Source organism: Nicotiana tabacum, chromosome 12 (genome assembly GCF_000715075.1).
Source record: "Nicotiana tabacum cultivar K326 chromosome 12, ASM71507v2, whole genome shotgun sequence".
NCBI lineage: Eukaryota > Viridiplantae > Streptophyta > Magnoliopsida > Solanales > Solanaceae > Nicotiana > Nicotiana tabacum.
The window spans coordinates 53,088,976-53,161,064 of record NC_134091.1 but is presented as its reverse complement, the minus strand read 5'-3'; the positions used below and the strand labels follow the sequence as shown (position 1 = coordinate 53,161,064).

Sequence of the window (72,089 nt, the reverse complement as noted above, 5' to 3'; positions counted from 1 at the left end):
TCGGGCTTATGTGGATCGGGGTGACGTGGGATCACCCTGGTGTATGTGTATGATAATTTTATGTAGTGATTTGATGACTTTGGAATGACTCTTGGCATGTACGAGGACAAACGTTTGTTTAAGGGGAGAAATGTAACGATCCGACCGGTTGTTTTGAGCTTTAGATTTCCGTTTGGTGTTTTAAGGTCATGAGTAGTTTCATATTATGCATTATGACTTGCGTGTATGGTCCGCTTTGATTTTCGAGAAATTCGGGATTGATTTGGAAGAATGATTCTCATTTTAGAAGCTTTAAGTTGGAAGAGTTGACCAAGTTTGTCTTTTTGCGTATTTGATCTCAGATCGGCATTTTTATAGTTCTGTTAGGTTCAGATGGTGATTTTGGACTTAGGCATATGCCCGAAATTGGATTCGGATGCTCCTAGTTTGATTTGGCACGTTTTGACAAAAATTAACAATTTGAAGGTTTAGAATTTTTCTAAGTTCGACCATAGTTTGAATTTATGGCTAACGGGTTCGAATTTTGGTTTTGGGATTTGCAATATATCTGTTTTGTCAGTTGTGACTTGTTTGCAAAGTTTGGCATCATTCTGAGTTGGTTTGATAAGAATCGGATGCATAGTGGTGTTTCTAGCAATTCTTGAGTTTCATTGTAATTTGCACATGTTTTGGTGTCCGATTCATGGTTACGGATGTTATCTTGGTGCTTTGATCGCACGAGCGAGTTTGTATGATATTTATATACTTGTGTGGATATTTGGTGAGGAGCCCCGGGGGCTCGGGTGAGTTTGTTCGCATTTCGAGGTATTTTAATCATTGCTTCAGGTTGCTGGTGCTGCAGACCTAGCATTTGCAAAGCCCGCATTTGCAATGGTTTGATTGCTTTTGAAAAGTGGGATGGAGGCTGGAGAGTTCGCATTTGAGAACTCATTTATCGCATTTGCGATGGGGCAATGGGCTAGGGCTTTCCGCATTTGTGATCTCGCTTTTGCAAAGGGGTAAGGGTTCGGAATTGCAAACATTATGTCGCTCTTGCAACATTTGCAGAGTTGTGCATGGGTCACTTTTGCAATCCTTTTACGCATTTGCGAACCCTAGGTCGCAAATCCGATATCTGCAACTTGTTTATAGATGGGTATTTCGAGACTTAGTTTCATTTATCATATTTTTTGGCCCTAGACTGGATTGGAGGCGATTTTGAGGAGAGATTTTCATACACAATTATTGGGTAAGTGATTTTAACTCAACTTTGATTATGTAACATGATTATTTATGAGATTTAACATCTAAATCATGAGAGTTAAAGAGAATTTGGGGAGTTTTTACTATGTCTTGAAAAATAAAAATTTGAGATTTGAAAGTCGAATTGGACTCAGATTTGAAAAACAAACACATATTTGGACTTGTGGGACTATACTTAGTCAAGATCTACTCTTTAACTCGGGTTTTGACCGGGCGAGCCTGGTGTCGACTTTTATTGGTTTTTTGGAAATTGAGTAAAGATCTTAATTTTATTAATTGAGATTGGTTTCTCATGCATTGTTTGATGTTATTAAGTCAAGTTTGGTTAGATTTGAGCCGAGCAGAGGTGAATTTTAGAGGAAAAGCATTTTTATAGTATTGATTGAGGGCTTTTGAAGTAAGCATCTTGCCTAACTTTGTGTGGGAATACTTCCCCATAGGATTTGGTCTAATTGCATTATGTGTACTATGTGAACGATGTGCACATGAGGTAATGAGGGTGTACACGGGGGTTATGTATTGGTTATGAACGGTTATGACCCGAGGTTGCTTCTATCACTTTGCCTTGATTGAGAAGTCTTTGTTTTACGTGATTTTACTTTGGTTGTTTACTTGAATTTATATTCCATGCTAGAGATCATATTTGAGTTTTTTAATTCCTTATCGGGTAAGTTGGGAATTTGTGAAATTGTTGCTATTTGGGTTAGCTGAAGTCATGTTATATGTGGAACACCCATCTGTTTTCCCTTATTGATTGTCCTTGTGCACTGCGTTGGCGGATTTGTGAGTTAATGTCTTGATGATAATTGTTGGTATGTTGTGTTGTTGTGATTTTGGCACACGTGGACTTGTTGAATGGATTGTTGGGGTGTTTGCACGAGATTTCTATCGTGCTATTGTTATTATTGATATTACATATGCGGTGAGACAAGGTGGGCTATATATATATATATACATCGGGTTTGCACATGTGGCGAGAAAAGGTGTGATAATTGTTGATGCATGTGTGACGAGACAAGGCAACCATTTACTTTATTGTTGCGCATGCGACGAAACAATGATGGCTATAGAGGGTTGATATGTGATGGCCTAAGGCATTTTATTGATGAGATTTGTTGTAACGATCCGACAGATCATTTTGAATATTTTAGTCCCGATCCCCTATTTATTTCCTCATCTATGTTGTATTATGGTTATGAAACTTGCCGGGGGTGTTTGATTTTTATTTTGGGTGAGTTTCAGATTGAAATAGGACATAAAGTCCCTAAGTTGGAGGCTTAAGTTGAAAGAGTTGACTGTAATTGACTTTTGGGTAGAAGACTCTGGAATGGAGTTTTGACGGTTCCAATAGCTTCGTATGAAAATTTTGGACTTAGGAGTGTGTCCGGATGTTGATTTGGAGGTCCGTAGGTCGTTTCATAATTTCAATAGGCTTGAATTGGGTTGTGATTCATTGAATTGATGTTGTTTGATGTGATATTTGGCCTCGAGTAGGTCTGTTAAGTGTTTTGGAACTTGTTGGTATATTTGGAAGGGGTCCAATGGGCCCCGAGTGTGATTCAAATTGAATCTGGAACCAAATTAGACTTAGTCATTCTCATCGCACCTACGGAGGGATTGGCCGCAGATGCGGACTCGCTGGTGCGAGTGATGGAGTGCAGAAGCGGAAAGGGCTGCCCAGGCCTGGGATCACAGGTGCGAGGTGATTTCTGCATCTGCGAGTCCACAGGTATGGAGGAGATGGTCGTGGATGTGGAGTGGGCCAGCTAGGTCAATTATCGCAGAAGCGGGCGTTGCCCGCAGGAGCGAGTGCTCAGAAGCGCTCCCATGTCCGCAGATGCGCGTTTAGTCTGCAGAAACGGAAGATGCTGGCTTAGTGAGAACCGCACCTGCGATGGAAATTTCGCAGGTGCGGAACCGCAGATGCGGCTGTGGGTTCGAAGATGCGAATTCGCTGGGCAGAAATAGAGATCTTCGAGGGTTTGATTTCATTATTCATTTTTGGAACTAGAGAGCTCGGTTTGTGGCGATGTTTCATGGGTTTTTCAAGAAATTTATCGTAGTAAGTGATTTCTAACTCGGTTTTGGCTATATTACATGAATTCATTGTTATTTTCATCATTTATTTAGTGATTTGAGTTGAACATTTGAGCAAAAATTGTGAAAACTTCTTAGGTAAAATTTTGGGGATTTGAAAGGCGATTTGAGGTCGGATTTGAGTAATTCTTGAATGGTTGGACTCGTTATTGAATGGATGTTCGGATTTTATAATTTTATTTGGGTTCCGAGATGCGGGCCTGTGTTGACTTTTTGAGTTGACTTTTTATTTCTTTTTAAAGATCGTAACTTTATTGTTTGGAATAGTTTCCTATAGTTTATATTTATGGAATGAAGTTGTTTTGGCTAGATTCGAGTCGTTCGAAGTTGGATAATCGAGGGAAAGCTTTACTAGTGGATTGAGTAAGCGTGTTTTGAGGTAAGTGTCTTGCCTAACTTTGTGTGAGTGAATTATCCCTTAGGATTGGTGTTGGTTTGTGTTAATTTTGATATGTGAAAGCCGGATACTCAAGGTGACGAGTGTGTACACGGGCTAAATATAGAAATTGACAGATTTTAGCTATGTAGATTTCTTTCATGCCTTAATTGAGTTACCTTAACAAGTTATATTCATCATTAGTCTACTTTCACATACTCTACTTGTCTTATCTCTTACTTGTTAATTGTCCCTACGTGTTTTGTTGAAGTTATTATTTCCTCTATTCCTTATTCATTATTTAACCGTTGTGTTCCTTACTTGAAGTTGTTATTCTTGGAATATCTTATTGTTGAAATTGGTATTGATTGATAAAGGTCATGATTCACATTGAGGCAAAGTTGTAAACTTGTGAAATACCATTCTTGTTGAGTTATTTACTTTCGGTTGTTATTGTTGAGACTGTTGTGCATGTTGCGGTTGAGCCATGGGCTATTTGTTGTGAAAACACTATTGTTGTTAGTTTCTTGAAAAGTTGTGATATTGGGCACTTGAGATGCAATTTTTGATACGTTATGATATCGATACGCATGCGGTGGTATAAAGATTTGGGGTTGAAACGTATGCGGTGAGATAAGGTGGGCTTGATACGCCTGTTGTGAGTAGGGGAACTACTTGAAGCCACGCGGTGTGATAAGGTGGGCTAAAACACTGGAAGCTATTTCGAAAAAATTGATTTTCAAAACTAAATGCAAGGCTCCCGCGGTGATATAAGGAAAGATTGTAAAATATTTTGTGATTTGAGACTACATGGCTATACCTCCGTAGTGATTCTTGTTGATACTTTTCTATTACTTCACTTGTGTTTTGTTGCCTTGTTCCGTGTCATAGCATTCCTTGTATTCTTCCAAGATGAACTATTTTTCTTAGTTCAGTGTAGCTATTCTTGGTATATTTCTTTATTGTCTCATTTCTATTGTTATCATTATTACACTGTTATATACCTATTCAGTTTCTTATTTATTCCAATAGGGCCTCGACCTGACCTCGTCATTACTCTACCGAAGTTAGGCTTCGCACTTACTGGGTACTTTTGTGGTGTACTCATGCTACATTTATGCACATCATTTTATGCAGATCCAGGTACCACCTACCAGTCCAGGCACCAGTGAAATGAACCCAGTTTCGGAGATTTCAAGGTATTATTGCCAGCGTTCGCAGGCCTCGGAGGTGATCTATCTAGTCTATTTCATTTTCTTATCCTTTTATAGACACTGATGTATAGGTATGTTCAGTACCATCTTATATAGCTTGTGACTTGTATTCGCCGGATTTTGGGAAATTGTGTTCTGTTGAGTTACGGGATTTTTTATATGATAGTGGTTGAGTTATTTGAAGGTTCTTTATAAATTCTCAGTTAATATTTCATATATGTTAGGCTTACCTAGTCTTAGAGACTAGGTGTCATCACGACATCCTACGGAGAAAAATTGGGATCGTGACATTTGTGTAATGGTATGACTTCTTTTGTGTGTGTCATGCATTTTTTCGTGTTTTGTTATGTTTTTTCCAATGTGCTTATTTGTGTCTCTATCATTTACTTGATGATTTGGTTGCCAAGGTAAATTCACCTACGCAGAGTTGTTATCTCATATTCTATGGAGTTGCTGGCAACATAACGGAATGTAATAAAAAGAAAGTTATTATCATGCATTACATTTTTAGATTCTTGATAAATTTCTCTTGAACGTGTCATGGATAATGGACACGGGTTGTAATACACATTGTGGTACGAGGACTTTGTCGTGTAGTGGTGATATACATTGTGGTACGATGTCTTTTCCATGTGAGTGTGACTTATGTTGTGGTACGAGGTCTTTGCGTGCGAAGGAGATTTGACAGTGCGGGCACGAGGTGCCATGAGTATAAGATGTATGAATTTGAATTGTGATTTTGAGGTGTGGTACCTCGGGGTTATTTTTGTTATAAATTCTGTGTTGGAGCGGCTTGATGATTTGAATTGTTATTGTTATTTCCTTAATTTATTTCACTTTTATTTTAGCTGTATTTTGATTATTTTGTTGTTTTATCACATGTTTACTCTGTGTCGCTATTTATTTATTTTGATTTCCGTTATTAGCTATATATTGATACTCTGCATAGGTTTTTATGGCTAGTGAGTGTCTTGAGTTGAATCTTGTCACTACTCCATCGAGGTTAGTCTTGATACTTACTAGGTATCGACTGTGATATACTCATACTACAATTCTGCATATTTTTGTGCAGATCCAGGTATCTCGAAACGTGCCGGACATTAGCTAGCTGATTTCAGTTGCTGAGGAGACTTCAAGGTATACCTGCCATTCTGCTCCCTGGCCTCGGAGTTACCTTCTGATGTTACCTTTACTACTGTTTATTTTCATTCCAAAACAATATTGTAATTGAGATTCCTAGTTACTCTCAGTAGAGCTTATGACTCCGTACAACCGATTTTGGAAAATGTATGACTATTATTCATTTTCAGTTATGTTATGTCATTTATCAGATTTTGTTAATAGTTAAATAGTATTAATCTGTTAATCTCAGTATGTGTTACGCTTACCTATTTCTAGGAACTAGGTACCATCAAGATCCTTAAGGCAGGAGTTTGGGTAGTGACACAAGCATGGGCAGATCAACAATGTAGCATGGCGGTTCACATGAACCTTATAGTTATTGTCCAGATTTTATACCTATATTAATAAATTTACTAAATCTTTAAAAATATTAGATTATGAATCCAATACTATTGCATATTAATTAATTTGAGATCGCTCTGGGAAGCCATAAATATAAAATCCTAAATTCACCTTAGCTAACAAGGTATTTAAAGAGTGAGAAGCTAGCCTATCTCAATTTGCATGCCTTCTATACGAGAAAAATTCTATTGTTTCTGAAATTGTATTTACATACGTTCCTAGAAGATGAGATAGTCATAAGCTTCAATAAAATGTAGTTGTATCCTCTCCTAGGACCTCATGTAAAAGCAATTTCACCAACAAAAATAAATGAAAGACAGATATTGTTATAACATCCAAAAGGAAGGCCCCAGCTTCAACAATTAAAAAAATTGCAGGAAACTTATTGTCCGCAGCACAATCTATTGTGCACATTATTATCAAGGTTTTCATGTCCAGAAAAGCACATAATTTAAACAAACAACGACGAACTGTTTATTGCTAAATAGTTCACAAAAACAAACAGTTCAAAACTACAAGTAACTAGACAATAAGAAGTTATGAGGTGTTTTGAAGACATTGACTTTCTTTTTTAGTTTGCTTAAGGAAAAGACATATTTTCCTGTTTAGAAACTTGTGTACGGTCAAAACTGATTGAGTCAGTCGTACGGACTGGTCGAGACTATGATGTTTCGATCAAAGGGTATCTGCATGACAAGCTCTGTCGAGGTCCGAAGTAAGGGCGTCGAGCTTCGAACTATAAGACCGATCAATGACAAGCTCGGTACCATTATCGAGCTCATATCCAAATCGAACTACGAGGCAAGGCGGAGATTATCGAAGACGCATAGACCGACCAACACTCACCCCGAATATCAAGACCCCCAGGTAAGAATCGAGCTCGAACCAAAGACCGAGGGCTCAATCCAATACCGAGCTCGAGCCAGTATAGAGCTCGCAGACAAGAGCCATTGCAACTGCACTATGGGAGAGAATCTTGGCGGAAATCGAGAAAAAGACAATTCATCGTGGGTCCTCCACTATATATTTTTATTATCATAGATAAAGTGGGATCCCTCTAATATAAGAGGGGGATGTTAACACATTGAAGGGGTTTATGTTGCCTTGTTCATCAACATTTCCTTTTTCTCTGCCTTATATTTCATTCCATTTGCCAAATATAGAGAATTTTACATTTCACTCTACAATTTGTATCAAGTTATATTACGTATCCTTAGAACCATAGACAAATTTAACTCTATCGCATTTTTTGGGTAAACAGTTTGGCGCCCACCGTGGGGCTAAGGATAACAGTGGTTGTTTGATACGAATCTAAAAAAATATGCCATTGTGTTTTGCGCTTGTTTCCGAAAATATCTTGAATTTCGGATTAGCTACGACTAACCATCAAATAAATGGCTTCACCAATCGACAATGGGGCCGGTATTCAAGATGAAAATAACAACTTTACACCCAATACTGAAAGGCACTTGTAAACGTCGTTGGAGCTCGAACCGGATCGCCAATAGATATCAATTCGCATGTAGCCATTGAGGCGAACCTCCATGCTGAACCCGAGAATAGCATCCATGATGGCACTCGGTCTGCAGCTCGATATACCCATAACGTCGAGGAAAACGGCGTTAGCTTGCGTTTGATTTTCGAAATGTTGCAAGCCCAACAGGCAGCAACAGCTCAGTTGCAGAGACAAACCCAGCTACAAAGCAGGTCGGAGCCCAGTCCACCTCAATAAATCACCCACAGAACGGAGCCAGCCATAGTGAAGTCAAATGAGCAAGAATCGGGGACTACTCCCAAAATTGCTAAATTGATCGAGGAACTCACAAAGCGAGTCAAAGCCAATGATAAAAAAGTAGAAACTTATAACTCTAGGGTCGATCAGATCCCGGGAGCTCCACCAATGATAAAAGGGTTGGATTCCAATAAATTCGTGCAAAAACCTTTTCCCTCGAGCGCGGCCCCAAAACCAATCCCCAAAAAATTACGTATGCGCGAAATACCCAAATATAACGGAACGACCGACCCAAACGAGCACGTCACTTCTTACACGTGTGCCATCAAGGGCAATGATTTGGAAGATGATGAGATCGAATATGTATTATTGAAAAAATTCGGTGAAACCCTATCAAAGGTGGCAATGGTATGGTATCATAATTTACCATCTAACTCTATTGATTCTTTTGCTATGCTTGCAGATTGCTTCATAAAAGCACATGCCGGAGCCATAAAGGTCGAGACCAGAAAGTTGGACCTGTTCAAGGTAATACAAAAGGATAACGAGATGCTAAGGGAGTTTGTATCTCATTTTCAAATGGAACGAATGGATCTGCCACTAGTCACAGACGACTGGGTTGTTCAAGCTTTACTCAAGGTCTAAACGAGCGGAGCTCGATGGCTTTGCGTGGCTGAAGAAAAATCTGATCGAGTACCCAGCTATTGCTTGGACCAATGTGGACAATCGATATCAATCATAAATAAGAGTCGAAGATGAACAGTTGATTTCTAGGTCCGTTGATAAAAGAACTACCAAGCAAAGGTTGACCAGAGATCGATACCGGCCATATAGCGTAAATCCTCCAAACCCGGTCTGATAAAATGGCAATCAACTACCAAGCAATTGGAACATGTAACGCCTAAAATGATACTACTGTTGAGTATCCGAGGCCTCTTTAAACTCAACCTCATATACTGGGGGGCTTTATCATTGAACGTATCTGTGATGATTATCAAGTTCGGTGCAAAGAAAGTTACTTTGTTATTTCATGACAAACAGTGTCTCGACAGGAAACATTGTAAGAGCCAAATAGTCAAAACGAACCATGCTTATGTAGTTGGCCCGAGCCCTGATGTAAAACATGAACACATGTATAATGACTTGCAAAGAAAGCCCTCTTCTTTATCGATATCCTGTATTCAAGATTTATTATGCAAACATGATGTAGTTCAAGCAAGCACTCACTCGACCATTACGCCTACGGGCGACATTGCATCGAGTTCGAATCATTCACTAGACTACTAAGCCTACAAGCTACTTTTATTTCGAGTTCGAGCAAGCACTCACTAGACTACTAAGCCTATGAGCTACTTTTATTTCGAGTTCGAGAAAGCACTCACTCGATCATTATGCCTACGGGCTACATCACATCGAGTTCGAATCATTCACTCGACTACTAAGCCTACAGGATACTTTTATTTCGAGTTCGAGCAACCACTCACTCGACCATTATGCCTACGGGCGACATTGCATCGAATTCTAATCATTCAGTCGACTACTAAGCCTACGAGCTACTTTTATTTCGAGTTTGAGCAAGCACTCACTTGACCATTACGCCTACGGGCTACATTACATTGAGTTCGAATCATTCACTCGACTACTAAGCCTACGGACTACTCTTATTTCAAGTTCGAGCAAGCACTCACTCGACCATTACGCCTACGGGAGAAATTGCATCGAGTTCGAATCATTCACTCGACCACTAATCCTACGGGCTACTTTTATTTTGCGTTCGAGCAAGCACTCACTCGACCATTATGCCTACGGGCGACATTGCATCGAGTTCGAATCATTAACTTGGCTACTAAGCCTACGGGCTACTTTTATTTTGGGTTCGAGCAAGGACTCACTCGACCATTACGCCTACGGGCTACTTTACTTCGAGTAAAATTACTCATTTCTTCGAATTCAAATGAACACTTGACTATTTAAGGCTGAAGGATGTTCGAGCCCGATAAAGCAAAGGGGACTACCCATAAGGCTCGAAGGCAACAGAGATTAAAATTCAAACTATCTATTTAGATTTAAAGGCTATTTTGCTTAAAAAGGAAGAAAGATTTATATATTTGCAAATGTTTTGTACAGAGGCGGCTACTTTACCAAAAGGAAGTTCTTTATACAAAAACCAAAAGCGGTATCCAAAGAACACAGCAAACGACCTAAGGCCCTAAATGACTCAATCTTCATCGGAGGTCGTATTCTCGGCATCGTCCTCATCTTCAGACTCCCCCGAGTCATCGAAGTCCTCTTCAATAAAGGCCAACCTTTGAGCTTTGTTCTCCTCCGCCCTAAAAACTTCAATCTCAGTCCCAATGTCGAAGCCCTGAGCTCTGACCTCCTGGAGAGATTCTCTCCGAGCTTGCCATTTTGCATGTTCTACCAGGTTCTCGTCTTTGGCTTGGTTAACCTCGACATCGATCCTGAACTGAGCCACTTTGGCATCAGCTCTTTTATTGGCTTCGATCACCTCAGATCTAGCCACTTCAAGTTCTTTAGACAAATCTGCTTTATCTGAAGTGGCCAAATCCAATCGATGCTGAAGCTCTTTTATCTTCTCGATCAGCCCCGAAGCATTTTCTTTTGCAGATCGGAGCTGGGCATCAGACAGCTCCAACTGAGCTTGAATGACTTCCTTTTTTGAGGCAAGGATATCCATACACTTTTTAAATTCTTCTACCTCGGCCATTAGCGCATATACCTGTGAGTTAAGCCATCCAATCTGCTCGATCCTCTGTCGAACCTGCAAAATCGGATCGTTAGTGGTTATCTCTTTTTTATCTTCACTTTCATGGAACATTCAGAATACCTGCTCAGCCATCTCCTCATGCTCTTCCCGAGCCGCTGTCAAATCTGTTCGGAGTTTTTCACTAAGGAGCTTGTACGAGTCACTCTTCTCAGTGAGGCTCCAAACCTCGGCATCATGCTCCTCCCGGATTCAAAGAAAGGCCTCGTGATGCAACACCGAAGCCTACAAACAAAAGGAGAAACATTAGAATAACCATGAAAATGGATGTACCTAAGAAGGAAAGGAGCCTGGCACTCAGTGTTACAACCCAAATTCGCATACCATAGATCATGCCGTAAGTTAGTCGACGTAAATCCAAGAAGATATTATCTTTGAGATGATAAGAAGTTAATCCTATTGGTCTTAAACGATACAAGGGTGTATAAGAGTGGTTAACAAGTATTAGAAGTTAAACGAATCAAGGATGTTGTAACCCGTATTTTCGGGTTACACTAGAGGTGATTAACTATCCCAAGAGGTCTTGTTTTAATGTATTTGAATCATATAATATTCGTATCATAAGTCTTGAAGTCAAGCGAGTTATGAAATAAAAGTCGATAAAAGTTGTCACAACTTAGGTTTATAATTTTACTTAAACTTTAGGTCAAATGTTACTGCATTTTTCTCCCAATGTGCTTGGAATTATGGGGTGATATACCTATCAAATTGAAGATCTATGAGTCTAGTTTCTAACGCATTAAACCGTTTGTCGATACGATCTCGGAATAGAGAGATATTCACATTTTTGCGAGAGTGCGCCAAGCTGCTCTCTATGGGGCCCACAAAAGCGGTTTAAGACATATGGACATATATAAGATACCTCAACCCCGTTTTAAGTCATTATTTTTCAGTATATTCAGACCTTATAACCCTAAAAACAGTCTCTCAAGGTTCTCTCATGATCCAAGACCCAAACAAAGGGCAAACAACACAAATCAAATATCGGGAATCCCGTGGCGCTAGTAAGTTTCTTGTTCTTCTTGTTGTTGCTGATTTTTGTGTTGTTCCAGCTCGTGTGGGAGGTTGTTTTAAGTGTTTTATGTTCTGTAAATACACCTTCAAGTTTTTAATATCAACCCTAGGTGATTTCATGTCTTCTAAAGTAATTCTAGTGCCGAAAAACCCAAATTAATTGCTAGTTTTGCTTCCTTGTTCTTGTGGCAGAATTAAAGGGATATTTCGTGGAAAATTAAGGTCAAATTGGAGTTGTTGTTTCTGTTTAAAGGTAAGGAACCTCTTACTCTATATATATTTAAGATTATCCAAGTTGTGGCTAAGTCGTTGATGCTAGAACTTGTGAAATATATATATCGAAAGGCTTGGTAGTAATGTTGTTAGTTGGTGGACTGTTTTGGAGGCTCAATATGATTATTAATGATGTTGTTTGGGCTGTTTTGTGATTGTATTGACTTGTGGGAATTCATATAAATAAGGGAGGTGCTGTCCGTTTCATCGTAAAATAGGTTGCGGTCGATACATAATAGTTACGACGCTTAAACGATAATGATAGTGTCATTTCTCTTATTGTAGACTAAAAGGTCGTGACATTTGCATAGCTTGAGGTTGGGCAGTATATACAAGGTATGTGAGGCTATCCCCTTCATTCTTTTTCACGACTCCGATTGTACATAATGTAATGAACGAGCTCCCAAAGATACTCTACTCTTAGAAGCTAGCAGTACTTACATTGCTGCCCTTCTTATGAAACGATTGATATTGATGTTACTTCTCTTATTCTTATATTATCAATGTTGTTGGTAGTTCCTGATTCTTATAAGATTCTTAATAAAGAGTTAATCCTAATAATGTGTACGAAGGATACCGACCTTACGTCACTCCGAAAGGTTCAAAATGTGATTCCAATGAGTCAAGCATGCATCATATATATGTATCTATTTTACTCTACCGAGCCGCGCTATAGTCGGCCGGGTATGGCACTTATTGTGCAACCACTAATCAGTTGGGTTTTACCGAGCTCCACGTGGCCGGGTACGATTCTACCAAGCCCTATGATGGCCGGGTACATTTTACCGAGCCTATTATGGCCGGGTACGATATGATGATGGTGATGCCCACAAAGGCGTATGTTTTAAAAGTTTATATATATATATATATGTATGTATCATGTATTTCATGTCAATAGCCCTCAGAGGTACCCAGATGTCACAGGTTGTATATTCTCTATCCTTGTTTACATTACTGTTCTTACTTATGCTTTCCTGCCTTACATACTCAGTACTTTATTCGTACTGACGTCCTTTTTATTTGTGGACGCTGCATGTCGTGCTGCAGGTCCTGATAGACGGGTAGACACAGCTCCCCCACCACAGTAGGCTGTCCAGTTCAGCGGTTATTGGCGAGATCCCTTCTCCGGACTTGCCGTGGTCTTGGTATGCATTTTTGTTATAGACATTATGGGTATGTCGGGGCCTTGTTCCGGCAATGTTGTAGCACTTATGTTCCTTTAGAGGCTCATAGACAGGTGTCAACTCATGTATGGTTTGGAATGCCTTGTCGGCTGATTTTTGTTGTATAGTCTTTCACGGCAACATGGTAGCTCGTACCTTATATATAGTTTCTTGACAGTCTTGTCGTCCCATGTTATGTATGTTCATGACATTATCTTTCATTGTTGGATGTTCATGATCCATGTCTACCATTTATATTGATCTTGTCGACCCTTAAAGATAATAAGGAAGGTTAGATAAAATGTACGTTGGTGCTCGGCAAGTATGGCCCGGGTGCTAGTCATGACCCTCCAGTTGGGTCGTGACAAACTTGGTATCAGAGCAAGTCTGTCCTAGGGGTTGTCTATGAGCCGTGTCTAGTAGAGTTTTGATTATGGATGTGTAGCGCGCCACATTTATAATCAGGAGGCTACATGACATCTAGGGTTGTTACCTTCTTCCTGAATCTAGATCGTGCGTAGAGTTGAGTCGTAAGTGTTCATATCTAATATTCACCTTGTTTTCTTTTAGCGATGCCTTCGACTAGGAAGCAAGCGATTAGTAAACGGCTTGATACAGCTGTGGGAGAGGGTAACATTCAGGTGCCTCCAGCCAGAGCCGGCCAAAGTGAGGCTCAGAGTGAGATGCCGTCTCATACCTCTCCGTCTCCTCCACAGGATATTAGGAGGCACCCAGTACATCCAATTCCTCTATCTGGCACTACAGACTACAATATGCGCAGTGCGGTGCAGTTGTTGACTAGCTTGGTAGCTGCTCAGGCTCAGAGGCAGAATACCGGTGATGCTGATAAACCGGTTAGTACGAGAGTTCGTGATTTTATTAATCTAGACCCTCCAGTGTTCACCGGATCAGACCCCAAGGAGGACCCGCAAACATTTATTGATCAGGTTCATCGTACATTGCGGGTTATGCATGCTAGTGATACGGAGGCAGTAGAGTTGGCTTCTTATCGATTACGGGATTTAGCGGTTTTCTGGTATGATAGTTGGGAGAGATCTAGGGGTCCAAACGCTCCTCCAGCCATGTGGAAGGAATTTTCTGAGGCCTTTCTTCGTCACTACTTGCCAGTTGAGATACGACGAGCTAGAGCTGATAAGTTCTTGAATCTTCAACAGGGTAATATGAGTGTACGAGAGTATAGTATACAGTTTGATTCTTTAGCAAGGTATGCTCCCCATATGGTGGCCGAGATGAGTGATAGGGTGCACCTGTTCGTGAACGGGTTGGGACCACATCTGATAAATGAGTGCACAACAGCCTCCTTGGTAGAGGGCATGGATATTTCCCGTATTCAGGCTTATGCCCAGACCCTAGAGGATCGTAAGTGCTAGCAAAGGGCAGATAGGGAGCAGTATAGGGGCCAGCATAAGAGGGCAAGATTTGCAGGGTATTCTGATGAGTTCAGAGGCAGTATCAGGCCCCAGTCTTCGAGGAGTTCGGTGCCACCTGTAGCTAGTGCTCCTTCACAGTTTCAGAGGCCTAGGTATGATCGATTTACCTATTCTGGATCAGGTCAGAGTTCGAGGGCATCAGGCTCACAATTTCATAGAGATACTAGTCAGACGAGACCCCCAACACCTCGTTGTGATCAGTGCGGCAAGGCCTACTTTGGACTGTGCCGTCGAGGTTCCGATGCGTGCTATTCTTGCGGACAGCCTGGCCATATGATGCGGGATTGTCCTAACATAGGAGGTGGTAGTATGGCTCAGCCAACTAGATCTGTGTCTAGTTCTTCCTCATCAGTTCGACCTCCAGCACAAGGTTTTCAACAGTCGACGGGTCGTGGAAGAGGTAGAGGTTTAGTGCCGAGTTTGAGTGGTGCTCAAAATCGAACCTATGCTCTAGTAGGTCGACAAGATCTCGAGTCGTCTCCGGATGTTGTTACAGGTATATCGTCTGTGTTTTCTTATGATGTATATGCACTAATTGATCCGGGATCTACCTTATCATATGTTACACCCTTTGTGGCTAATAAGTTTGGCATTGAACCTGAATTAATAAGTCAACCACTTGCGGTATCCACTCGGATAGGAGATTCTGTGATTGCTAGAAGGGTTTATAGAGGTTGCACTGTGATGATTTGTAGTCGTCAAACCTCGGCAAATTTATTTGAGTTAGAAATGGTTAATTTCGATGTGATAATAGGAATGGACTGGTTGGCCTCATGCTATGCAAATGTTGACTGTCGTACGAAGATGGTTAGGTTTCAGTTTCCTGGTGAACCCGCCATTGAATGGAAGGGGAACATTGCTACGCCGAAAGGTAGGTTTATTTCCTATCTTAAGGCAAGGAAGATGATCTTAAAAGGTTACATTTATCATCTTGTTCGCGTTAGGGATGCGGAGGCGAAGCCGCCTTCTCTACAATCAATCCCCGTGGTTAATGAATTTCCAGATATTTTCCCAGATGAACTCCCAGGCCTTCCTCCTGAAAGGGAGATTGAGTTTAGCATTGATGCATTGCCTGACACTCAACCGATCTCTATCCCTCCATACAGGATGGCCCCGGCAGAGTTGCGAGAGTTGAAGGCGCAGTTGAAGGACTTGCTGGATAAGGGTTTCATTAGGCCTAGCACTTCACCTTGGGGTGCGCCAGTCTTGTTCGTGCGGAAGAAAGATGGGTCGTTAAGGATGTGTATCGATCATCGACAGTTGAATAAGTTTACAATAAAGAACAAGTATCCACTTCCAAGGATTGATGACATGTTTGACCAACTCCAGGGTGCCAAGTATTTCTCCAAGATTGATTTGCGTTCAGGGTATCATCAGGTGAGGGTTAAGGAGAAGGATATTCCAAAGACGGCCTTCCGGACAAGATATGGGCACTTTGAGTTCTTGGTGATGTCGTTCGGGCTAACAAATGCCCCAGCAGCTTTTATGGATCTCATGAATAGTGTATTCAGGCCCTATCTTGATGTGTTCGTGATCGTATTCATTGATGACATTCTGGTGTATTCTCGTTCGGAGGCAGAACATGCGGGCCACTTACGGATAGTATTACAGACCCTTCAGGATCATAAGTTATATGCTAAGCTCTCTAAATGTGAATTCTGGCTGAACTCAGTAGCATTCCTTAGCCATGTGATATCTGATGAGGGTATTAGTGTCGACACTCAGAAGATCGATGCAGTGAAGAATTGGCCGAGACCTACAACACCGTCAGAAGTCCGCAGCTTCCTGGGGCTAGCAGGATATTATAGGCGGTTTGTAGAAGGGTTTTCCTCTATATCAGCACCATTGACTAAGTTAACACAGAAAGCTACCAAGTTCCAGTGGTCTGATGCTTGTGAACATAGTTTTCAGGAGCTAAAGAATCGATTGACATCTGCGCCAGTGCTCACTCTCCCAGAAGGAATAGAAGGTTATGTGGTATATTGTGATGCCTCAGGTATAGGTTTGGGGTGCGTATTAATGCAACGTGGGAAGGTGATTGCTTATGCATCAAGATAATTGAAGAAGCATGAAAAGAATTACCCGACTCATGATTTGGAATTGGCTGCAGTAATATATGCTTTAAAGATATGGAGGCACTACTTATACGGCGTCCATGTTGACATCTACATAGATCACAAGAGTTTACAATACATCTTTAAGCAAAAGGAGTTGAATTTGAGGCAGCGTAGGTGGCTTGAACTACTGAAAGACTACGACATCGAGATATTGTACCATCCAGGTAAAGCCAATGTTGTGGCAGACGCTCTCAGCCGTAAGTCAATGGGAAGCTTAATACAAATTGAGGTAGGTAGACAAGGGGTGACCAAAGAGCTTCACCAGCTGGCCAATATGAGAATCAGATTGTTGGACACTGATGACGGAGGTGTTACTGTACAGAATACAGCAGAATCATCTTTGGTAGCCGAGGTAAAAGCACGGCAATATGAAGATCCTACCTTAGTAAGATTGAGAGAGGGAATTCAGCAGTGTAAGATTACAACTTTCAAGATCGGAGGAGATGGGACACTGAGATACCAGGGCCGATTATGTGTGCCTAGTGTGGCAGGGTTGCGAGAGAAGATTATGATTGAGATTCATCAGTCCCGATATTCTATCCATCCTGGCTCGACAAAGATGTATCATGACGTTAAGGAGCAGTATTGGTGGGATAACATGAAGAAGTCTATTGCAGAATTTGTAGCCCAGTGTCCTAATTGTCAACAAGTAAAGATCGAGCATCAGAAACCCAGTGGATTGATTCAGAATATAGAGATTCCGACCTGGAAATGGGAGGTGATTAATATGGACTTCATTATTGGATTACCTCGCTCTTATCATAAGTTTGACTCCATCTGGGTAATAGTTGATTGACTTACAAAATCTGCCCATTTTCTACCAGTTAAGACAACTTACACGGCTGAAAATTATGCGAAGTTGTATATCAAGGAGATTGTTAGGCTTCATGGTGTGCCAGTATCTATTATATCAGACCGAGGAGCTCAATTTACGGCTAACTTTTGGAGGTCTTTTCAGAAGGGTTTAGGCACACAAGTAAATCTCAGCACTGCATTCCATCCGCAGACTGACGGACAGGCTGAACATACCATTCAGTCGCTTGAAGATATGCTACGAGCATGTGTTCTAGATTTCAAGGGGAATTGGGATGACCATCTAGCACTTATAGAATTTGCCTACAATAATAGCTACCATTCCAGTATTAAAATGGCCCCGTATGAGGCACTGTACGGGAGGAGATGTAGATCACCAGTTGGATGGTTCGAAGTCGGTGAGACAGAATTATATGGACAGATTTGATTCACCAAGCCATTGAGAAGGTGAAAGTGATACAAGAGCAACTGAGGACGGCAAAAAGCAGGCAAAAATCTTATTCTGATGTCCGACGTTGTGATCTGGAATTTGAGGTTGGTGATTGGGTTTTCCTGAAGATCTCGCCAATGAAGGGTGTTATACATTTTGGGAAGAAGGGTAAGTTGAGTCCGCGGTATATTGGGCCGTACAAAATTCATCGACGAATTGGACAGGTTGCTTATGAGTTAGAATTGCCATCCGAATTGGAATTTATCCACCCGGTATTCCATGTATCTATGTTGAGGAAATGTATTGGAGACCCTTCTCGGGTCATCCCTATCAAAGATGTACAAGTTACAAAGGATCTATCATATGATGAAGTGCCAGTGGCTATATTAGATCGACAAGTACGCAAGCTAAGAACAAAGGATGTAGCTTCCGTGAAAGTATTATGGAGGAACAAGAATATAGAAGAAATGACATGGGAAGCAGAAGAGGAGATGAAGTCTAAATACCCTTACCTATTCCAGAGTGAAGATAACGAGGATGCCGGGGGAAAGAAGGACGCATTATAAGGTGAAACGGCTCTATAAGGTAAGCAATAGCTTGTGAATACTCTATTTTTTAATACAAAATGGTGATATGCAGATAATGTACATATCCATAATGCTTTGTATAGTCTTGTAAGGCCATAGGTTGGGTTTAACTGCTTGCAAGTTTTGGCTAGTGTCCATTTTATAGGGGAAACTCAGCCGGAAATCTCCGTCGGAATCCATGATGAGTTAGACACCCCATAAACCCTTACATTCGAGGACGAATGTTCCTAAGGGGGAGAGGGTGTTACAACCCAAATTCACATACCATAGATCATGCCGTAAGTAAGTCGACGTAAATCCAAGAAGATATTATCTTTGAGATGATAAGAAGTTAATCCTATTGGTCTTAAACGATACAAGGGTGTATAAGAGTGGTTAACAAGTATTAGAAGTTAAACGAATCAAGGATGTTGTAACCCATATTTTCGGGTAACACTAGAGGTGATTAACTGTCCCAAGAGGCCTTGTTTTAATGTTTTTGAATCATATAATATTCGTATCATAAGTCTTGAAGTCAAGCGAGTTATGAAACAAAAGTCGATAAAAGTTGTCACAACTTAGGTTTATAATTTTACTTAAACTTTAGGTCAAATGTTACTGCATTTTTCTCCCAATGTGCTTGGAAATATGGGGTGATCTACCTATCAAATGGAAGATCTATGAGTCTAGTTTCCAATGCATTAAACCGTTCGTCGATACGATCTCGGAATAGAGAGATATTCGCGTTTTCGCGAGAGTGCGCCAAGCTGCTCTCTATGGGGGCCACAAAGGCGGTTTAAGACATATGGACATATATAAGATACCTCAACCCCGTTTTAAGTCATTATTTTTCAGTATATTCAGACCTTATAACCCTAAAAACAGTCTCTCAAGGTTCTCTCATGATCCAAGACCCAAACAAAGGGCAAACAACACAAATCAAATGTCGGGAATCCCGTGGCGCTAGTAAGTTTCTTGTTCTTCTTGTTGTTGCTGATTTTTGTGTTGTTCCAGATCGTGTGGGAGGTTGTTTTAAGTGTTTTATGTTCTGTAAATACACCTTCAAGTTTTTAATATCGATCCTAGGTGATTTTATGTCTTCTAAAGTAATTCTAGTGCCGAAAAACCCAAATTAATTGCTAGTTTCGCTTCCTTGTTCTTGTGGCAGAATTGAAGGGATATTTCGTGGAACATTAAGGTCAAATTGGAGTTTTTGTTTCTGTTTAAAGGTAAGGAACCTCTTACTCTATATATATTTAAGATTATCCAAGTTGTGGCTAAGTCGTTGATGCTAGAACTTGTGAAATATATATATCGAAAGGCTTGGTAGTAATGTTGTTAGTTGGTGGACTGTTTTGGAGGCTCAATATGATTATTAATGATGTTGTTTGGGCTGTTTGGTGATTGTATTGACTTGTGGGAAGTCATATAAATAGGGGAGGTGCTGTCCGTTTCATCGTAAAATAGGTTGCGGTCGATACATAATAGTTACGATGCTTAAACGATAATGATAGTGTCATTTCTCTTATTGTAGACTAAAAGGTCGTGACATTTGCATAGCTTGAGGTTGGGCAGTATATACAAGGTATGTGAGGCTATCCCCTTCATTCTTTTTCACGACTCCGATTGTACATAATGTAATGAACGAGCTCCCAAAGATACTCTACTCTTAGAAGCTAGCAGTACTTACATTGCTGCCCTTCTTATGAAACGATTGATATTGATGTTACTTCTCTTATTCTTATATTATCAATGTTGTTGGTAGTTCCTGATTCTTATAAGATTCTTAATAAAGAGTTAATCCTAATAATGTGTACGAAGGATACCGACCTTACGTCACTCCGAAAGGTTCAAAATGTGATTCCAATGAGTCAAGTATGCATCATATATATGTATCTATTTTACTCTACCGAGCCGCGCTATAGTCGGCCGGGTATGGCACCTATTGTGCAACCACTAATCAGTTGGGTTTTACCGAGCTCCACGTGGCCGGGTATGATTCTACCGAGCCCTATGATGGCCGGGTACATTTTACCGAGCCTATTACGGTCGGGTACGATATGATGATGGTGATGCCCACAAAGGCGTATGTTTTAAAAGTTTATATATATGTATGTATGTATCATGTATTTCATGTCAATAGCCCTCAGAGGTACCCAGATGTCACAGGTTGTATATTCTCTATCCTTGTTTACATTACTGTTCTTACTTATGCTTTCCTGCCTTACATACTCAGTACTTTATTCGTACTGACGTCCTTTTTATTTGTGGACGCTGCATGTCGTGCTGCAGGTCCTGATAAACGGGTAGACACAGCTCCCCCACCACAGTAGGCTGTCCAGTTCAGCGGTTATTGGCGAGATCCCTTCTCCGGACTTGCCGTGGTCTTGGTATGCATTTTTGTTATAGACATTATGGGTATGTCGCGGCCTTGTTCCGGCAATGTTGTAGCACTTATGTTCCTTTAGAGGCTCATAGACAGGTGTCAACTCATGTATGGTTTGGAATGCCTTGTCAGCTGATTTTTGTTGTATAGTCTTTCACGGCAGCATGGTAGCTCGTACCTTATATATAGTTTCTTGATAGTCTTGTCGTCCCATGTTATGTATGTTCATGACATTATCTTTAATTGTTGGATGTTCATGATCCATGTCTACCATTTATATTGATCTTGTCGACCTTTAAAGATAATAAGGAAGGTTAGATAAATTATACGTTGGTGCTCGGCAAGTATGGCCCGGGTGCTAGTCATGACCCTCTAGTTGGGTCGTGACACAGAGTTACCTGATTCAAAGCATGTTGGGCCTCGTTGAAGAGACAGGCGGGCCCCACCGCATTCATCACTCACCAAGGACCAAAGGTAACTGGCAATCCCCACAGGGGAAGAAACAATTCGGCTATCCGCAGGTACGGAGAGCACTATCTTCCGCCTTCGGTCGGGATCGATACTCGGGGCAAGAAATCAGTCCACCAGTTTATGAATCGATGAAGGCTCGGTAGAACCCGACCACGACATTTTTTTGGGTACCGACATTCCACCAAAATAGGTAACCTCTTCTGAGGCACCTGACTCGAGCCTTTCCAGAAAACCATGGATATCGGCCGACGCGTGAATACCCTCATAGGACCGATCCTCCAACATGACGGCCTCTCGAATCATGGAATCCGAAATCTGAGGGGATCTGCCAATGTCAACTATCCCGAAATCATCCCTTGAAATATCTTCCACTGCCCGAGAAGACCCACCCTCGGTATCCCTTTCAATCATCTTACCTCGAGAAGGGATAATCTCGGCTTCTTCTTGTTCTAGGTTTATGGACAAAGTTCCCTGATTTGCTTCCACCAAATTTGAAGACTGTTGAATCACAACATTAGCCCGTACGCAGGTTAATTTCTCCTCTCCTTCTTCGGGCTCGTCCCTTAAATGGGTGGCCACTTCTGAAGACATAACACCAGAGCCCCCCTTCGGCTTTCAAGATCTCTTAGCTGATTTCTTCTTTTCCGAGCTCGGGGAGCCCGATACATCTTTTCTCTTCCTTTCTTTTACCTTCTTCAGGACATGAATTTCTTCGCCACCAGATGGGGGCCTCATGACTACATCTTTCCTGAGTCCTACAAAAGCGAAAAGGGAGATTTACCATACAAGCCGATGAAGAAACAAATCTACAAAAATATTTATCATGACTGCGGTCCTCCTATCGACCCTTTGATAACTCGACCCAAGCACGCTCGGAGTACGGTCTCTGCAACACCAGACTTTTGACCCATTATTTAAGATCCGGGATCGGTTCTGGAATTCGAGCTACGACTGTGATAAGAAAAGAAAAATAGATCAACAAAATAAAAGGCAATCACAAAATCAAAACGGGCAAAGAGAAACGTTTACTCAAAACTCATATTCCATTTCTCGGGAAATGGCAAGTCATCGGCAGGGATCAGGTCCGAGGTTTTGATTCGAACAAAACGGCCCATCCAACCCCGAACCCAAGTCTCGTCTATGCTCGAGAATGGCGCTTTGGTTGCTCGGCGAGCAAGTTTGATCAACCCTCCTTGATAGAGTCGGCGACTGTAAAGGCACATAAGTTGATCGAGGGTGAAGATACACCCCTCGACCTTGCTCGAGAAAAATCGAAGAAGAATCACTATCCTCCAAAAGGAAGGGTGGATTTGGCAGAGGGTCACAGCGTACCTCTTATAAAAGGCAACAATGACAGGGCCTAGAGGTCCCAACGTGAAAGGATAAGTGTAAACACTTAAGAACCCTTCGACGTGGGTAGTAATTAATTTATCAGGCGATGGGATTACTACGAGTTTATTATCCCAGTTGCATTCTTGTATGACTTTATCGAGAACTTTTTCGGTAATTGAACATTGTTACCTCGATATCGGCTCACACCGATCCGGTATCGGAGAAGGCTTTTCTATTTTTAAATCGCCTACAGTCGAACACCCTACCGGAATGAATTCCTCAGGGCGGGGCTCTTCAACATCATCGCCACCAGCAGGTCGAGATAAAGAAGCGGTCTCTTTTTGCGGAACAGTTTTAGATGGTTTTTCCATTTAAAATTCCGTGAACAAAGAATGGGAGTATTTGGTGTTTTAAGAAAGAGTTTGTAGTAAAGCTCACAGATTTGCAGGCAGAAAACTCAAAAAGACGAAAAGGAACTTAGAAAATTTGGAGGATTGAAGACGTAAAAGTGATGAATGATGGAAGGAAAGGCTATTCATAGATTGAAGCAATGACGGTTCGATATCAGCGGTGGCCGACCACCGTCTGACACACATTAAATGCCTTGGTAAAACCAAACCGATGGGATAGCTATCACATACGTCATGGTCGGGATCGATGTAAACGTCGGCATATATGTGATCGAGCTGTTGGGAAATCATATCATTTCTTGCCACATCCTTTTTTCTGAGAAACGAGGGGACTATCTGTGTACGGTCAAAACCGATTGAGTCAGTCGTACGGACTGGTCGAGACGATGATGTTTCGATCAAAGGGTATCTGCATGACAAGCTCAGTCGAGGTCCAAAGTAAGGGTGTCGAGCTTCGAGCTATAAGACCGATCAATGACAAGCTCGGTATCATTATCGAGCTCATATCCAAATTGAACTACGAGGCAAGGCGGATATTATCGAAGACGCATAGACCGACCAATACTCACCCCGAATATCGAGACCCCCCGGTCAGAATCGAGCTCGAACCAAAGACCGAGGGCTCGATCCAATACTGAGCTCGAGCCAGTATCGAGCTCGCAGACAAGGGCCGTTGCAATCGCACTATGGGAGAGAATCTCGGTGGAAATCGAGGAAAAGACAATACATCATGGGCTCGCCACTACGTAATTTTTATTATTATAAATAAAGTGGGATCCCTCTAATATAAGAGGGGGATGTTAACACATTGAAGGAGATTATGTTGCCTTGTTGATCAACATTTTCTTTTTCTCTGCCTTATAATTCATTCCATTTGCCAAATATAGAGATTTTTACATTTCACTCTACAATTTGTATCAAGTTATATTACGTGTCCTTAGAACCATACACAAATTCAACTCTATCCAATTTTTCGGGTAAACAAAACCATTTAAAATTCAGCATTCTAATTTTATCCTTAATGAACAACTTGTATGGTCATTTACTAACTCTAGCTAAATGAGGAAATGAGAGAATATAAAAGCACATAACCTAAAAAAGTAAACATTCTTAATATTCTGTAAACAGCACAAATCCACATCTCATTGACTACATAATTCATAGGGTCTAAATAGAAAAGAACTAGAAAATGGAAAGACTAGTCATATCCATATCCGAGGGGCATAGGTTCACGTGAACCCATACTCCTCTTCCTAAACCATGTATAACAATATCATATTTTTTTAAAATTATTTAAATATATATGTATGCACACATGCTCAAAGACTCCTATGATGCAATTATTATTGGGTTTACCTGTACAAGTGACATTGGCAGTTCAAATCTCAATCCAAACGGTTTTGTTTTCGGTACAGAGTATAGATATATATGTGAAACTTACTAAATTTTTAAAAAGAATATAATTTTGAACCTATAATTTCAAAAATGTAGTGGGTTCATGGTAAGAGACTAAAGTAACCCCGTCAAGCGTAAATTCTAGATCCACCTCTTCACAACAGTGCACCCATCCTCTTGAAATTCTGGATCCGCCTCTGGTCCTCTATAGACATAGGATTAATTACCTGCCATATATGAAGTTGGATATACTTGAAAAAGAAATATGAAGTTATATGGTTAGTACTGCTAATAAAAAGTTTAATGTTTTATAAAACTTGCAAATTTAAATAAGTTGAATAGCAAGCTAGAATCCATGGCTAAAGGAAAGAAATGAGATTACAGAATCTAAGCAATTATAAACTGGTCATAACTTGAAAAAGAAAAATGAAGTTATAGGGTTAGTGCTAATAAACAGTTTCAAGCCATTCAATGATGTTTTATAAACCTTCCAAATTTAATTGAGTAAGTTGAATAATAAGAATCCATGGCAAAAGAAAAGAAATGAGATTACATAATCTAAGCCATTATCTACTGGTCATAAAATCAGTCCTTGACCACTGTCCTTCGTGCAATCCGACTATCCGAGAACACTTCATTTTATTGTATATGCAAGGTTAAAATTATTTTTTTATATATTATATAGTAGATATTGAATTTCTTTTATTTTGTGTGTGTTTAATTCTTTATATTTTAAATTCTCTTACTAAAGTTGTTTCTTAAAGTTTATTTATTAAGTTAAATCAAAGCAGTTGGTTGAACGATCTAATCTTCTATTACGGGTTTTGATCCTAAGTTTATAAGTATTTGTACGATAATGTGCTCCTTTTATTGCAAAACTTCCTTTTTAACATGTTGAAATATAATTGCTTCGAATATGAAAATAGATCCAATAGGTTGCCTGTTAGAACCCGCTTTTTATTTTTTTTATTATTTAAATTAAATCCTCCACTAGGTCGTCCGTTAGAATGGCATTTTTTTTAACTCCCCTCGTGTTTCGCTCTATCACACTTAGCTCCCTCCTGGTTTATGATATTATATTTATATTCCTTATTTTAATTTGTGTGTACAATTCTTAGAACATATTTATTTATTGATCAAAAATTATGATATGACAAATTTACCCTCTTAAATATAAACTGCAACGACCCGGCCGGTCATTTTGAGCATTTACATTCAGTTCGGTAATTTGAACTCATGAGTAGATTCGTATGATGTATTATAACTGGTGTGAATCATCGGTTTTGGTTTTCAGGCGATTCGGGATTGATTTGGAAGAATTATTCTCAATTAAGACACTTCCGTTTGTCTTCATCGTATTAAGCCAACATAGACCCCATAGTGGTTTCAGAAGCTTTAAGTTGGGAGAGAGTATCAAGTTTGACTTTTGTGTAATTGATAGAGGATCAGAGTTTTGATGGTTCCGTTAGGTCCGGATAGTGCTTTTGGACTTGGGTGTATGCCCGAATTTGCATTTGGATGTTTCTTGAAGGTTTTGGCGTTAATTGGCAAAAGTTGGCAATTTGAAGGTTTGAAAAGTTCATAGGTTTGACCGGGAGTTGACTTTGATAATATCGGGTTCGGATTGTGGCTTTAGAAATTGGAATAGCTTCCCTATGTCATTTGAGACTTGTGTGCAAAATTTGAGGTCATTCCGAGTTTATTTGATGTGGTTCGGCACGAGTTTTGGAAGTTAAAAGCTCATTAAGTTTGATTTGAGGTGCGATTCATGGTTTTGATATTGTTATGTGTGATTTGAGGCCTCGAGTAGGTCTGTGTTATATTTTGGGACTTGTTGGTATGTTCGGACGGGGTCCCGAGAAGCTCGGTTGAGTTTCGGGGTGGAATCAGACCATTTTCTTCATGATTTCATTGTTGGTTTCTGATGACTCAATTGTTCTTTGGATCGCGAAGATGCAGATGTGATCGCATGAGGTAAAGTCTGGAGCTGAGAATTTTCTGCTTCATGTTCGCGAGAGATTGAACATGTTCGTGTAAGTTACGGGGGCTTGAGCATCGCGTTCATGTCTGAAGAATCGTTGTCGCATAGTGTTGAGACGAGCAGCTGAGAGCTGGTGATTTCTCTTTTGCGTTCGCATGGAATTGTCCGCGTTCGCAAAGCGTTGGCATTTGTGGGCATCACGTTCGCGTGAGTAGTCTCGCAAACGCGTAGAGTGTTTCAGGGCAGTGTGATTTTTCTTCTTCGCGATCACGATGGTATTTTCGCGATCGCAATTCATATATTTGTTCAGTGATTATAAGAACTCTATTTCGAAGGTTTCAGATATTTTATCATATTTTGATCTATGGAGCTTCGATTTGGGATAAGTATTTTTTACTCGATTTCGATTATATTTTGTGATTCCATCTACGTTTTTGGCATTTAATTGATGATTTCAAAAGAGAAATTGGGGGTTTTTGTCTAAAACTTTCCTAAAGTGAATTTTTTGTTTTGAATATCGATTTAGAGTCAAATTTGAGTAAAATTAGTGTGGTTGGACTCATAATTGAATGGGTTGTCGGATTTTGTGAGTTTTGTCGGGTTCCGAGGTACAGTCCGGGTTTGACGTTTTGGTTGACTTTGAGTAAATGTGTAAAGATTCGACCTTTATCATTTAGGTTTGCTTCCTATGGCATTATTTAATGATTTTGGGTTGCTTTTGAATAGTTTTGAGTCGTTCAGAGGTTAATTTGAGCGGGATGGCGCTTCTAGTTTATCGATTTGGCTTGCTTGAGGTAAGTGTCTTTCCTAAATTTGTTGGAAAATTTTTTCCTACTAATTGTTATTGTTTGCTACATACGGAGGTGATGCATATATGAGGTGACAAGCGTATATGTATGTGACAGGGTTAATCATGCCTGGGGGTAGATTATACGAGTATTTGTGCTTTATAGAATTTATGTGACCTTCTTGCTTCAAGTATTACTTGACTTCTAGATTAATATGAATACGAAGTTAAACGCTAAGAACCATGATTTAGCTTATTAAAACCTTATTAAAATTTGACGGATTTTTGTGAAACTATTAATGTACTAAATTCGATCATCACTATACTTAATCACAAATACATCGCTACGACTGTTATTTTTGAGATATTGGATTCTATACTTGAGTTGAAGATCATTTTTTTTAGATTGGTTGAGATACTTGAACAATGAGGTTTTTGAGGTTTGTTGAATTGTTATTGGATTAAAAGCGGTGATTTATGTTCATTTGGAATATTCGCTTAATCACTCTCCTTGTTGTTATTCATGCTTCCTAACTTGCTTGTTATTGATATACATGTGCTTGGTGAGGAGGAATGTAAATCATGAAGGGCGATGCCGTGCCATGTGAGGATGAGAGTAAAAGAACAAAGGGTGATGTTGTACCATTGTTTTGATATTATTATGTGTTCATAGCATGAACAATGTTTCCGTACAGACGAGGACGAGTGACATGCATTATATTGTGATATCTTTTCCATGTGTATATATTCATGCCCTTACCTTGTGTTGTTACTGTTGCACTATATTTTTTTATGTGACTTGTCATTGTTATTTTGTCTTTATCCTCTACCTCAATTGTTGTTGTATTATCCATGCTTTCTATCAGTTTGACTTGTAAATATCATGCTTTCCTTCTTGTTTGTCATATCTACATATATGTCGCTTCTCATTTGTTGCACTTTCGTGTAAGCCTTCTACCTTGTCAGTTATTCATGCCTTCTATTTGTTTAGCTTATAAAGATCATGCTTTCTCTCTTGTTTATTATATCTACATCTAAGCCTTTTATCATGTTAGTTATTCATGCCTTCTATTTGTTTAGCTTATAAAGATCATGCTTTTCCTCTTGTTTGTTATATATACATCTAAGCTTTCTACCATGTTAGTTAGTGAAATTTATATTCTTCTATCTTAGTTGTTGTCATAACTTTTATGCCTTCTACCTAGTCTGTTACTGTTGTCCATATGTACTGTCTTGTTCGTTGTTGCTACCTGTGCAATTCCCACTTTGTAGTTACGGTTATAGGCATTTCTTTCACCCGATTGGTACTTTTATACATATATTTGGTGAGAATGAGATAAATGCACGAAGGATGTTGCCGTGCCATTTGATTTGATATCTTGAGTAGATTTCTCACGCTTTGAAAGTTATGAATTTACTACTGTGGTTTGTTGGTCATCGCTTTAAGGAAAGGATTGGTCTTGATATTGAGGAATATTGACCATGATTTCTTCTAGTAATCATTTACTACTTCACATATTTGTTTCTTGTACTCTTTTCTGTTATGTTCTAGTATTATTTCTATTGCTAGTCTACTGCACAGGTTATATCAGTGAGTATCTTTTAACTAAAAAGTCGCGCTACTACTTCACTGAGATTAGACAAGATACTGGGTACATAAGGTTGGTTATACTCATACTATACTTCTGCACCTTGCGTGTAGATCTTGGAGCTGAGATGCGGTGGATGACGGGAGTTGACTCTGATTGTTCGTGTCTTCCGGATGTAACTACCACTTGTCCCTCGGTAGTTTTAGAGTTGAATTTTATTTATGTATATTTCAAACATAAGTTATATTTATTTCATATCAGTTTTTGCAAAAAGAAATCCATTCTTAGTAGCTCATGACTTGTACTACCAATCCTTGGGATATTGTACGGAATCCAGATATATCATTTGTTGATCACTTTTATTTTATTAGAATTGTGTTAACTGTTAATTAGCTGACCTAGCGGGTTGAGTTAGTTGCCATCGCGACTAGTGAATTTTGAGTCGTGACATAAACTCTTTGTTTAGTTAATTTTATTAGGATTTATTTATTTATTGTAGCAAGTAACCTACTTTATTTTGAGGAATAAGAATAACCAAACTAGAAGTCCCTCTTATTTTTAAATCTTTATTTTTTAGTTCAAAAACTAGTCTTCGTTATTTTTATTAGTCTTTCTCCCTATGTAGGTACTTAAATTGTACAGTTATATATGTTCAAACTAGATGTGATTATCCCGTGCTAAAGCACGGACCCAACGGCCCGACAATTAAAATTGTTCCAGTATCTTATCATAATTAGTAAGGTATGAGAATAAATCACATTATGTAAGTAAACTTCTTGCAGTAAAAGAATCCTGGATCTGCAGATACGAAAAACAATTCTCATTTCTCAACCTCTTACTCGATCACAAGGAGTTTGTAGAAATCATAAGCTTTCAAGGGAAATATTGATGGCAAAGTCAAGAATTCCAACACGCTTAATTCTAATTTATGTGTGTCTTAGTTAAAGGTTGTGAATAGCATATGACAACGTTATTATGTTATAACAGTCATTGATTGAATCGTAGCAGCATTAACAAATTAAAGGTACTTTATGTACCCTTACTTCAGTATTAATTACAAAATTGAGAGTTTGGAAACTAAATATATCTCCTAAAGTAATGCAAGCTTGTTTTTATCTTCTAATTGAACTCTGTAATATATGTGATGGAGATAACAGCTGAATTTTTTCTCTGATGGAGCAACTTGCAAAATTTCAAAGCAGGCTTCAAACACCAAAAGATGTAAATGCTTGTTTGAAAAACTCGAGAGACAAAATAGAAGCACAAAAAATACTATCGAGATATCATTGAGGCTGAAAAAAGAAGTAAACGCACATGTAACTGTGAATAACGTATGTTTGGTTGGTGAATAATTTCTTCAACTGATGAACTAAGTTTTTCAACTTGGGAAAACTTATTCTTCCCCAACTCCCATAATTGGCAAATCAATCTCCTAACTCTTGTTCGCAATCCTCTTTCCTCACCACTCGCTCCCTAGAAACCAGTTTATTAAAATAACAAATATTATGCTTTTAGTAATAGACATCCTCCTTTTTTCCCACTAGTCTTTCTAAGTTTTAACTAATAGACATCCTCCTTTTTTCCCACTTGGTTTTAAATTACATACTTACTGCTATAAGACTGCAGGAAAGGTTCAAGGCCAAAAAGCTCTAATCCCTTCTACCTGAGGATATCAAGCATTTAGCGGGATTAAAGGAAAAATGAGCAACATTGTCAAGTCAATAAGTTTATTGAGGAACAAAGATTCACAAGATATAAAAAGATTACTAAATATCTACATTTGAAATATTAAGTGATTCCAAAAAGGTGCATTCTTTATCTTCCATGAAAGAAACTTATTGCATATCGATGCATCCACTCTGAAGATTAATCATCTTACTCACTTATGCTCTCTTGACGAATATATTAGAGCCTGTCAATTACATGATATAACCAAGCAAGATATTTCGTTCAAATAATTAAAATGAGTTCACTGTAAATAGAGAAGTGTAACTTGTTCTACAATAAATTACCACCAAGTAAGTATTTGTAGAAAATTAGAAAGGAAAAATACAGTGTTAAGGCAAAAGAAGGAAAACGCTGCAGCATCTCAAAGATAAGAGAGATACTACAAGAACCAAAAAGTTTTAAAAAAATGAATAATAGGGTACCCTGCAATTTTTCTTAGTAAGGAGTTCATCTTATACTTTGATAATTGAAATCACCTGGGGAAATAATTTCTTATACATGTTGGACAAAAAAAGATCCTGTGTTTGTGGTAGCGTGTAATGAGAATTGGAATGGAGAGAAAGAACTAATAACAATAACAAAATTAAAAGTTGCCTAATTTTATCAACCCTTTTACTAATGAAACAGAATCTTTTAATCTTTATATTTTAAGTAAGTAATTGTGACATATATGCATTCATTTATCGTTCATCTTCTATAAGTTCCAGTATTATTTGAACTATGAAAAATGATCTTGTTAATGAAATAAATGATATGATTATACATTTGCTTTCCAACAATGCTTGTTTGTAACCTGCAATTGATGAAATTATAGAACCAAATGATCAATGCAAATTTGGAAAAAAAATTCACACACCTTAAATCATACTGGCTAACCACAGATTGTCTTTGTTTTTGGTATAAAGACCTATTGGCTAAGCACCTTACAGAATATCTTTGAAAAGAAAATGTTCAGTTACGTTATTAGGAAAATTTAAGTCCTAGTGAGGTATTATGCAACGGTTCACGATTAACATATCATGAAATTTAGGACATATCATAAGTGCTACTATTGCCCGCGATTCAAAACTTAACTTGTATTTATCTTTAAAATATCTTATTAGCATCACAAAATGAAAGATACCCGTTCCTGAACTAATTTGAGTAGTATGCGAGCTAAGAACTCAAGAAAGAAATACAGAAGAAGAAGAAAGAATAGAAACAGAAATGGAGTCGAGGAAGAAGAGAGAATTAGATGATCTTGAGAGAGGAGGAAGTAAAGTGTATTGTATTCATTTCATTAAATTGTTCTCTATACAATGAGCTGATCATGAGTATATATACATGAAGAATCTGCTCTACAGATTCTTTCATATCTGTAACTAACACAAGGTAGTTAATAACTACTTTCCTAATTTCAGTTAGAAGTTTGCTAAAGTGCAGTTTAGTCCCTAGCTTTTGTACATTGTAGCTTCAGTCTTCAACACTCCCCCTCAAGCTAGGACTTAGTGAATATGTTCAGTACTCCTAGCTTGGAAGTGAGATACTCATGTTGCACCTTGTTTAATCCCTTAGTTAGTATATCTGCCGGTTGTTCTTTTGTAGAAATATATTGAGTTGAGACAAGGCCTTGAGCTATTTTCTCCCTTATGAAGTGACAATCTATTTTCATATGTTTTGTCCTTTCATGGTAAACTGGATTGGCTGCAATTTGGATTGCAGATTTGCTGTCACTGTAAATCACAACAGGTAGCTTAACTTCAGCCTTTATTTCTTCCATGAGTCCCAATATCCAAACTAATTATGCAACAGTTGCTGCCATGCTTCTATATTCTGCTTCAGAAGAACTTCTGGATATGGTAGTTTGTTTTTCTGATTTCCATGAAATAATAGAATCACCTAGTTTGATGAGATACCTTGTTACTGATTTCCTTGAGTGTGCACATGCTGCACAGTCTGCATCACAGTATGCAGTTATTCCTTCTGACTTATTGCTTGACAGTAGAATGCCTCTTCCTGGTTCCTTCTTCACATATTTGACAATCCTCAAAGCAACCTCCATGTGTGATTTCTTTGGTTGACGTAAGTACTGGCTTAGTGTTTGAACACCATATGAGATGTCAGGTCTAGACATAGTTAAATATAGTAGCTTTCCAATTAATCTCTGGTAGGCATGTTGATCAGTAGGAGGATCAACAGTTGTGTTAGTTCTTGTTTTTGCCAAGTGATCATCATATTCTTTGTAGTCAATTTGACATTGATATCCATAGGTGAAGAGGCTGGTTTGGCAGTACTTAATCCTAACTCAGAAATAAGCTCCAAAGTATATTTTCTTTGATGCATTTGTATACCTTGAGTTGTCCTTGCAAACTCAATTCCTAGGAAGAACTTTAATTCTCCTAGATCCTTCATTTTAAAAGCTTGTGCAAGCTTGTTCTTTATGTCTTGAATCAGAGTAAGTGTATCTCCAGTGATGAGCATATCATCAACATACACTAATACTAGAACAGCCCCTTGTTGAGTGTGTTTCAAGTACAGACTATGATCATACTGACTCTGTTTGAACCCCATTCTTAGCAGAGCTTCTGATAGTTTTGCATTCCACTATCTAGGAGCTTGTTTTAGTCCATACAGGGATTTAAGGAGTCTACATACTGATTTATTGTTCTCCCCCTGAGTCCTAAATCCCTGTGGAAATTCCATATATATATCTCATCATCGAGATCACCTTGTAGGAATGCATTATATACATCCATTTGGTGTATGGACCATCTTTTCTATGCAGTAAGTGTTAGAATTGTTCTAACTGTCTTCATCTTTACAACTGGAGAAAATGTTTCATGATAATCTATCCCTTCTTGTTGACTATATTCCTTGGCAACTAGCCTTGCCTTGAATCTTTCAATTTCACCTGTGGACTTGTATTTTACTTTATAGATCCATTTACAACCTATAGGTATTTTTTCAGCTGGTAGTGAAGTGATCTCCCATGTATGATTTTTGGGTAATGCTTCAATCTCATCTTTCATAGCATCTACCCATCTTGGATCTTTTAATGCTTCAGAATAAGACTTTGGTTTTGTCACAGTTGAAATTTTTGCAATGTTGGTTTGATGTTGTGGATTTAGTTTGTCATAGGTGATGTAGTTAGATAGGGCATAAGGTGTGTCTTTGCGAATATTGACTGACACAAAATCTTTCATCCATATAGGTGGTTGTTTTTCCCTTTCTGATCTTCTTTGATTTACTTGTGGTTCTGCAGGAATATCTATGTGTGGCTCTACTGGATTACCTTGAGTGGATAGTTGCATTATGTCTTCCTGATGTACTGACACTGGTGATGGAGGTGCAGCTATATCAGCTTCTGGCTCTAAAGTTTGCTGATTATGTTGTATAGGGATGTCTTGTTCTTTGGCTTGATGATCATTAGGACTAGCAATATTGAAGTGTTGTCTTATACAGTTCAGTGTATAGATATTGTTGGCCTTGTGTAGTATCATTGAAGATGGACTAATTTTGTTGTTTGTTTGTACCGAGAGAGAATGGAAAGACAGTTTCTTTGAATATTACATCTCTATTGATGAAAAACTCATATTAAGATATCCTTTCTGATTTTCTACATAACCCATATGCACTGCAACTCTTGTTCTAGATAACATTTTATCAGTTTATTGCCATGTTTACCATAGCATAGACACCCTAAGACTCTCAGATGTTGAATGGATGACTTTCTTTTGTATAGTTTTTCAAATGGAGACTTGTGTTGTAGTATTGAACTAGGCATTCTATTAATAATGTAAACAACTTCTAGTACACACAGTCCCGAGAACCTGATTGGTATAGCACCTTGAAATCTTATAGCTCTAGTGACTTTCAAAATATTTCTATGTTTTCTTTGTGCTACCATATTCTGTTGGGCTGCATAAACACAGGTCTTTTGATGAATGATCCCACATTTGCTGAAAACTTCACTACAAACTGAGTTGATAAACTCTGAGCCACTATCTGTTCTGACCACCTTTATGGTTCTATCAAATTGTGTTTTAATGAGCTGAACAAATTGTTGAATGAGTACACACACATTAGACTTCAAAGAAAACAGATAAATCCATGTCATTTAGAGACTTTGTAAGGCCCCCATACATCCATATGAACTAGTTCAAAGCACTTATTAGTTCTAATACTGTTGTTAGGAAATGGAAGCCTAGTCTGCTTTGCACATGTTCATACTTTGCAATTAGCTAGTCTATCTGCTATAGCCTCTTGAGAAATAGATAAAAGTTTCTTCATTACAGAAATAGAAACATGTCTTAGTCGACTATGCCATAGTTGTATATCAACTTCATTACTGTTGATTCTGCATTGTGAGTCTTGAATATTTAAGCCTGCAATTTTTGTGTCATCCTTTGCACCAGTCACAAACAGATATAGCCCATCCTTTTCTCTACCAACTCCTTTCACCTTCCCACTCAAGAGATCCTAAAAAACACAAAATTCAGGGAAGAAAGCAACCATCCAATTTAGCTCTTTAGTTAGTTTAGATAAAAATAGAAGATTGTACTTAAACAGTGGTAGATGAAAAATATTTGTGATAGTATCCTTGTTAAACAGACTACTTGTTCCTACATGTGTGACTAGAGACACATCGCCATTAGGTAGAAATACTTTTTTTGGTATTTCAGACTTAATTATAGTACCACTATTCAGACAGCTTAAGCTTGACACCATATGATCGGTTGCACCTATGTCAATGATCCATTCCTGAAGAGTCTTAGTAGTAATGCACTCATTATGCTTACCTGTTGTATTAGATGAGTAAGTTGATGTTGCTTCTTCTTTGTTTATCATTTGTAAAAGCTGATTGTACTGTTCTTTGGTAAATAATGTAGGGACAGTGTTGGTATTCTGTCCATTAAGAGTGTCTGATTTATGCTGCATGTCAGAGTAATCCACTCTTGGTTTAGTCGATGGAAAGCTGGCTTGTGAAAAATTATTGTAGCTACTATTCTGACTAGCCTGAGAAGTACAATTGTCCATCTGTACATTATAAGCTGCAGATTGCCTAAATTTCCTTTTCCTGAATTTAGGAAGGTATCCTACCACCCTATAGCAGGTTTCTTTGGTATGCCCCTTAAGTTTGCATACTTCACACTACAAATTATAGTTCTTTTTGAACTTGTGGTTCTGATTTCCACCACCATTTCTGGTGAACATAGTAGCTTCATAGTTTCCTGGCATTACTGCAGGATTAACACCGAGGATACCAGCCACATTTTTGACTAATTTTTGGCTTTCATCACTTATAACCATAGAGTAGGCTTGGTTTACAGATGACATTAGGCTCATGAGCAAGATTTGTCTTCTTGCCTGGGCATATGAGTCATTAAGCCCCATTAAGAATTGAAACAACTTCAGTTTCTGCAGATGCAGTCTAGGATTTTTCAAAGTTGCAGCTAAGAGCAGGAACTAATGCCTCAAACTCTTCCCATAAGTCTTTTAATTTTGAGAAATAGTTAGACACAAAAGTAGTTTCTTGGGTTAAAGTAACAATCTCTTTATGAATATTAAAGGTTCTTGAACCATCAATTTTGTTAAATCGTTCATACAATTCTTCCCAAACAGCCTGGGTATTAGTAGCATACATAATACCTCCTAGAAGTCCTTTAGCAACTGAACTCATTATCCAAGAAAGAACTATGGCATTAACCCTTTCCCAATGATTTCCCACAGCTTTAGGAAAATCCTCTTTTTTACAAGAGCCATCCACAAGTCCTAGTTTATTCCTTCCTAATAGAGAAATTCTCATTGAACGAAACCAAATAGAATAGTTTTATATACTTGTAAGTTAAAAGGAGATAATTTGTATACCACTAACATCTTACGGATGAAGAAATAGAGGGTGACTATAGTCGATTCCCAGAGAAGCTTGACTGTTTCTTCCTCCAGGCGCAACAGCACTTGCAATTGCTTCTTAATCTGTAGTATTACTCATTCTTGTTTCTTTGATTTGAAAGATCTTTCTTTCTTCAAATGATTTGCGGAATTTACTCGATCTTCAAGCTCTGAGGCTTTACTACTCTGATACCATGAACTAATTTGAGTATTATGCGAGCTAAGAACTCAAGAAATAAATACAGAAGAAGAAAGAATAGAAGCAGAAATGGAGTCGAGGAAGAAGAGAGAATTAGATGATCTTAAGAGAGGAGGAAGTAAAGTGTATTGTATTCATTTCATTGAATTGTTCTCTATACAATGAGCTGATCATGAGTATATATACATGAAGAATCTGCTCTACAGATTCTTTCATATCTGTAACTAACACAAGGTAATTAATAAATAATTTCCTATTTCAGTTAGAAGTTTGATAAAGTGCAGTTTAGTCCCTAGCTTTTGTACATTGTAGCTTCAGTCTTCAATAGTTCCTCTTAAAAGAAAAAAAGGTCCCAATACGATTATGTTTTACCCATAACCATAAGAACACAAAAGAGCTTCTGAGAACGTGCACCTTATATTTTATAGATGGTGAGGGTATCATATGCATCAAAAAAAACAGTGGCAACATAAAGATCGAGAGTTCTTGTCATATTCGACATTTTTCTGATCCATTTCTCTACAATTATTTTGCACAAAGCCACATGGTACCTGTAAATAAAATACAATTCAAAGCTGGGGTCATATGAAAGAGAAAACTCAAATTCATTTTTGAGAATAACTATAAGAAACCAAATTCTCAGGGTAGGAATAAAGTGCCCAGAGTATGAAAAATACTTTCATTCTTGCAGCCTCAATTGCATTTAGCATGATGATACTCATATTTACTCCGTTAATAATATGGTAGTCCTTTTCACACCACTTTGTTAGCGTTATCACTGCAGAATGGTACACATTCATCTCAAAATACTTTTATGATTACAATATACACATGTGTTTACCCTCAAAATCAGATAACAATTGAATTTGTAAGTGATTTTAATGATATGTGGATTAACTTGACACAAAATGATAAATCAAATTGCAATTAAAATAAATAATAATAAAGTAAATGCAAACCACAAGAATTGAACAGTTTCATCCTTGGAAGGTTAGCTACCCTCGAGCCGAACGTATTTCGATCGATATCAAGACAGAAGAATAAGATCTTAAAGATAATAATAATGTATTGCTTTGGAATGCATGTTACCATGCCCTTTTACAAGTAATCAGACCCCTTTTATATAGTATAGGAGTCCTACTTTAGGTACAATTCTATAAAAGGTAAAAATCCCTTGATTTGCTGATTATCGATTCTCTATTAACACGTGTCGAGATTCCTGCCGCAATATCCGACTGGTCACGAATATTTCGGTCTTCTGTTGGTTATGCTAACAATGTTTCTCCGAGCTCGTTTGGGGCTGGGGTCGATTGTGGGATCACAGACTCAACGTTCTCGAAGGCAGGCGTTCTGACCCCGAGTTCTAGCTCGGTGGGACTTGGGATCGATCTTCAACCATGTTCTGAGCCTGTCCTTCGATGTTGTAGGCGAGCTCAATTTCGACCGTATACAGATAGTCTCCTCGTTTTTCGGAGGGTAGATGACAAAAAATGACATGAGCTTCCGATTCTTACTTCGATACCCCGCGACAGAGTCTTAATGGCATTAAACGTTTGTCAGTTGCCGATCGGCCACTCATGGATGCCAACCTTCGCTGAAAAAATATAAATACCCCCTCATTTGTTCATTCAAACTTTACATCCAAATCTTCTACCCTCGTGTCTAAGAAATTTCAATATTTCCAAGCACTTATATTCCGTTCACTTTGAGATCTTTTAAAAAAGCTTTCATTCATCTTCATCTCAAACCATCAAGTGTACTCTTTTAACTTCTTCTTTTTCCTCATTTTTTCTCCATCTTTCAAAGAAATAGTGAAGACTTCAATATCTGTTCCCCAAAAAGAAACTCTCTACCTCGCAGCCGGCTAACGAAGAAGTCATTTCGCGTACTGGTGTCGAGGAACCGGTACCGAAACCTCCTCTGAAAATGTTCATCCCTGGGGGTGCCCGGTTAATGCTGATTTTAAGGTCGAAAAATCCTCCTCCGTACCAAGCCGGTGTGAGGAGGTCTCGAGGTCCCGAAGTCAAAGAGGATTGCAACTAGGTTGACAAACATGTGGTGCTTCCAGAACCTGATGAAGCCATCACCACCCACATCGAGGGAATTCTAAGTGTTTACACTTATCCCTTCATGCTGGGCTCCTTGGACCCGGTTATCATCGACTTTTGCAAAATATACGAGGTAACCCTTGGTCAAATTCACCCTTCTTTCTGGAGGATCGTAATCCTCCTCTATTTCTTTGTAAGTAAGATCGAAGGGTGCCCCTTCAATATCGACCACCTCATGCGATTATACAATCCCCGACTCTACCGGGGGGACTGATAAAGCTCGCCCATCTAGCCAGTAAAGCCTCGTTCTCGAGTATCGATTAAGATAGGGGTCGAGGTTGGCTAGGTCATTTCGTCCGAGTGAGGACCTCGGACTTGATCCCGGCCGAGCACATGCCATTCCCTGAGAAGTGGAACATGTCACGTAAGTATAATTTTGCTCCCAAGATTTAATTTATCGCTCTTTTCCTTTCTTCTTATTGGTGTTTTGTGGTGGTGCAGCTGTTGCTCAGATCTCGAATGCAGTTCCCCGACTCAAGGAGTGGGTCGAGGACATCATATTACAAAGGCCTTATTCCGAGCGTTCATGGTGCGAGCTTTCAAAGGGCCGATGGGAGGCCCGTTCGCACGGTGAGATCTCTTTCATGAGTAATATTTGGTTTCCCTTTTGCATCATTAACCAATTACTTGTTTTATTTGTTTTTTCAAGTTTATCCAAGGATGTCAAACTGAGGCCTTCGGCTCGTGAGGAGGACTTGCCCATCAAGTGTCCTGCTCCGGGTCAGGCCGGAGAAAAGAAGAGGAGGAGGGCTCCGAGCTCCCCGAGCTCAGAGAAGAAGAAACCAAGGAGGAGGCTGATCCGCAAGCCAAAAGAAACCTCCAGCTCCCGAATACTTGATTCGGACTCCCTTTACCGGCTCAGGGGTGAGTCTGAAGAGGATGAAATTTTGGTGACCCGGGAGTCATCGGTACCTAAAGAACGGGCATCAACCGAATGGGGGGATGATAGAGGATAATCTCTCCCAAACTAATGAGGCTGATGCATCAGTGAGGGTCGAGAACCCTCAAGACACTGGTTCCGCTCCACCTGGTGTCATCGATATAACGGGATCGCCTTCGCTCACGGACTCAATGTTCGGTGAAGCTCAGGTGGTAAAGGAGCGTTCAAATGAGGGGCAAGGAGTAATTGATCCCCTCCAAAGTTTTTTTTATGGCGTGGATTCTACTGCCACGGAGGATGTCACCGGATTGGGTGATTTAGAAGTACTAAGAAAAAGTCCGCCCTTGGGGACAGGTGGGTCTAGTTCGTGCCAGAGATTAGTCTACCGGTTCCCTGCCCTGAGTGTCGATCCCGGTTGGAAACGATCGATCATTATCTCCATTCTAGAGGACGCTCGGGTCCTTTCCGCACCTGTTGGGGTAGCTAGTTATCTCCGGTGCCTGGTGAGTGGAGAAGACCAGGCAAGGATGAAAGAGGTGGAATATTCATGCTTGTTCAACGAAGTACAACAGGCGTTGAATCGGGTAAGGTGTTACTAACTCTTTTCATTTTTCAGATTTGGTTACTTAATGATCTTAATATTTTTTCTTGTATTCACAGGCCTCGGTGTTTCACCACGAGACCTTCCTCTGATACCGAGAAGAGTTGTGTCTCCTCAAGGCCGAAGCCAAAGAGCTTACTGAGAAGAGAGATATGTACAAACTTCTCAGTGAGCAACGCGAGGAAGAGGCTAAGAGTCTTCAGGCCGAGTTGGACGTAGATCAGAAAGAACATGACGTCCTGGTGGAAGAGGTAAAAGTCTTTGAGGTTAGTGATGATGAACTAGACTTGGTGACTAACAGTCGGAATCCGCAGGTCCAACAAAAAATTGATCGGGTCGATCAACTGCGAGCTGAGATGGACGTTGTCAAGGCCAAGACCGACGAATGGAGGGGCAGGATGGACCGCCTGGCCTCGAAAAAGGTGACTGCTCAGGCACAACTGTCTTTGGCTGAGGCCCAACTTCGAGCAGCAAAATAAAAGGTCGAGGTGCAGGCCAAAAAGGTTGAAGAGCTCGGCCACCTCTGAGCTAGAAATTATGGCCAAGGAGCTTGAAACGGCCAATTCAGTGGCCGTGGAGGTTAAAGCTGATGCCGATGAGATGGTGGCCCAATATAAGGTTGATGCCGAGGCGGCCCAGGACCGCTTGAAGGACATTGTTGAATATGAGAAGCAACAGTCGTGAAGAGAGGCCCTTGAAGAGATTCATGCTCGGGGTTTTGATCTATCGACCAAGATTGAAACCGCTAAGGGGCTCGAGGCCGAGGCCAAGAAGTTGGCCTATCCCGAAGAAGAAGAAGACTCTGAGGGTTCCGATGGATCCGGGGGTGGAGAAGACGAGGCTATTTAGACGCCTTTGTAGAAGTTTTTTGCTTTTTTTTTTGTACTTGTGTACTTTTGTATTTTTTGTTAAGGCCATTTGGCCTTTGTAAAGACTGTATATATTAGGGGTGGGCATGCGGTACTTCGGTTTGGTATTTAAGAACTTTGGTTTAGTATTTGGGTATTCGGTTTATCAATTGTGTATACCAAATACCGTACCAAAATAGTTCGTTACGGTTCGGTATTTCTTATTTTGGTTCGGTACGGTTTCGGTTTGATACATTAACGGAATTGTATTTTTAAAAGGAAATGCTTTACAGACGTAAATACATGATGTAAATGGAGAGTGGATAGTGGACACGTTGTGCTAAGCTAGCAGGTTGTATAAAGCATTTCACAGATGAGTATTGTGTGTGAAATATGTGGAACCAAGCAATTGAAGAAGCATATTAAGCGGCACTTTCTCCAATGTAAGGCATTGCTGTATTTTCTTTTATGTAATTAAAGTTGCTTTCTCAATTTTCATCACCCATAACTTAATAAATTCTGTCCATAATGATAACATATGAAGTAATCCTTAGGAAATACACTTTATCTAAGCAAGAAAGCCAAAAGGTTTGATAAGGAAGCATGAGCAACCAGTACAATTGCAATTGCAAGTTTGCAACAGCATGCCAGTAACAGAATTCATTATAAGAAAATCATTTTAAATTTCTAACGAGCAGCAGGCCAGTATCTAACGAGCAGCAGAATTCAAGTTTACACATGGAATTAGGGGGCTTGGGGTATTGGGTTTAGGCTTATTGGGCTGGAAAATAAAAATAGAGGTGAGCTTGGACTTAAAATATTTCGGTAATTCGGTATTTCAGTATACGGAAATATCAAAAACTCGATACCGAATACCGTACCGAAATACCGAAAATCCTATACCGAAATACAAAAATACCGAATTAATTCGGTTTGGTTCGGTTCGAAATTTAGTTTTTCGGATTTTATGCGCACCCCTAGTATATATAATATAAGGCTTGTCTTTTCCTTCGATAGTTTATGAGTTTTGTTTCCCTTTGATTTATTCTTTATGTTTGCAAAAAGCGAAATGCCTTAGCATAAAATAGTTAGGTCATGTTCGAAGGTTCGAACAGGCCTTGCCTTCGACATCATTTTGTTTAAGGCATCGTAGGGGTTCAGCATGACCGGAAATTGTTTCCCAAAGTATTTGTGATTTTTTAGATTATAGTTTGCTCAGGGTAGCCTTTAGAACCGGTTATGAAATTTTGAAGGCCTTGTTTTTTGTTACGGGTCTCAGACGTCTCCGAGCCGTTTAAACATGGTCATAGCCTTTTTAGTTCGGGTGTTGCCCAGTAGGCTTGTTACCCCGAGTTATCTGGGCTTGCCTAAGATAACAATCCCCGAATGGGGATGGCCGTAGCCTTTAAGGTTCGGGCGCTGCCTAATAGGTCTTGTGCCCCCGGGCTCCGATAGCCCGAGCCATCCGAGTTTATTTTTGGACGGCAGTCCCCGATTAAGAGTGATCGTTTGAACCCGGATAAGGCGACCCTTGGGCTAGATACCTTTAGGGGATCGTATGTAGGAAACTCCTTTAAGAAGGAAGAGAAATGTTTTAAGGGACAAGATACTTATCTGCAAGGTAAAGACTTCTTTTTATTCTTGTGCGTAATAGTTACACATGTGTATAAGCTTTGTGCCAGGGCTCGAGCAGCCTATGCGGGCACAATTCATTTGACCGTTTGGCCCTTACAGTAAATCCTATAGATCGAGCCGAGACCATTCAATCATAAAGTTTCTTTTCTTGCTAAAATCGTTATCTGAGGATAATGCCCCCTAGTGTTCGAGGCCGATCATAGAGAGGCCTCGAATACTGTTGTTGTGATCTTTGATACCGGTCCATAACCGGTCTTCAATTCTAACTTAGCATGATTTACTGTTGCCTCGTTAAAAACCTTGCCGGAAAACCCATTTGGGACAAAACCGGTTCAAGGAAAAAAGATTGCAACGCGTGCTTTCAGGCCTAAAACTTGTGTCTTCCTTGTTTGTTACCTGCAAGTGTTAGTTCAAAATAAAATAAGTGAATGGGGTCGTACCTTAGTAGTAATATCGTTTCAAGTGAGTTATATTCCAGTTGTTCGGTAGTTGCTCGCCGCTCATTGCACCGAGTTTGTAGGACCCCTTTCCGGTGATCTCGATAATTTGATACGGACCTTCCCTGTTCGGCCCCAATTTTCCTTCGTTCGGGTTTTGGGTGTTTAGTGTAACCTTCCTTAACACTAAGTCCCCGTCATTGAAGTGTCAAAGGTTAGCTCTTCGATTGTAATACCTCTCGGTCCACTGCTTTTGGGCGGCCAATCGAACAAGGGCGGCTTCGCACCTTTCATCTAATAGATTTAGGCTTGTATTCATGGCCTCGCCGTTTGATTCCTTGGTTGCATATCGAAACCTGAGACTTAGTTCTCCGACTTCGACCGGTATCAGAGCTTCGGCGCAGTAAACCAGTGAAAACGGGGTGGCCCCGGTACTAGACTTCGTGGTCGTATGGTATGCCCATAAGACTTCGGGCAGGATTTCCTTCCATTTCCCTTTGGCGTCAGTTAACCTCTTTTTTAGGTTCTTGAGTATGGTTTTGTTGGTCGATTCTGCTTGTCCGTTCCCCCTAGGGTGATAGGGCATTGATAGGATCCTTTTGATCTTGTGGTCTTCGAGAAACTTGCTTACTTTGCTGTCGATGAATCGTTTCCCGTTGTCGCACATGATCTCGGTCGATATTCTGAACCAAAATATGATGTGGTTCCAAATGAAGTCGATGAACTCCTTCTCCCTGACCTTCTCATATGCCTGGGCTTCCAACCACATAGAAAAATAGTCAGTTATAAACAATATAAATTGGGCCTTACCGGGTGCCCATGGAAGGGGTCCAACAATGTCCATTCCCCACTTCATGAATGGCCATGGTGACAGAACCAAATGCAGCAGCTCCCCGGATTGATGGATCATCGGAGCATGTCTCTGGCACTCATCACATTTTCATACGAACTCCTTCACGTCTTTTTCCATATCGATCAAATAATAGTCGACTCTAATTACCTTTCGAACCAATGATTTGGCACATGAATGATCTCCGTAGGTGCATTCGTGAATTTCCCTCAGAACGTACTCGATGTCACCCAGTCCTAGACATATCGCGAGCGGGCCATCGAATGTTCTTCTGAACATGGTTCCGTCTTCAGAAAAAGTAAACCGGGCTGCCTTCAAATGCAGGGCCCTCGATTCTTTCGGGTCCGAGGGCATTTTTCTGGTCTTCAGATATTCTATATATTTGTTTCTCCAGTCCCAAGTTAGGCTTGTTGAGTTGATCTCGGCATGACCTTCTTCCACTACCAATCTCATAAGTTGTACATCTGCCCCCGAGTGTAACTCGTCGTCTTCGACCGATGATCCTAAGTTAGCAAGGGCATCGGCCTCACTGTTTTAATCCCGAGGTACGTGTTGCAAAGTCCATTCTTTGAACCGATGTAATATTACCTTCAACTAGTCCAGGTACCTTTGCAGTCATTCTTCTCTGACCTCGAACGTCCCATTAACTTGGTTCACCACGAGGAGGGAGTCGCACTTGGTTTCGATCACTTCTGCCCCCAAGGTTTTGGCTAATTCGAACCCTGCAATCATGGCCTCATATTCGGCCTCATTGTTACTTAATTTCACAGTTCTAATAGATTATCTAAGTACATTGCCTGTTAGTGGCTTCAAAACGATGCCAAGTCAGGACCCTTTTGCGTTTGAGGTGCCATCTGTAAAGAGGGTCCATATTCCCAAAGACGTCCCCGAGTTCACTAACAACTCTCTTTCGACCTCGGGTATTAGGGCCGAGTAAAGTCGGCCATGAAGTCTGCCAATATTTGAGATTTAATGGCGGTCTGGGGTCGATATTCAATATCGTACTCGCTGATCTCTACTGCCCATTTGGCCAATAGCCCCAAGAGCTCGGGTTTATGCATTATATTTCGCAATGGGTAAGTAATTACAATACATATAGGATGACATTGAAAATATGGTTTCAGCTTTCTAAAGGCTCTTAGCAAAGCGAGCGCCAATTATTCTAGGTGAGGGTACCTAATTTCGGCCTCACCTAGAGTCCTGCTAACATAGTAAAATGGAAATTCCGTACCTTGCTCTTCCCAAACCAGGACTCCACTTACCGCTATCTCCGATACTGCCAAGTACATGTATAGTTGTTCATCTGTCTTCGGCGTGTGAAGCAGCGATGGGCTCGATAGATACCGCTTGAGTTCCTCCAAGGCCCGTTGGCATTCCGGGGTCCATTAGAAGTTATTCTTCTTCTTCAATATTGAGAAGAATCAGTGGCTCTTATCGGAGGACTTCGAGATGAATCGCCCCAGGGCGGCTATGCGTCCGGTTAATCTTTGCACGGCCTTCACGTTGTCTACGACCGTGATATCTTCGATGGCTTTGATCTTGTCGGGGTTGATCTCGATTCCTCAGTTGGATACCATGAATCCGAGGAATTTACCTAATCCAACTCCAAACGCACATTTCTCTGGATTCAGCTTCATATTGTATTTCTTCAATATGCTGAAGGTTTCCTGCAAATGTTTTAAATGATCCTCTGCTCGCAGGGACTTAACCAACATATCGTTAATATAAACCTCCGTTGATTTTCCTATTTGTTCCTTGAACATCCGGTTTACTAGTCGTTGGTAAGTGGCACCGGCATTTTTTAACCCGAATGGCATCATGTTATAGCAGTATAGCACTATGTGCCATTTTTAGTGATGAAAGAGGTTTTTTCCTGATCACCCGGATTCATCCGTATTTGGTTGTACCCGGAGTAGGCATCGAGAAAACTGAATATCTCGTGGTCGGCCGTGGCATCGATCATGCGATCGATGTTGGGTAAAGGGAAGGAGTCATTGGGATATGCCTTGTTCAGATTCTTATAGTCTACACACATTCTTAATTTATTCCTTTTTTAGGGACTACCACTACGTTCTCTAACCATTCCGGGTATTTAACCTCCCGAATGGACCCTATTTTACGGAGTTTGGATAGCTCGGCCTTGATGAAAGCATGTTTGACCTCGGACAGGGGCCTCCTCTTCTTCTTGACCGGTTAGAGCTTGTGAATGGTTATCTACGGCAGGATCCTTGTCATATCAAGGTGGGACCAAGCGAAACAATCTCTGTTAGCTGTAAGAAATTGAATGAGTTTTTTCCTGAGCTCGGGGCTTAATCCCGTGCCCAGGTATACCTTTCAATCGGACAAGTGTTCAGTCAGTACGACTAGCTCCAGTTCCTCGACCATTGATTTTGTAGCGTCGGAGTCATCGGGGGCCATGAAAGACCTGGGGACCCCGTAGTCATCGTCCTCGCCTACCCCTCATTCCTCTAATTATGCCGAGGCTGGTATCGGTGATTGCTATTTGGCCCTGTCTTTGACCATCTGGTTCGGAGTCTTCAATGTTGAAATTGTGGATGCCGGGATCACTTCATCGACCGCGAACATTTCCTTGGCGGCCAGTTGTTCCCCATAAACTGTTTTGACTCCGCTGGGTGTTGGGAATTTCAGTGTCTGGTGTAGTGTCGAGGGAACTGATCTCATGTTGTGAATCCATGATCTCCAGAACAAAGCGTTGTATCTCATGTCCCCTTCGATTACATAGAACTTAGCTTCCTGTACGGTTCCGGCGACGTTCACCGGTAATGGTATTTCCCCTTTAGTGGTCTCGCATGCCATGTTGAACCCGTTCAGGACTCGGACCGCAGGTGCGATCTGATCTTGTAGGCCGAGTTGTTCCATGACCCTCGATCTGATGATGTTGGCTGAGCTACCTAGATCAATTAACACACGCTTAATTCGAGATTTATTTACGAGTACCGATATTACCAGTGCGTCGTTATGGGGCTGCATGATCCCCTCAGTGTCTTCGTACGATACGTAATCCCGAGTCTGTTTTTCCCTTGTGATGGATACTTTGGTGCGTTTCAACATCATCCCCTGAGGTACATCGACCCCACCGATGATCATGTTAATGACGTGTTGAGGTTCCTCTTGTTTGGTTTGTTTGTTAGAATCCCTATTCCTAAAATGATTCTTGGCTCGGTCGCTCGGGAGTTCTCGAAGATGCCTATTGTTGAATAGTCGAGCCACTTCCTCTCTCAACTGTCGGCAATCCTCTATTCTGTGGCCGTGAGTGCCGTGATATTTACACATCTGGTTCGGATCCTTTTGGATTAGATCGGATTGTAGGGGTCGAGGCCTATCGAAGCTTGGTTTGCTCATGAGTCTCCGGTTACTCGGACCTCGATCACTTCTCCTTTTATTTCTTACATAGTTCCGCCCGGACCCATTGCTTCTCCGGTCTCCATTGTACGGATGATATCGATCCTTGTTCGATCTCGGTTCATGATCAATGTCTCTTCTGACTCCGTCGATGGTTCGGACGGGATACACGGACCCGGAAGGGGCCCCAAGTTGAACATCTTCGACTCTAATGTTCGATTGATACCGGTTATAGACATCGGCCCAAGTGACAGCTGGATATTCTACCAAGTTTTGTTTCAAAGCTCCGAATGTTGAGTCCTTGGGGTGAAAGCCTGAGCGACCCAATCGTCCGCGACCGGGGGTAAGTCCATTCTCTCCATTTGAAATTGGGATACAAACTCTCTGAGCATTTCATTATTCCTCTGTTTCACTTTAAAGAGGTCTGACTTCCTGGTCTCGACGTTGATAGCTCCGACATGTGCTTTTACGAAGGAATCTACAAGCGTAGCGAACGAGTCAATAGAATTAGGAGGTAGGTTATGGTACCATATCTTGGCTCACTTTGACAGGGTCTCTCTGAGCCTTTTCAACAAGACAAACTCAATCTCATCATCCTCCAAGTCGTTCCCTTTGATGGCACATGTGTAGGAGGTTAGATGCTAATTTGGATCGATCGTTCTGTTGTACTTAGGAATCTCGGCATGCGGAACTTTTTTGGGATTGGCTTTGGAGTCGCGTTTGGAGAAAAAGGTTTTTGCATGAACTTCTTGGAATCCAGGCCTTTCAATATCGGCGGTGCTCCTGGGATTTGATCGACCCTGGAATTGTAAATTTTCACCTTTTTGTCATTAGCTTCGATCTTCTTCTCCCCTGATTCTACCTGTTTGATTAGTTCCTCGAACATCTTTATGATCTCGGGGTTAGTCCCTGATTAATTTTCATCCGACCTCTCTGCGACCGGTTCATCTCTACGGATGACTTCCCGGGACGGATCGGGTTCAATTCTGCTCGGTACACGATTTGGTTCTGTAACTGAGCTATCGCCGCCTGTTGAGCCTACAACATTTCGAAAATCACCCGCAAACTGATCCCGTCTCCTCCTATATTTTGTGGATTTTCAGCTGCCGATCGGGTTCCACCACGGACGCTATTCTCGGGCTCGGTAGGCAGGTTTGTGTCGATAGCCACATGTGAGTTAGCGTCAATTGGGTCTGCGACCGTAATTTCGATGGGATCAACGGGCGGTACTTCGTCACCGGGCGCTATGTTGTTATTTTCACTATGATGACCGGACTCGTTGTCAACATGTAGGGGTGCTGATTAAAGTTCGACATTTTGATTTTTAACCTAAAATTAGAGGCACTTCAAAGAATAAGTGTAAAGTAGTGTGTGTTATGGAGATTTGTATAAAATAACCACCATTATCCGTAACCCCACGGTGGGCGCCAAACTGTTTACCCTCAAAATCGGATAAAAATTGAATTTGTAAATGGTTTTAAGGATTTATGGATTAACTTGACACAAAATGATAAATCAGATTGCAATTGAAATAAATAATGATAAAGTAAATGCAAACCACACGAATTGAACAGTTTCAGTCTTGGAAGGTTAGCCACCCTCGAGCCGAACGTATTTCGATCGATATCAAGACAAAATAATAAGAACTTAAAGATAATAATAATGTATTGTTTTGGAATGCATGTTACCATGACCTTTTACAAGTAATCATACCCCCTTTATATAGTAGAGGAGCACTACTTTAAGTACAATTATATAAAAGGTAAAAATCCCTTAATTTGCTAATTACCGGTTCTCTATTGATACGTGTTGAGATTCCCGCCGCAATATCCGACTGGTCACGAAGATTTCGGTCTTCTGTTGGTTATGCTAATATTTCTCCGAGCTCGTTCGGGACTGGGGTCTATTCTGGGATCATGGACATAATGTTCTCGAAGGCAGGCGTTCCGACCCCGGGTTCTAGCTTGATGGGACTTGGGATCGATCTTCAACCATGTTCCGATCCTGTCCTTCCATGTCGTAGGCGAGCTCGATTTCGACTGTATACAACACGTGAACAAAATTTTAACTTATTATATTAAGAGGAAGGAGGGAGGATAGTACTAGATCTTCTACTCTACACATACTACATAAAAAGCTAAAGCAACAATTCATTTTTGAGTCATTAGTTCACTGCTGCTTCTATGACCCAAATTTGGTCTTTACCAAATGAAAATAAATTGGTAAGTTTACCTTCATGCATATCTAATTTTACTTTAGAACTCTTATATCTATGCTGCCACGTTATATGTCCTCCAACCAAAGGTGACGAGTAAGATCATTAGTTGTTGTAACTTCCTCCGGAATCACTAAATGGAAACACTTATTTTCGTCTTCAGAGTGGAAAAAAACAGATACATAAAAAATCAAGCACAGACAAAGAAAAGTAAAGAAACCATGATAAATTAAGTCAAAAATAAATTTTGGTCAGGCGTTGAAGGCTAGATAGCACTGCCATGGAAGTTCTAAAAATCTGGTTCATGGAAGAGAGAAAAGCAGAAGATAAGTAAGGACATTTTAGTAAGTGGGACAGAATAGGAAAAGCAGTACACGTGTATAAAGACGCACTACACGTGTTTTTTGGAACACGCCATGTAGGAATGAGGGTCGAATTACCACTTTAACCCTATAAAATTTATAATTTCGGGAATACAACTCTGGTTGCTCCTTGTACCGGCGTGTTCGTCCTTCCAAACTGCCGCTTCTAATATATATTAGTTGGAAATGGCCCGTGCTGAGCCCGGGCTCAGACCTACTAAGTTAATAATTTATATTATATTATTTTATGAAAAAAGTGGATAACTTTTCATAGAAAGTAAGTTCCGCTACGATCAATTTGTGGAGTTGAGACATAATTTTAGGTACCCAATCTGTTGAGTTGTGATTTGAGATAATAGTTTCTAGCAACATTGTAAGTCTACCCTAATTTGTGGAGTTGATACATAATTTTAGGTACCCAATCTGATGAGTTGTGATTTGAGATAATAGTTTCTAGCAACATTGTAAGTCTACCCTAATTTGTGGAGTTGAGACAGAATTTTAGGTACCCAATCTGATGAGTTGTGATTTGAGATAATAGTTTCTAGCAACATTGTAAGTCTACCCTGCTAAGCAGGGGCTCGAGTTTAAAATGTAAACCCCTTTAATTTTTCCTGAATGCAAAATTATATTAGTAGCTTAAACTTGGTTCCTGAGATTCAAATGTTATCTTCCTTGTTAGTATGTCACTTCTGGTCTCTTCAGGATGTGAGCCTTGTACATATACCTGTGCAGTTTAAATAGGTTTTCAAACATCATTGACTATGGCTATAAATACTACACATATCATAGTTTGCCAAAAGCTAAGGGTTCATATTTTACAAAAAAAAAAATTAACCTGTGCTCCATCCATGAATGTATCCGTCGATCAACAGAGTTAGTAATGCCTAGAAACAAGGTTCATTAATATTTGATCTCTCACACGTTTTTCATCTGGACCTATCTGATTAGAAATTTATTCTCTACTTGGAAATCATTTACTCATATATTACATGTGGTTATATTACTAATGGCACTTGTATCTCAGACTTGTACAGTTATTTACTTTGGAAAATATTAGCAACTGCACGCAAATTATTGGAATATAAATATCAGTTTGATCCTTCTACAGTATTCTTGTTATATATATTTGTTCTATAAAAGAAGTGTGGTGCACCTAACAACAAGAAAAGAACCAAAGCAAGCAATACGAAAAATATCCAGGATTATCTTCCGGACTGTGTGAATTCAATAGTTAAGCACACAAAAATTCTTTCCAACTCCTTACCATTATCGGTAAGGTAGCTGAAAACCATTTTAGCATTTCCAAATTTAGCTAATAGAGGATTATCAACTCAAGTTCACAACAATCATTAATAGTATTTAAGAGCGCTAAACTCTTCATAGAGGCATAACTAAGTAACGGTCCTAAAATGTAAATTGTTAAGAAACAATGGTGGTCTTTCTGCTTTAGCCTGTAAGAACTAAATTAGACACCAGATATGCCATAATAAACATAACAGAAACAACGTAAGCGAGAATATGTAAGCTTTACATATTAACTGGTTCAGCTTCCCACTGTGTGTGAGGCGTTATAGCTTACAAAATTATCATGTATCATTGTATCTCTAAGTTTGATCTTAAGAAAGTAGTGAACTTGTATTATTTTCTACTTTTATTATTTCTTAGAGTGATGGTTCTACTATACAAAGTAAAGAATGCAATACCAAAGCACCACTTACAAAGAATCGCCTAGCAAAATTCAAGCACCACACTACACGTATAGTCAGAACCCCTCGTTATCTTACGTGCGACTCTAATTGCCTACGGCTCATACAAAGACTCCTAAATCCATCATGAGCCCTTTCTTCCATCCCTCTTCTCCAATCCTCCATCAAACTTGCGTTCCTCGGGCGTTATGAAATAGGGGTCTTCCTTTTGCCTATCGTATGTATTGGCTTGCGTTCGTCCCGAACCAAGGCATTTGGCGGACGTATGGGTGTAGGAATTAAGCTCGATGACTACATAAGCTAAAGAATATTATTACAAGATAGAAAGTGGCACATTAGGGTATTTTTCCTTGTCATGCAGGATCTTTGCTTTGCTCCGTCCAATCAAAGAAGAAGAGTTACATTAAAGTTACCATCGAAATAACAAAGGTACATCTGCCATCACCAGAAGCATCATAATGTCACATGTTTCAGACATGCTTGGACCTTTAATATTCTGTACATAGTATGGCTGCCATCAATTTTATAGATAATGGAGCAGAGATTGATTTACAAGCAATTTTATTTGATAGCGTAGTGTGATTTTCATCGTGTACAACACTTCAACCTTTTGAACAAACATATAATCTAGCTTTCTAAAATCTTATGGCCGATCAAAGTGGATGAAGCATGACTTTTTCGTCCCTATATCTAGATACAATTCAAGAAACTGAAATTTCTTCTCCTTCACAAAAAGAGCTGTTGTTATTCCTAGGTGTATTATGAGTTAAAAGCCGAGGAGAGGATTATATTACCCCTCTTTTTTCTCTTAAACAAATGGTAGGTCTAGAAGATGATTAAAGGAGCCAACTTAGAGTGCAAGTGTGCATTGAGTTAGAAGGAAGTTCTAATTTTCAGCTTCACTGTCCGCACAAGGTGAAGGTTTATTTCCTGCATTCAATCTTTTACATGCTCAACTGAACAAATGAAAATCCTCCGCAAATATTGCAAAACTCTCTGAAGTAAAGTCATTGAATACCATGTTATGTTAAGTTCATGGAATACTCCATCTCATAAATATCCTTTCTTCTTCGCGCCCTTCAAACTTAACCTTTGGTATTTGCAATAATACATCTTTTGATAGATATTTAGATTCAGTGTTAGGCTAGTATGAACAGAAGACCTAATACCTACACAAAATATATAATATAATAATTATCTTCAAGATTTACTTACAATGCCTTTTTGTAATGAGCAAAGGATAGTATCATTATAAGCATGAGCAAATAACTTGAAATGCATTAATAAAAAGCTCTTATTTAATGTCACATTAGATGAAAAAGTAATGTCAAGAACCAGACTGTCACTCCATAAAACAAAAACTATGAAGTCTAACTTAGGTAAAGAAATATTCATTAGATAGAAATAGTAGTAGTTCTCCACATTGTTTCCTTGTAACATCTTAGGGAGCAGCTGAATTATGACTCAAATGTATATCAGAGGGAGATTCTAGAATAAGAAGAAGTGAACTCGCATGATTCAGACCATCCCATCGATATATGGTCATAAGACCCTTCACAGAAAAAATCCAATTAAATATTTTATTAAAAATTATTACATTGCTGAGCTACTCTGATTACTACTCACATTTGTCCATATCATCTAACACTTTATATGTTCTACTGTGTAACATCCCCATTGGTCATGTTTAGATATTTTATCATCCTATCTATTCAAGTTCTACACTTTAACGGAACTTACGACACATGCATTCCAGATCCCAAACTTTATGATCCCTTTGTTAGACCAAACAATGTTCCAAAGTGAAACATGAGTATAACATTTTTCATTAGTTAAAAAACAACGAGAAAGAAAATAAAAGTTCAAACAAAATAGATAGCGTAAAACATACAAAGTTAAGCAAATTAATCTGTACGCGCCACATACAAGAAGATCACATCGAAAGCATAAAACAGAATTACAGCCAGAGATAAGAAATAAGCACTAATTAAAGAACTCCAAATGATTACAATTTCTTTCAAACTGACACACAATGAAAGATTGAATAATCGCATAAATTGTAAAAATAATTTGCTTCGAAAGTTCCGAATTAACTCCAAAATTAAGGTAGTAAATGCAATTAACTTTTGGAAAAATGTGAACCTACTTAACCTCAAAATCATACACTGAAATCTTAAAATGAACCATGTCGGTTGAACACATGCCAAATTCAACTCAAAAGATCGATTTTACAAAAAAAGAGTCAATCTCAAAATCTAATTTAAATAACCTATTAACCACAATAATTTGAAATTAAGATATATGAACAAGATCAGTAGCGAAACCAGGATTTTATACAAGCGGGTTCAATCAAAAATCACGGTAGTCGATTGTATAAGTGCAGCGGTAAACCGAATTTGTACACTGCTCTTTTTTATTGATCAGATCACATCAAAATGAAGTCATTTTTTTTTAAAATGTAGAGGAAATTTTGAAAAAATAACAAAGAAAAGTTTGCCCTTTAATTGTTTTTGAAAATTTATCTATATAAATTAACAAATTTTATTTCAAAAAATTTAAAAATTTAATCAAAAAGTATTTAACCTACTTACAAATCGTACTATAACTCTAAGAAATTAACATACAAAATTGTTGCAAACAACAGACATGGAAAAAAAGTTATAATCTAAACTAATTTAGACAAATTGTTAAAGAAAGTGATATTTTACACTAAATTAAAGTTTTGAGTATAACACAAATTAACAATTTTAATATAAGCTAAACTAAACTAAACTAAATTAAAATATCACAAATAATTTTGATAAAGCACCAAAACAAAAATTCACTTTGTAGAAACGATTTTTTTTTTTGAAGTAAAATGGAGGAGTTTAATAAGAATAACTTTTATTGGATTTAAATAAAGAAAAGAAATCATAAAGAGAAGTAAGAAAACAAAGACAAATAGGAAACATCAAGGACTAACAATAACCAAATAATATATACATTTAGGTAAAAGGCCATAGTTAGTAACACCCGCTTCAGCGTAGATTCGAACTTGGGACCCTCGCCTTAACTTGAAATTTAAACCCATTTGACACTGCTTCATGTATTACTCCATCCGTTTCAATTTATGTAAATCTATTTCCTTTTTAGTCCGTGCAAAAAAGAACATCTTTCCCTATTTGGAAATAATTTAGCTTTATGCAATGATTTATAGCCACACAAAATATATGTGACTCATTTTACACAATAAGTTTAAAAGTTTCTCTTGTTTACCTGAAAAACGAATAGAGTTAAATTTGTATGTAGTTCTAAGGATATATGGCATAACTTAATACAAATCGTAAGGATAAATAGAAATATCAAATATGGATTGCAAAGAATGCAAAGTAAACAAGATTGTAAAGAAGATGATTTTTAGAACTAAACAAGTTGAATCAATTTATGAAACTTAAAAGAATAACTCTTCAGTATATGAGAATATGGTGCTTGAATTACAATGTAAGCCAAAAAACTTGGTCCTTACAGAAATAATAATCATCCCCTTTATAGTAGAGGGATCTTACTTTAGATATAATTAAAAATACATATTGGGAGACCCATGATAAATCAGTTTTTCCATAATTCCTGCCAGGATTCTCTCCTCTAGTGGGATTGCAACGGATCTTGTCTATGAGCTCGATATTGACTCGGGTTTTCGGTTTTGACTCCAGCTCTTGATCTTAACTTGAGATCGATTCTGACTCGGATCCTTGAATTGATTCGGGGTCTGTGTTGGTCGGTCTCTGAATCATAAGCTCGATAACTTTACTTTGCATCATAGTTCGACTTGGATTTGAGCTTGATAATGATATCGAGCTCGATATTGATCGGCCCCTTGGGCTCGAAGCTTGTTTGTACCATCTTCGGAACCCATCTCAAAGTCTTATTTCGATCCATTATGTTTTGACCTCGATCATGACGCACGTGATAGTTGTCCCGTCGATTTAGTCTTTCAAGGCATTTAATGTATGTCAGACGGTGGTCGGCCACCGCTGATACTGATCCGCCATTGCTTTAATCTATAAATAGCCCTTCCTTTTATCATTTACCACTTTTACATCTTCAATCTTCCAAATTTTCCAAGTTCTTTTTCGTATTCTTTGAGTTTATTCGCAAATCTGTGATTCCTCTTTGCAAAATTCTTCCTCTAAACCACCAAATCTTTGTCATCTTTTTTAAATCCAAAATGGTGAAGACATCAAAAACCGTCCCCAAAAAGAAAAAGCTTCTTCTTCCCAATCCGCCTCCAACAAAACATCGATGGATCCACGGCCTGAGGAGTGTATTCCGGCGGCATATGTTCTTACCTCCGATTTCAAACTCGATAAAGGTTAGCCGGTTCCTGGCCAATGTGAGCCCGTATTGAGATATATTTGTTCAATAACCCGGGAGCACATCGAGCGGATAAAAAAAGATTGTAACTAGAAGAATAAAGAAGTGGTAGTGCCATCTCCCGAAGAGGATATTACTACTCACGTGAGAGGGTTTTTAAGTGTGTATACTTACCCTTTCACGTTAGATCCCCTCGACCCTGTTATCATAAATTTTTGTGGTAAATACCTAATAACCCTAGGCCAGATATATCCTTCCTTTTGACGGATCGTTACATTGATCTGATATTTTGTGAGTAAAATCGAGGGGATGCCTTTTACCCTCGATCATCTTGTCCGATTTTACCGTCCTCACCTTTTTCGAGTAGGGTAAATAAAACTCCAACATCGAGCTACCAAGGCTATATTCTCGAGTATAGACGAGGATAAGGATCGAGGATGGATGGGAAGGTTCGTTCGAGTAAGGACTTCGGACCTGATTCCGACCGAAAAGATACCTTTTTTCGAGGAGTGGAACATGTAGCGTAAGTGTAATTCTGCTGTTATCTTCTACTATTTTGTCCTTTCATTTCATTTCTCACCAATATTCCCCTTTTGTGATGCAGCGGTTCCCTGGATGCCCGGCGCAGTGCCCGATCTCAAGAACTGGGTACGTGATCTGGTTTCGACCTCCCCATATGCCGAGCGCTCATGGCGCGACTTGTCAAAGGGCCGATGGGAGGCCAAAAATCACGGTAAGCATCTTTCTCGTATCTTTTTGTAATTCGAATAAGATATTTTTCACACACTTTAATAAAAATTTTCGTATGTAGGTGTGGGCAAAGATGCGATTTTGAGGCCCTCATCCGTCGAGGAAGAGGCTTCGGCCTCTGTCCCAAAACCGGTGAAAGATAATAAGAGGAAAAGAGCCCCCGTCCTCGAAGATCAAAAATCGAAGAAGAGGATGGCTTGTAAGCCAAACAAGAATATCATTCCTTTGACCGTAAAATCAGTTCTGCGTCTGAGGGATGAAGAAGAAGAAGAGAACGATGGGTTTGTGCTGGCGGCCTGAACGAAGAAGACCACCGACCCTTCCACAGGCAGCTGGATCGATGGTGGTTTATAATGCTCCGCCTCGAACTGAGGATATATTGGAGAACGATTTGGGCAGAGTCCCTGAGTTGTTGGAGATCGAAGATGCTTCCCATCGAAGCCAACGGATGGGGGATATGTCTGAAGGGGCTCTTCCCGAATCTTTTCGAACCGAAGAGAATGACCCAGGTGATTCACTTGGGGCAGTAGCATTCGAATACTCGCCCACCTTCCCTGCTTTTTCCATAGGGGCGATTCGGAAAGCCCAAGATTTGGGGGCCCTCGAATTAGATAGGCCTCATGATGGAGAGGATCTTTTTCGTGACATGTTTATCGGTGTCGAGGACACTACCAGTACAAGTGACGCATCAAATCTTTTTAACGGAGTGCAGCAGGCTTTGAATCAAGTAAGCTTTAAATTATATGGCGTTACCTTTAAGTTTGCTTTTTTTTTTAACTTCGTTTCTTCTTTCTTTGCAGGCCGCGGTAGTTCATTGAGAATCATGTTCTCGGTCCCGAACCGAGCTGCGTCGATACGAGGCTAAGCTTCAACGGGTTACGGAGGAGAGGAACTCCCTAATACTCCTCTTAGGCCAAAGGGGAGAGAAAATAAAATACCTCCGAGCTGAGTTGGCCAAGGCTCACCAAGATCAGATCGATCTATCCGAGCAGGTAATAATACTTTTAAAAGCCTATGGGCTCGATACCGGAACGATGGGTAATTTTTCGATCTCATACCTGTAGCAGAAAATTGAGATGATCGGAAAACTCTGTGAAGAAGTCGATGTGATAAAAGCGGAGTCTTTGAAGTGGAAAAAGGAATGGACCGCTTTGCTGCAAAGAAAGGAACTGCTCGAGACCAATTGTTATCGACCGAAAACCAACTTCAAAAAATGAAGGACAAAGGCTCTGTCCAAGCAAGAAGAACAGAGGAGCTCGAGGCTCGGTTGGCCTCTGAACTTGTCAAGACCGAATCTGATGCCGAAAAGGAAAAGGCCGATGCTGATGAACTTGTGGCCGTCTATCGGGCCGATGCTGAAGCTACCCAGGTCCAAGCAAGAGAAGCAGTCGAGACCGCCGATACTCGAGCACATTGGGTCACTGACCTTGCTAAGTGCCGATCTCGAAAGGAGACCCTCGAGGAGATCCATGCTCGAGGTTTCGACCTCGCTGAAGAGATTAAAAGGGCCAAATAACTCGAAGCCGATGTTAAATCCTTGGTTTCCGATGACGATGATGATGATAATGATGATGATAATGATGATGATGATGATGATGGGAGTAAAAGCGGGTCCGAGAACGGGGGGGAGCCCGATAGAGAAGAGACCGCTCCTGGGGATAACCAGGAAGCTTAGTCCATAATTTTTATGTTGTAATCAATCATGTAAACAATCTTGTATATATAAAAATATCCCTTTTTGCTGACTTGCTTCTGTTATGTTTCCTGTCTTGTGAAGATTTTATTCACGCCTTATAAATATTTTCACAAGGATTTAGGCAACTTGATCAAATTTGGATTTCGTAGCCTTTATAACCGAGTGAGCGCTTACTCAAACTTGAAAAAAGGTAGCTCATAGGCTTAGTAGTCGAGTTGAGTGATTGTTTGAACATAGGCTCACTCAAACTTGAAGTGATATAGCCCTTACGCTTATTAGTTGAGTGAGTGATTTGAACTCGAAGTAATATAGCCCGTAGGCATAATGATCGAGTGAGTGCTTTCTTGAACTCTAAATAAAAATAGCCCGTACGCTTAGTCGTCAAGTGAATGATTCGAACTCGAAGTAATGTAGCCCGTAGGCGTAATGGTCGAGTGAGTGTACGCTTAGTAGTTGAATGAATGATTTGAACTCGAAGTAATGTAGCCCGTAGGCATAATAATCGAGTGAGTTCGTGCTCGAACTCGAAATAAAACTAGCTCGTAGGCTTAGTAGTCGAGTGAATGATTCGAACTCGAAGTAATGTAGCCCGTAGGCATAATTGTCGAGTTCGATCAAGCACTCACTTGACCATTATGCCTACGGGCTAAAGTTGCCCATAGGCTTAGTAGTCGAGTGAATGATTCAAACTCGAAGTAATATAGCTCATAGGCGTAATGGTTGAGTGAGTGCTTGCTCGAACTCGAAAGTGGCTCGTAGGCTTAGTAGTCGAGTGAATGATTCGAACTCGAAGTAACGTGGCCTATAGGCATAATAGTTGTGTGAGCCCTTGCTCGAACTCAATCATGTTTGCATAATAAATCTCGAAATAGAGGAATATTTCTTGGATATAAGATATTGGTAAATAAGAGAACTTTCTTTGCAAGTCATTTTACATGTGTTCATGTTTTGCGTCGGGGCTCAGGCCAATTACATGAGCATGGTTCGTTTTGATCATTTGGCTCTTACAACGTTTCCTATTGGAACCCTTTTGTTACGAAATAACTTTCTTGCATCAGAACTTGATATATTTGAGGGCTAATGCCCCCCAGTATTCGAGGTCGATTGTAAACAGGCCTCGGATACTATCAAATTGTTTCTAAGTTTAGCACTATCACTGGTTGCCTCATTAAAAACCTTGCCGAAAAACCCATTTGGGATAAAACTGGTCTAAGGGAAAAAGAGTGCAACGCGTGTTTTTAGACCTAGGGCTTCGCATTGAAAGATCCATCCTGGCTCCTGATCGGACTCCTGCAGGGGTTAGTTTCGAAATGTAAACGAATATGGGAGAGTCGTACCTTAGTAGTAGTATCATTTTAGATGCGACACATTCCAATTGCTTGATAGTTTTTTGCTGTTTATAATGTCGAGCTTGTATGATCCTTTTCCGACGTTTTCGAGAACCTGATACGGTCCTTTCCAGTTCGGTCCTAGTTTTCCTTCGTTTGGATTTAGGGTACTGAGGGTGACTTTGCTTAGCACTAAGTCCCCGAGGTTAAAATGGCAAAGCTTGGTTCTTCGATTATAGTATCTTTCGATTCGCTGCTTTTGGGCGGCCAATTGGACGAGCAACTTCTCGTTTTTCATCCGATAATTCGAGGCTAGTGTTCATAGCCTCGTTATTTAACACTTCAGTTGTATATCGAAACCTGGCACTAGGTTCCCCGACTTCGACTGGAATCAAGGCTTCGGAGCCATATACTAAGGAGAACGGGGTCTCCCCCATACTAGATTTTGATATTGTTCGATATGCCCAAAAAACTTCGGGTAGGATTACTCTATATTTTCCCTTAGCATCGTTCAGCCTCTTCTTTAGGTTTTAAATGATAGTTTTGTTTGTTGATTCGGCCTGTCCGTTCCCACTGGGGTGATACGGTGTTGATAATATCCTCTTTATTTTATGGTCTTCGAGGAATTTTGTCACTTTGCTGCCGACAAACTGTTTCCCATTATCACACACTATTTCGGCGGGTATCCCGAATCGACATACGATATGATCCCAGATAAAGTCTATAACCTCTTTCTCTCTTACTTTCACGAAAGCATGTGCTTCAACCCATTTAGAGAAATAGTCAGTCATAAATAAAATGAATTTAGCTTTACCTGGGGTCGATGGCAGAGGGCCGACAATATCCATTCCCCATTTCATGAATGGCCATGGGGATAGGACTGAGTGAAGTTGCTCTCCGGGCTGATGGATCATTGGTGCAAACCTTTGACATTTGTCACATTTTCGAACAAACTCCTTTGCATCTTTTCCCATATCGATCCAATAATACCCTGCCCTGATTATTTTTTGGACTAATGAATCGGCACCGGAGTGATTCCCACAAGTTCCCCCGTGCACCTCACGTAGGATGTAATCGGTGTCTCCTGGACCCAAGTATACTGCCAATGGTCCATCGAATATCCTTCGATATAGCGTTTCATCTGCAGTTAATGTGAATCGAGCAGCTTTGGTTCGTAGGGCCCTCGAATTTTTAGGGTCCGATGGGAGCTTTCCATTCTTTAAGTATTCAATATATTTATTCCTCCAATCCCAGGTTAAGCTTGTAGAATTTATCTCGGCATGACCTTCTTCGATCACGGATCTCGAGAGTTGAACGACAGTCCTCGAGCTTATCTCGCCTTCCTCGACCGATGATCCCAAATTTGTAAGTGCATCAGCCTCACTGTTTTGCTCCCGTGGAACATGCTGTAAAGTCCATTCTTTGAAATGGTGCAAAGTGACCTGCAGTTTGTCCAAATACCTTTGCATTATATCTTCTCGAACTTCAAAGGTTTTGTTTACTTGATTTACCACCAGCAAAGAGTCACACTTGGCTTCGATGACTTCTGTTCCCAAACTTTTAGCTAGCTCGAGACCTGCAATCATGGCCTCATACTCGGCCTCGTTGTTATTCAACCTAATGGTTTTGATAGATTGCCTAATAGTGTTACCCGTGGGTGGTTTTAAAATGATGCCTAGTCCGGACCCCTTCAGATTAGAAGCCCCGTCCGTAAAAAGGGTCCATACCCCCGATGACATACCCGATTTCAATAAGAGTTTTTTTTTCGACTTTGGGTACGAGGGTCGGCGTGAAATAGGCCACGAAGTCCGCTAATATTTGAGACTTGATGGCCGTACGAGGTTGATATTCGATATCTTACCCACTGAGTTTGACAGCCCATTTGGCCAATCAGCCTGATAGTTCGGGCTTGTGCAAAATATTACGAAGCGGGTAAGTGGTTAATACGCATATGGGGTGACATTGAAAGTACGATCTTAATTTTCTAGAGGCGCTTATCAGTACAAGTGCCAATATTTCTAGGTGCGGATATCTAGTTTCTGCTTCTCCTAAGGTTCGACTTATATAATAAACAGGAAATTACGTACCTTGCTCTTCTCAAACTAGGATACCGCTTACCGCGATTTCCGATACTGCTAAGTACAAGTAAAGTTTTTCGTCTGTTTTTGGAGTATGAAGAATAGTGGGCTCGATAGATATCATTTTAATTCCTCTAATGCATGTTGGCATTCCGGGGTCCAAGCGAAATCGTTCTTCTTTTTGAGTAGAGAGAAAAATTTGTGACTTCGATCTTACGACCTCAAAATGAATCGGCCTAAGGCTGTAATCTATCCCGTTAGACTCTGTATGGCTTTCACGCTGTCCACGATGGTGATGTCTTTGATGGCCTTGATTTTATCGGGGTTAATCTCGATCCCCCCGATTTGACACGATGAAGCCGAGGAACTTTCCCGAACCGACCCCGAAAGCCCATTTCTCGGGGTTGAGCTTCATGTTGTATTTCCTTAAAATCTCGAACGTTTCCTGTAAATGGGTCAAATGGTCCTCTGCGCGTAGGGACTTAACTAGCATGTCATCAATATAAACTTTCATTGATTTACCTATTTATTCCTCGAACATTTTATTTACTAGACGTTGGTAAGTAGCTCCCGCATTATTTAGCCCGGAGGGCATCACATTATAACAATATGTTCCATACTTGGTGACAAATGAAGTCCTTTCCTGGTCTTTCTGGTTCATTTGGATTTGATTATACCCGGAATAGGCATCGAGAAAAGTAAGGATCTCGTGGCTGGCCGTGGCATCGATCATGCGATCGATGTTGGGCAGCGGAAAGGAATCTTTAGGGCATGCTTTGTTCAAATCCTTATAATCTACACACACTCTAAGTTTGTTCTCTTTTTTAGGCACTACAACTACATTGGCTAACCATTCAAGATATTTCACCTCCCGAATGGACCCTATTTTGAGAAGTTTGGTTACCTCGTCCTTTATTAATACGTGCTTTACCTCGGACTGGGGTCTTCTCTTTTGCTTTACCTGTCTGAACCTAGGGTCCAAGCTCAGCCGATGTGTCATTATATCCGGTAGGATTCCTGTTATATCTAAATGGGACCAAGGAAAACAATTCATGTTATCGATAAGAAATTGAATATGTCTGTTCCTGAGTTCAGGGGTTAATCCCGCTCCCAGGTATACCTTTAGTTCGGACAAACGCTCGATTAATATGACTTGTTCCAACTCTTCGATCATTTATTAGGTGGCATCGTAATCATCGGGAAGCACGAAGGATCGAGGAATCCTATGATCATCATCTTCATCGATCTTCTAATTTTCTGGTTGGGTTAAAGCTGGTGTTTGTGATTGCTATTTGGCACTTTGTTCCCTTTTTGAGCTCGATCCCTTTATTGGCGAAGGCGAGGATATCAGATTCACTTCCTCGACGGCAAACATTTCTCTTGCGGCTGGTTGCTCCCCGTATATTGTTATGACCCCCTCGATGTTGGGAATTTAAGTACCTGGTGTAGGGTCGAGGGTACAACTCTCATGTTGTGGATCCATGGCCTTCCGAAAAGGGCATTGTACCTTATGTTGCATTCGATTACGTGGAATTTCGTTTCTTGGATAATCCCAGCCACGTTTATTGGCAGAATTATCTCACCTTTGGTGGTTTCACATGCCATATTGAATCCGTCTAGGACCAGGGTCGCGGGTACGATCTGGTCCTATAGACCGAGTTGTTGTACGACCTTCAACCTAATGATGTTGGCCGAGCTCCTTTGATCAATTAACACACGCTTAACTTTAGTTTTATTCATAAGTACGGATATTACCAGTGCATCGTTATGAGGTTGTATGACTCCTTCTGCATCTTCGTCATTGAAGGACAAAGTTCATAAGGGTGTGTAATCTTGAGTTCGAGATCGCTTTTCTCTCACAATTGATGTTTTAGTGCATTTAAGCACCGGCCCTTGAGGGGTATCGACACCGCCAATGATCATGTGAATAACATGCTGTGGTTCTTCTTGTTCGTTCTGCCTGCCGAAATCACTGTTTTTGAAATGGTTCTTCGCCCTGTCGCTTAAAGATTCTCGAAGGTGCCCTTTATTGAATAACCGGACCACCTCCTCTCTTAGTTGCCTGCAATCTTTCATTCTATGGCCATGGGTACCATGATATTCACACATTTGATTAGGATATCTCTAGGCAGGATCAATCTGCATAGGTCGAGGTCATTTAGTGTCTTTGATGCCTCCGATAGCCGACACGATGGCGGATGCATCAATGCTGAAGTTATACTCTGATAACCAAGGCGCTTCCTTAGATCCGGTAGGCCTGTCGAACCCACTTCTGTTCATCGGTCCCCGAGACCCTTGACCTCCATCACTTTTTTTGTTGATTTGTCCGGGGTTACGTCTCGATTCATTGATTCTATGGTTTCCGTTATACGGTCGATATCGATCCCTGATCGGAACTTGTTCTCGATTGATATTCCTTCGAGCAGCGGGTTCAGCCCCCAACTGATCATCTTCGACTCTAATTTTTAATTGGTACCGATTGTGAACGTCGCCCCAAGTGATAGCTGGGTACTCGATGAGGTTATGCTTCAGTCGTCGTGATGCCAACAAACTTCGCTCGTTCAAACCTTGAGTGAAAGCTTAAACAGCCCAATCGTCTGTGACTGGTGGCAGGTCCATTCATTCCATTTGAAAACGAGATACGAACTCCCTTAGCATCTCGTTGCGACCTTTATGGCCCCGTCGTGTGCCTTTATAAAAGAATCTGCTAACATGAAAAATGAATCGATCGAATTCGGTGGTAGGTTGTGATACCAAATCATTGCTCCTTTCGAGAGGGTCTCTCCAAACTTTTTCAGCAACACAGATTCGATTTCATCGTCCTCCAAATCATTACCCTTGATGGCGAATGTGTAAGAGGTGACGTGTTCGTTGGGATCGGTCGTTCTGTTATATTTGAAAATTTCGGGCATACGAAATTTTTTGGGGATTGGTTTTGGGGCCACGCTCAAGGGGAAAGGCTTTTGCACAAATTTCTTGGAAACCCTTTTATCATTGATGGAGCCCCCGAGATCTGGTAGACCCTGAAATTATATGTTTCTACTTTTTTATCGTTGGCTTCGACTCGCTTTGTGAGCTCCTCGAGTATTTTAGCGATTTCGGGAGTAGTCCCCGATTCTTGCTTATTTGACCTCACTATGGTTGGCTCCGTTCCGTGAGCAATTTCTCGGGGTGGACTGGGATCCGGCCTACTTGGTAGTTGGGTTTGGCTCTGCAACTGAGCTATCGCTACATGTTGCGCTTGTAACATTTCAAAAATCATACGCAAGCTGACGCCATTTTCCTCAATGTTATGGGTGTGTCGAGCTGCAGACCTAGTGCCACCATGAATGCTATTTTCAGGTTCAGAATGTATGTTCGCCTCAATGGGCACATGCGAATTGATATCTATCGGCACTCTGATCCGAGCTCCAACGGCGTTGACAAATAGTTTTTCGGTACTGGATGTCAAGTTATTGTTCTCATCTTAAAAACCAGCTTCGTTGTCGATAGATAAGGCCATTTGATTGGTAGTTAATTGTTGCTAATCCGAAATCCGAGATACTTTCGGAAACAAGCGCAAAATGGTGTGTTTTTGCAGATTCGTATCAAATAACCACTGTTATCCTTAGCCCCACGGTGAGTGCCAAACTGTTTACCCAAAAAACGGATAGAGTTGAATTTGTATGTAGTTCTAAGGATTTGTGGTATAGCTTAATACAAATCGTAAGGATAAACAGAAATATCAAATATGGATTGCAAAGAATGCAAAGTAAACAAGGTTGTAAAGAAGATGATTTTTAGGACTAAACAAGTTGAATCAATTTATGAAACTTAAAAGAATAACTCTTCAGTATATGAGAATATGGTGCTTGAATTACAATGTAAGCCAGAAAACTTGGTCCTTACAGAAATAATAACCATCCCATTTATAGTAGAGGGATCTTAATTAGATATAATTAAAAATACATAGTGGGAGACCCATGATAAATCAGCTTTTCCATAATTCCTGCTAGGATTCTCTCCTCTAGTGGGATTGCAACGGCTCTTATCTATGAGCTCGATATTGACTCGAGTTTTCGGTCTTGACTCGAGATCTCGATCTTGACTTGAGCTCGATTCTGACTCGGATCCTTGAATTGATTCGGGGTCAGTGTTGGTCGGTCTCTGAATCATAAGCTCGATAACTTTACTTTGCATCATAGTTCGACTTGGATTCGAGCTTGATAATGATATCGAGCTCGACATTGATTGAACCCTTGGGCTCGAAGCTTGTTTGTACCATCTTCGGAACTCATCTCAAAGTCTTACTTCGATCCATTATGTTTTGACCTCGATCAATCGTACGAAGGCCGAAATCTATTTCGACCGTATACATCTCTCTTTTCTTAAATTCCGTGTCCAGCCAAATAAATTTATACAAATTAAAACGGAGGGAGTATATTATTTGTCAGTTTCATTATTTTCTGATGAAATTCCAAGGTAAAAATAATGAACTTTTCCAATGAAGCGGGTTCAACTTCGTACAAGGTGGGTCCGCCCGTAAACAAGATTAAGAACATAAGACAAAACCCAGAAAGTGAAAGAGATAATGGTTTACCCGAGTTAATGTCTTGCAGTGGGCATAATAATAAGATCAACAGTGCAAGTTTTCTCATACTGAAGTTTGTATCTCCCTCCTGGGATCTTGAAATAGGTTTCTTCAAAGTGGCTATCTCAGAGGCGGATTTAGGATTTAGATTCCGTAGGTTCAACTTTAAGGTTTTTAGCATTGAACCCGTTATATTTTTAAAGTTATGGTTCAGACTTACCATTTGTTATAATTTTTATGAATTTTTACACATAACATTATGCTCCGCGATGAAAGTAGTTGTTCAGATGAACCCGGTGACCATACTCTTCATCCGCCCCTGGCTGACCTATTCCTTCACTCGATACTCTTAATCCTATGTAGCAGAGACAATGGGTAACGCTTGAGAGAAACTAAGAAAGAGCGATGAAGGAGCAAACAATGAAAACTGGGCATCTGAAAGCTAAGAAGCTCCCATGTATGTCCGTACTCGTTACATCACCGCTGGTTTTCGGACCACGATAGAAACAACAGAACTCAATAATTTCATAAGCAGAAACAAGTAAGAAAAGGAAAGTCGGAGAACCTAGAGAGACTGAAAGACGACAGAGAGGAATTGCAAAAGGGCACACCACTTTTTCTTTACCTAAAAGGACTCTTAAGTGGCCCAATTTACGTTCAGCAAGGAAATAATGTCAACTAAACCGAGGGGTAAAATCGACCTTTTGAGCGGCAGCAGGACGAAGAAGTCCTGCTTACTCCCACTTCTAAATAGTAGGAACTAGTTAAAAGATGGTCCGTGCTAAGCCCAGGCCCAAGCCCATCATTTGTTCGATAAAATTATTATAGCATTAAGTAAATTATGGTGAATTAGATATTATTTCACCAAGGGGTTGTAATATTGCAGAAGTTGAGCCGTCGGTATATGCTTGGTGTGATACCAAAAATATGCTTACTGGCTTGAGGCTTAGCTTTTAGGTGAGTTTGAGGAGGAGAAAAAGAAATATGTTGTATACCTAAAATAAGTAAGTAGGTATGGGCTTCAAGTTAGGGCCGTTCAAAATCGAAATCGTTAACCGAATCTAACTGATGGCTTATTGATATCGGATTATTGGTGTAATGCACGATGAACGGATTGAGATTTTATAATTAACGGCTTAACGGTTTTGGAGTAGATTACTCAATTTTTTTATCGGATAAACCATTAACCCGTTAAGTATTTTTATCTTTACACTTTCATATGAAACTTGAAGTAGCAAGAACTCCTAGGACTCGATGTCCATTCCAATTTATAACTTTTCCACCCGAATTTTCAATTCTATCCAGCTCATCAGGTTTGTTAGGATGCTTACAGGAAGTCAGTCAACAAAACCATCCATAAAAAGAATCCATTTCAATATTATACCAATTTTTTTTGATTTGGTTTAGTAGATAAACCGCCCGATAATCGTTAATCCGATACCAATTCGATCGTTGTCTTAATGGATGGCTAGCGGATTACTACATTTATAATCTGATAACAGATAACCGTTAAGCGTAATTATCCGCCTGATAAGCACCCCTACTTGACGTTATTGTCGTGTAACATGAGGCAAAGGTAAGAACAGAATTATGGTTGAAAGAGTCAGGTCTCAATTTCCCTTTAGGCCACAAACCGAGGACCGTAAAGATTAGAAGTTCCTAAATTCTATTTTTTGTTGTGTTTACCCAAAAAAACCGATGGAGTTGAATTTATATGTAGTTCTAAGGATATGTGGCGCAATTTAATACAAATTGTAAGGATAAATAGAAATACAAATATGGATTGCAAAGAATGCAAAATAGATAAGGTTGTAAAGAAGATGAATTTTAGGACTCAACAAGTGGAATCAATTTAAGAAGTTTGAAAGAATAATTCTTTACTGTAGGAGAATATATTATTTTGATGACAATGTAAGCCTGAAAACTTGCCTTTACAGAAATGATAACCATGCCCTTTATAGTAGAGGGATCTTGCTCTAAACATAATTAAAAATATTCTGTGGGAGACCCACAATAAATCAGTTTTTCCACAATTCCTGCCAAGATTCTCTTTAGTGGGATTGAAACGGCTTTTGTTTGCGAGCTCGATCTTGACTCGAGCTCTCGATCTTGGTTTGAGCTCGATTCTGACTCGAGCTCTCGAATTGATTCTGGTTCAATGTTGGTCGGTCTCTGGATCATAAGCTTGATAGCTTTACTTTGCATCATAGTTCGATTTGGATCCGAGCTTGACAATGATATCGAACTCGACATTAATCAACCCTTCGGATTCGAAGCTTGTTTGTACAATCTTCGGAACCCATCTCGAGGTCTCACTTCGATCGATTATCTTTCGAACTCGATCAGACGTACGAAAGCCGAAATCTATTTCGACCGTATACATGTTGTGCTGATGATACGGTAGAACTAAGTCGAAATTATAAAGCAGGTCTGGCTAATGATTGAAGACAACGAATAATTCTTCCTAAAAGCATTTTCACTTTGCATGAAAATAATTGAAAACAAATAAACGATGTTGACTTGTGAAGTCAAAGTTAATTCATTGAGCAATAAACTAACTACAGAACAATGTCAAGTATGACCATGAAACAATATAGAATACCAATCTGACGTCCTGGTTCTTCATATACCCATTTTTCCTTTTAGGTGTATTTACTCTTTTTGGATTGATCTTTGTTTCTCACTGAATATGAAGCCAAATATAGCTCTAATTTAGAGCGTGTGTGTATGTGTATATCTAAAAGCTGGTTCCTAGGGTGTAAGTATTAACTTTTGACACTTCGATTCTGAATGAGGGAACAATTATAAAAACCAAACAACCTTAGGTTGTTAAAATTATGCAGGCAAACTGAATAGTTGTAAGAGATTTTTTTTTTTAAAACAAGAAACTGAAGGTAGTACAAACATAATGATTGACTATGAAGAGTGTTTGAATGTTGCTCAAACAAATAACATGCATAGGTAAGGAACTTTCTATGCAAAGGCGGATCACGAATTTCAACAAAATGGGTATACCACCAACAACAGGCTTAAGATAAGTCATGGATGTTGAATATATATATATAATTCTATCAATTGCTAATTAAGCTAAGGTTTGAGAGTCGTAGGTGATGAGACAGGGAGTTAGACAAAAGATATTGGAGGATATCTTCTAAGGTTTGAGAGTCGTAGGCAATTCTTTTTAACGAGTTTAGTGATTAACTATATAGCAAATGTGAAAATATCTTTTGTCTATTTGCTTAAAAGTCAATTACGGATAATTACATGTAGCACAACAAGTGATTGAACTATAACCTCTAAAAGATCTAAATGACAAATTACATTAGATAAAAGTTCTTTACACTTGATATGCTAGAATATATATAATTTAAATCGTTAATGACATGGAGTAGCAAATTTGAAAAATGAAAGCAAAACTGAAAATAAAGAAATAAGAGGGAATAACATACGTAACCTGGAAAATGACAAAAAGAAAAGAAAGAAAGCAGAATAACAGGTGGGAAAAAGGAGGAAAACGGAAGAAAGAAAAGAACAAGAATGAATATCAAATTTGAAAAAACCAAGAACGAAAGGAAAGGGTTAAAACAAAATGAACATTGGTTCGTGAATCACATCATGGCCATATCTGAATGTAACAATCACTTAGCACCAAAATACTTTTATTTTGATGGGTTCCCAAGTAGACATGAAATCAGATTTTTAGCATATTAACACTACAAATGCATATTTTGGAGAAGAGAGCATGGGATCCTGTGAACCATATTTATAAGTATAGATCCGCCCTTGTTTCTATGCAGGTACAATACTTTGCACAATTAATTCCACAGACACAATATGAATAAGAGAAATCACATAAAGCAATAAATTCGAATGCACATATTTGAAGTGCCACTGCAAGCCCGATGATACTATTTTTCTACCAGTGATGACCCGATAGGTCATCTAGAGTTTTAAACCTTAATTCTGTGTTTCGAAATCTTAAATATCTCATTTTAGCCTTTCTTGATTTGCGTGCACAGTCCGTGTCATTTTCTGGGAGGCTTTTATGTTTAAACCAATTGATAAAAAGTGAAATTATGCCTTAAAAATCCATTGGAGTTGACTTCGGTCAACATTTTGAGCAAACAAACCCGGATCCGTATTTTGACGGTCCCAGCGGGACCGTATCATGATTTGGGGCTTGAGCGTATGCCCGAAATCGAATTCGGAGGTCCCTAGCTTGATTTATCGTATTTTGTCGAAAATTTGAAGTCTAAAAGGTTTAATGAATTTAAAGATTTGACCAAAGTTTGACTTTATTGCTACCGGGTCTGAATTTTTATTTCGGAGCTTGGTATATATTCATTACTATATTTATGACTCGTCTACAAAATTTGGTAAAAAATGGAGTTGGTTTGAATGATTCGTACGTCCGGTTGTTAAAATAGAAATCCTAAAGTTTCATTGAAAATTTCATTTGATTTGGTATCTGATTCATAGTTCTAGGTATTATTTTGGCGATTTGATCACACGAACGAGTTCGTATGAGATTTTTGGACTTGTGTGCATGTTTTGATTGGAGCCCCGAAGGCTCGGGTGAGTTTCGGATAGGCTACGGAGTGAAATTGGACTTAGAAAATAGTTGGTGCTCTACTGTTTCTGGTGCAGGCCTCAGACCTCGCAATTGCGAGGTCTGGCTTCGCATTTGTGATAAGGCAGTCAACCTGTCAGGTTCGCAATTGCAAGGTCTGGCTTCGCATTTGCGATAAGGCAGTTAACCTGTCAGGTTCGCAATTGCGAGCTACACCCTCGCAATTGCTAAGAGTAGCTGGGCACCATGGGTTCGCATTTGCGAACAATGAGTTCGCATTTGCGAAATAGTAATGGGGAGGGAATGGTATGCAATTGCGATCAAGGGGTCGCAATTGCGGAAGTCCCAAGTTCGCAGTTGCGAACAAAACCGACGTATTTGCGATGGTAGCAAAGATGGGGGACCTTCGCAATTGCGAAGGATTTCTCGCATTTGCGAAACCCCAGGTTGTAATTGTGACATCTGCGCCTAGACTTAATCTAAGTTAGACGGGATTTTGTTCATTCTTTCAAATTTTCAAACCTAGGAACCTTAGAGGCGATTTTTTCAAGAGCTTTTTTTCCCCAATTCGTTGGTGAGTAATTCTAACCTAATTTCTTTCAATTACCCATTATATTTTATAAGATTTCAACCTAAAATCTAGGATTTTCATGGTAGAAATTGGGGATTTGTGTAGAATTAAGAATTTTTGTAAAATTGGAATTTAGACCTCAAATTGAGGTCGAATTTCGAAATAAATTACATAACCGGGCTCGGGGGTGAATGGAAAATCGGGGTTTGGTCCGAATTT

General features: G+C 39.8%; 2 protein-coding genes across 2 annotated transcripts; both read right to left on the bottom strand.

Annotated features, from left to right (window-relative positions):
* Positions 1-33,632: 33,632 nt before the first annotated feature.
* LOC142167160 (uncharacterized) lies at positions 33,633-35,892 on the bottom strand. The gene is made up of 4 exons (XM_075227319.1): positions 35,521-35,892; positions 35,086-35,334; positions 34,686-34,942; positions 33,633-34,287 (listed from the first exon to the last, which is right to left on the bottom strand). Exons 1-4 carry the CDS (start codon positions 35,890-35,892, stop codon positions 33,633-33,635), a joined length of 1,533 nt encoding a protein of 510 aa, XP_075083420.1.
* Positions 35,893-36,286: 394 nt separating this feature from the next.
* Positions 36,287-36,661, bottom strand: LOC107770513 (uncharacterized). The gene has a single exon (XM_016589833.2). It carries the CDS (start codon positions 36,659-36,661, stop codon positions 36,287-36,289), a length of 375 nt encoding a protein of 124 aa, XP_016445319.2.
* Positions 36,662-72,089: the final 35,428 nt, after the last annotated feature.

What these genes read in the sequence shown, in the direction of transcription:
- LOC142167160 (XM_075227319.1), bottom strand. Translation starts at nt 35,892, where the DNA reads ATGGACAATTGTACTTCTCAGGCTAGTCAGAATAGTAGCTACAATAAT. An exon ending in ATAGACTAGCTAATTGCAAA is followed by an intron (nt 34,943 to 35,085) that starts GTATGAACATGT and finishes TTTTCTTTGAAG; the next exon opens with TCTAATGTGTGTGTACTCAT. An exon ending in CAAGGTGCTATACCAATCAG is followed by an intron (nt 34,288 to 34,685) that starts GTTCTCGGGACT and finishes CAATATTGCTAG; the next exon opens with TCCTAATGATCATCAAGCCA.
- LOC107770513 (XM_016589833.2), bottom strand. Translation starts at nt 36,661, where the DNA reads ATGAGAATTTCTCTATTAGGAAGGAATAAACTAGGACTTGTGGATGGC.